Source organism: Lycium ferocissimum, chromosome 6, assembly GCF_029784015.1.
Source record: "Lycium ferocissimum isolate CSIRO_LF1 chromosome 6, AGI_CSIRO_Lferr_CH_V1, whole genome shotgun sequence".
NCBI classification, from domain to species: Eukaryota; Viridiplantae; Streptophyta; class Magnoliopsida; order Solanales; family Solanaceae; genus Lycium; species Lycium ferocissimum.
The window spans coordinates 67117737-67189825 of NC_081347.1; the positions used below are offsets into that span (position 1 = coordinate 67117737).

Below are 72089 nucleotides of genomic sequence, written 5' to 3' on the forward strand. Positions count from 1 at the left end.
TTGATTACTTATCTGCTTACTTGTTAGTTGTTTCTTGTTTATATGCGTGAACTAACCATTGTCGGCCTATGATACCTACGAGCCTTGTGTTGTGCTCATACTACTCTTGCTACACTCCTTCTGGAGTGTAGAGTTATTTTCAGGTGATGTTCGTAGTCTCACGACCGTTTCGAGGCATTCGTCAAAGACGTTTGGGTGAGCTATTGCAACCCGCAGTCTCTCCTTAGATTTCGTTGTTCTCTATCCTTAAAATGTGTCGTATCGGGTTTGAGTCAATTATTCATTCAAATTGTAAACTTCTTAGAAGCTTTCTTGTGAGTCTAGACCGATTTTGGAAATTTCTTATAATAAAAGTATTTATTCCGCATGTTATATCAAATTAAGGTAGTTATCTGAAGGGTTCGCCCACCAGGGAGGGTTAGTGTGGGTGCCCGCATGATCCATGATTTGGGTCGTGACAACTCTTAATGCAACTTACATATTATATTGTTTCGTATACACTAATACATATTTTAATTAAGTTAAATTCACATTTTTGACGCTAGGCAAATATTAAGTCGTCCATTTACATATCTTTTATTCTTTAGAGGCATTACACATTTTCACTCATTTTTTATCCATAATTCCTTATACTTATTTTTTACCAATACTTTTTACAATTATTTTGTTCCTTATTCTTTTGATAGGATATTCATTAAACAAGCACTCTTTTTAACTAAACGGTAGAAACAAGTCAAATAAACTTCACTTTTCTGAATAATTTCGTTATATAAAATCTTTACACCAATGAATATTCGTAAATTATTTTTTACATACTTTATGCATTAATATACGTAGTTATACAATTCTTTATACATTTTAGGTTTGACGTACACTCTTTTACACTTGAAATATGTTTTTTACATGTTTAACATACATACATTCTTTTAATATACATAGACGCACATTACATAGACGCACATTCTTTATATCCTTGATATATTTATTTTTACATAGTCTCACATTTTTTTTATATTCTTAATATAGTTACACATTCTTTACACGAACATATATATATACACTCTTTGTACTAACAGATATACTTTTATACTTACGAGGTACATTCTCTTTATACTCTTTTATATATTCCTTTTTACTATACATTCCTTATGAATATTTGATACTTGATATAAATACATGTTTATACACTGTGTATACTTAGTATATTATCACCTAGTGTAGCTTTTCATGAAGTCATAACATTTTGAAAACAGGTAATAATAATAATAAACAGATAGATAATCCCCCTCTAGTGTTGAGTTAAACTAAGTCTAAGGACTGTCTTCGGACAGGCTCTGGGGGATGCTTAATACCTTCCTCTCGGGGTAAATAAAACCCTTATCTAGAATCTCATAGGTTTCGTGGACTAAAAATAGAGTAGACACACAAATACATATAGGTTTCCTATTTTTCCTTAAAAATTAGGTGGCGACTCTAACCCTTTTAAAACCAATTAGAAGAACCGTGAAGTTGCAAACTATATTGGACCCGTTCAAAATAGGGTGTAACAATGTTAAGTATTTTCATCTACTCAAGAATGTTGTGATTTTAGTTTTAAGTTTAATATATCATTATGCTCTTATTAATGAATTAGTATGTTAAGTATTTTCATCTACTCAAGGTTATGAATGATGCAATTTAATTAAGTTTTTTTTTTTTTTTTTTGTATGAATCGCCATTTTGACTATCTTTTGATTAATTATTAATGAACAAGTTTAAGTATTCGTAAAGAACTTCAAGCTAATGTCAGAGCCTTGAACGAAAATGGCGTTCGAGCACTTTTCAACCTCTAAAACGGTCATCCGAACTTTTATGTATCCTTGATGTGTTGATCCTACCTAATTAATCGCACAAAAATAACTAGGGTTCTATATAAAATATTGAAGTTTCGGGGTCCCGAAGCATGATTAATCTATGGTCAAAGTACGTTAAAAAGTGTAACGAAAGAAGGGTTAACCAAAAGAGTAGGAAAAAAAAACAACAACACTATAGCGCAGTAATTTACTGCGCTATAGCAGTTAACGAAACCATCTCCGTTAACTACTTTAGCGCAGTAATGCGCTAAATTACTGCGCTAAAGGTATTTTCGTAACATTTTTTTTTGTTGGGGTATTTTGGTTGAAACTGTTTTTTTTTGGGGCATTTTGGTTCCGGGAGCAGAAAAAAAAAAACAACAACACTATAGCGCAGTAATTTACTGCGCTATAGCAATTAACGAATCTCTTAACTTACTTTACCGATGAAGAAATTCTTGCGCTAAAGGTATTTTCGTAACATTTTTTTTTGTTGGGGTATTTTAGTTAAAACTGTTTTTTTGGGGGCATTTTGGTTCCGGGCTCGACTAAGAGGGGAGTGAAAAAACAAATAAAGAAAATTAAAACTTTTTTTTTAAAAAAAAACTTTTTTTGGGGGGGAGGGCTCGAGGTAGGGGTGGGAGGAGGAGGAGGAGGGAAATTTTGGTAAAAAAGCAAATAAAAATTTTGTCCTATTTTAACTTAATTACATTAGGATCTTTTTGTATTTTGTAAAAGATTAAAAAAATTTAAAAATTATAATTCTATCCTATTTTAACTTAATTACATTTTTAAGACAAGTTAACCATTTCTAATTAGTGAACTTATTTGTTACCTTAGTTTATTTTTCCAGGTAAGTCTTGTACTATTTATTTTCAAACTAATATACTAAGCCGGAACCCTATCTAGCGGGTTTGATAAAAGAGTTCGAAAACATTGCTACTGTTCCGTCCATCTCTGTCTCCGGCAAAATCCAGTTGTAAGTCTACTCAGTTAAAAACCCATTTTACAATTACTTTTTTTTGCTTCTCTGATATTTTCTAATAATTGATTTGTGTTCTTATTTGTATTCTATGTTATAATTCCTCGTACAATTATGGTGTTCTATTAGTCCCCCCTTCTGAAAATTACGCTCTATGTCCACTGGGAGAAAATATTTACACGCTTTAGCCCATTGTGTTTGTTAGCCCATATTTGTGTATACACCTTTTATACAAGGTTGATGCATTATGTATAATGCGTTTCCCCCCAGGTATAATATTGTATATTGGGCTACCTGGCGTAATATTTTTGAAAATTTCCCCGCCTTGGGAAAATTGCTAAGTTTCTGTAAATTTATGTTGGAATGAGAAAAAGATATCGATATGTCAAAGACGAAATATTTACTATTGCTTGTGAGTTTTTGGCTTTTGAAAAAAAATAAAATAATTGAGGTGATAAAAATATCATGCAATTGTCATCAATTTTATCGATACGGGCACTTGAGTTTGAAGTTAGTACGTTAGGAGATGCGGTAATTATGTCTTTGTAACAAATAATACTCTTTCCGTCTTATAAAATTCTGTTGGAAAAAGAAATTAAAGTTATGGTTAAGAAGTTAGTTTACAACAACAATAACATACCCGGTTTAATCCCATGAGTGGGGTCTGGGGAGGGTAGAGTGTACTCAGAGCTTACTCCTACCTTGGGAGGTAGGGAGAGGCATTTCCGATAGACGCTCGTCTCAAGGAAAAGCGTAATAAAGCAGTACGGAAAAAGAAATACGAAAGTGAAGAGGCCATGACAAAAAAGAAAGAAGCATGACAAAGTATGCTGGAAAAAAAAATGAAAAGTAACTACAACAAAATAGTCAGCTAATCGAAGTACAAGAAACAACAAACAGTAATAGAAATCGAAGGACGAGAAACTACAAGAGTAATAATACTACTACTTCTACCGGTTTGAAAGGATAAGAAGTTAGTTTACTAGAGAAAAAATCACTTCAAAGTTAAACATTTTAGTATAAGAAGTTTGCATTCTTGAAAGTGTGAAACTTATATAAAAAATGAGAAACATAATATAACATTTTGGGACGTTCTAAAATGAAAAGACTCACAAAAATTAGGATTGAGGGAGTAATGTTTTGTATTATTTGTGAACTTTAATGGCAAGATGTTTATCTGAGTTAATTTTCATATTAGTTTCCCTACTGTTTTCATCTCTATCTAAGGCCGTGACCAAAAACTCTGCTCAAAATGCAAACAAAGAAAATCCTGTTCTCGTTAACTACCTAATAAACACAATAGTTTGCATTGGGTCAGAACTGTTGAAAAACCTGAATTAGTTGTCCATTTCTTCAAGTCTATCGGATTCACAGATGCACAAATTCAATCTACTGTTCATTCTGTCCCACGAATCCTTATTGCCGATGTCGAAAAGACACTCAAGCCAAAGATTCAGCTATTTCAAGAATTGGGTATCACTGGTTCTGATCTGTGTAAGCTTATGTCCTCACACGCGAATTTGTTAACACGTAGTGTGGACAAAGCAATAAAGCCTTCCATTGAAGTTCTCAACAAAGTCCTTATAAATGGTACTGATAATGGTGGTTTGTTCCGGGCTCTGCAAAGGTCTTTGGTTATTCTGAGATCACCTCACTTGAGACTGATTCCTAATATTTCATATCTAGAGAGCATTGGAGTTGTTGGGTCTCGACTATCATATCTTTTGAAGAATCAAGCTCGTCTTTTTGCTGTGCCTGAATCTGAGCTTAAAAAGCGTGTTTCTAAACTTCTGGATATTGGGTTTTCTACTAATTCAAGAATATTTTTGCATGGCCTTTGTACTCTAGGTAGTATTACTCATGAAACTTTTTTGTGAAAATTGCAATTGTTTCAAAAGCTTTGGTTTCTCCAAAATTAAGTGCATGAAAATGTTTAGGATGGCACCAAGTTTATTCCGAACTACAGAGGAGAAAATAAGACTCGGACTAGAGTTCTTCTTGGAAACAATGAAGTTAAATAAGTCAACTTTAGTACAGTATCCTGCACTTTTGATGTATAGCATGGAGAAGAGAGTGATTCACAGATATCAAATTCTTCAGCTGATAAAGTCAAAAAACTTGTGACGAAAGAGCCAAGTTTTTATCTGTTACCTTCTCCAAAAAAAAAAAAAAAAAAAAAAAAATATAGCCAAGGCTTTTTTTTTTTGAAAACTGGTAATGTTGTATTTCTCAACATTAAGGACATGCTAGAGACCTCCAAAATGTTTCAGGGCCAAAGAAAAGAAAAAACAGAGAGTGTTTACAGAGAACCTAACAGATCAACTAATTGTTCTACATCCTCTAGACTATTTTCTTTACACCAAAAATAAAAAGACACAATGCAATTCCATTTCACTTTCTGGATGTAATTAGACCTATCCTCAAAACATCTACCATTTCTTTCTTTCCACACTGTCCACCAAATACAGACTGGGACTATTCTCCACCACTTATTCTGACTTTTGCTTCCCCCTCTTCTAATCCAGCAACTCAAAAGGTCAGCAGTATGTTCTGGCATTGTCCATCTGATTCCTATTAGGCTTATGAACAAAGACCAAATCTGTGAAGTTGCTTTACAATGTAAAAAAAAAGGTGACTGTTGGTCTCTTCTGCCTCATTGCTAGAAAACATCTGGACACAATTTGGAATCCCTCTTTTTCGAAGCTTCCTGAGTGGAACAAGCCTTCCTAGCCACCAACCAAGAAAAACATTTAACCTTAGAAGGTGCTATGCTTTTCCAGATATGCTTCCAAGGCCCTATTTCACATCCTGGTTGCTCCCTCACTTCTTTTTTATATATTCTGTTCACTGTGAAGATCCCATCAGTTGCATATTTCCATCTGATTGTGTCAGGAGTTAGAGCGGTGCCTTTGAAACTGCTGATTTCTTGCAAGAGTTGTGCCAACCTGTTCACTTCCCAATCATTCAGGTGCCTTCTGAAGGTGATCTCCCATCCTTGAGCGGACCAATTATCTGCAACTGTAGCCTCAGGTTGACTGCAAAAAGAAAATAAATCTGGATAGGAAGTCATCAGTGTGTTTGCCAGAGCATTTTTTTATTCTGTAATGTGTTTGCTGGATCATCTTTTCTTGGAAAAGTATGTATCAAGGTCTGCAGAAACTGTAGAGGAACTATTGGTGGCCATGGCCTACTAGGGCCATTCTGTAGATGTAGAAGAAGAATAAACATGTCCGTTGAGAACTTACCTGCGTTCTTTTTCTGTTTTTCAAAATAAAACATGTTGGCTATATTACTAGGCTTCAAGCTGTCCTACTATTTCCTCGAAGTTTAAAGATGCCCTACTATTTGCAAAAATGACGTGCTAGTGTGATGACTGTCAAATCATACTGAATTATCTTGTTTCGGCACTGCTACTTGGCGTTATCTATCCCCGTCAAAATCTATTAGTAAGTTCACTCATGGTCTCGTTGGCTTTCTCATCTGGGATTCCTATTCTCTGTTTCTAGTGAGACAAAAACTCTAACTCCCTTTACAATAATTTTTAGTGATGCAGGACGGTGAATTCTTTTAACAATTTATTTGCATACTCATTTGTATTTTATGCGATACTGGCTTGTAAATTGATCTATTTATCTGCTTTTGATTATTGCAAAGTTTCTGTAAACTTATATGGGAATGAAAACAAAGATATAGATTTCGTCCCTTATCACAAAAAAAGCCGTACATTTTACCATTGCTTGTGAGTTTTCGACCTTTTTCAATTTGGAGTTGCGTACAATTTCATGCTTTTGTCATCAACTTTGAGCCGAGGGTCTTTAGGAAACAACCTCTCTACCTTCACGAGGTAGGGTAAAGTCTGCGTACACTATACCCTCCTCACACTCCACTTGTGGGATTACATTGGGTATGTTGTTGTTGTTGTCATCAACTCTAACCACATGGGCGCTTGAGTTTGAAGTTAGTATGTTAACCAATGCGATGATTATTATTTTAATAATAAATACTGCATCCGTGATAGAAAATTTTGATGAAGAAAATTTAAATTCATGGATAAAAGTTAGTTTAATAGGGAAAACATATTACTGAAATAAACTTAAATTTGAGTAGTTTAAGGAGTATGAATTCTTGAAAATACGAAAATTGTATCAAATGAGATGATGTTAAACATTTTGGGACGTTCCAAAATGAAAAGAGGGTCACAAATTTAGATAAAAGGGAGTAACTTTGTATTATCTGTAAACTTTAGTGGCAATATGTTACTCCATTCGAATTAATTTTCAAATCAGTTCCCCTTACTGGTTATATCTATTCAAGTGTCTCGAACATTTCCACTCGTAGAGATAGACTGGCTTCACACAACATGATAGGTTACTCCTTTCTTTAAATTAATTGAGGGGTTAATATTCAGTCACGTTTTCTTTCCAGGGAAATGAAGTTTGGAGAAAAGCATGGGCTGCTTCTGTGTTCCACCTCTGCCTATCTGTGACTTTTAATAGCTTTGTTCAAAGCTTTCTCTTAAATCCTTAAAACTCATATGTTCTTTCTCTTCAAGTCTTTCTGGCTATTGCCTGTGAACAGATTGAGAAGGACTAATGATCACCATCCAACTACGGGGCCATTGTTTATCTACTCTCTTACATCATCTTCATTCCCTAAATTCTGGTCCTTTTTCTTCTTTTCGCGTCTCTCTTTCCTCTCTACCAAAGGTGGTAACCATAAAGTCTGCTCAAAATGCAAACCAAGAAAATCCTGTTCTCCTCAACTATCTAATAAACACGTTGAACTTTCCAAAACCTAAAGCCCTGGCAGTATCCAATCGTTTGCCTTGGGTCAGAAGTGTTGAAAAACCTCAATTGGCTGTACATTTCTTCAAGTCCATTGGATTCACAGATGCACAAATCCATTCCGCTGTTAGTAATGCCCCGCAAATCCTCCTTGCTGATGTTGAAAAGACACTGAAGCCAAAGATCCAGGTATTACAAGAATTGGGTATCACTGGTTCTGATCTGGGTAGGCTTATGTCCACAAAGACCAATATATTAACACGTAGCCTGGATAAAATACTAAAGCCTTCCATTGATGTTCTCAATAAAGTCCTTATAAACGGTATTCATAAAGGCGATTGGTTACGGGTACTACAAAGGTGTGATTGGGTTCTTCATAAATCCCCTCACTTGAGACTGATTCCTAATATTTCATATCTGGAGAGCGTTGGGATTGTCGGGACTCAACTATCATCACTCTTGAAGAGACAACCTTATCTTTTTGTTGTGCCTGAATCTGAGCTTAAAAAGCTTGTCTCTAGACTTATGGATATTGGGTTTTCTACTGATTCAAGAATGTTAATGCATGGCCTTCATACTCTTGGTTGTATTTGTCAGGAGTCTTTTTCGAAGAAATTACTATTGTTTCAGAGTACTGGTATCTTCAAAAATGAGTGCATGGAAATGTTTAGGAGAGCACCAGCTTTATTCTGAACTTCGGAGGAGAAATTAAGACTCAGACTGGAGTTCTTCTTGGAAGCAGTGAAGTTAAAGAAGTCAACTATAGTACAGCATCCTACACTTTTGATGTTTAGCATGGAGGATAGAGTGATTCCCAGATATCATGTTTCTCAGCTGATAAAGTCGAAAAAGCTTTTGGAGAAAGACCCAAGTTTTTATTACATGATGCGTTTGTCAGAGCATCTGTTCTTGGAAAAGTACATATCGAGGTTTACAGAAAATGCAGAGGAATTATTGATGGCCTACAAGGGCCATTCTCTAGATGTAGGAGAAGAATAAGCATGTTCCTTGAGAATTTACCAGCATTCATTTTCTTTCAAAGTAAAACATGTTGGCTATCTTACTAGGCTTCAAGCTGCCCTACTATTTCCTCGAAGTTTAAAGATGCCTACTGCAAAAATGTCATGTTAGTGTGATGACTGTCAAAGTACACTGGGTTCTCTTCTTTTGGCGCTGTTACTATTCAAACCGTCTATTTTTCCGGCGAACTCCTCGGCGATATCTATCCCCGTCGAAAGCTAGTAGTAAATTCACTCAGGGTCTCGTTCTCTTTCTTCTCTGGGATTCGTATTCTCTATTTCTAGTGAGACAAACCCCCTAACCCCTGTTTTACGATCATTTTAAGTGAGGTAGTACGGATTATGAACTTCAGCGTATGCCTCTCTGGGTTTTTTTTCTTTTAAAGCAATTTATTTGCATTCTCATTTGTATTCTATGTGATGCTGGCTTGTAAATTGTCAGTTTTTGGCCTTTTTCAATTTGGAGTTGCTTACAATTTCATGCTTTTGTCTTCAACTCTATCCACATGGGTGCTTGAGTTTGAAGTTGGTGTGCTAACCAATGTGATGATTATTATCTTAATAATAAATAATACTCCCTCCGTGATAGAAATTTTGGATGGAAGAATATTACATTCATGGATAAAAGTTAAGTTTAATAGCTTCTCAAAGAAAAGTTAGTTTAATAGGGAAAACATATTATTAAACTTAAATTTGAGTAGTTTAAGCCTGTAAGGGGTATGAATTCTTGAAAGTACGAACATTATTAAATAAAGACGATGTTAAACATTTTGGGACTTTCCAAAATGAATAGAGGGACGCAAATTAAGATAGAGGGAGTAACTTTGTATTATCTGTGAACTTTAATGGCAATATGTTACTCCATTTGAATTAATTTACAAATCAGTTCCCTTTACTGTTTATATCTATTCAAATTTGTAGGTCTAAAAAATTTCCACTCATTGAGATAAGGATGACTTCACACAACACAATAGGTTACTCCTTTTGGGGTTGATATTTATTCACCTTTTCTTTCTAGGGAGCTGAAGTTTGGAGAAAAGCATGGGTTGCTTCTGTGTTCCACCTCCGCCTATCTGTGACTTTTAATAGCTTTGTTCAAAGCTTTCTCTTAAATCGTTAAAACTCGTATCTTCTTTTGTCTCTTTAAGTCTTTCTGGGCGTTGCCTGTGAACAGATTGAGAAGGACCCATGATCACCATCCAACTACGCGGCCATTGTTTATCTACTCACTTACATCATTTTCATTCCCCATCTTCTGGTCCTTTTTCTTCTCTCCGCGTCTCTCTTTCCTCTCTATCTCATGTGGTAACCAAAAAGTCCGCTCAAAATGCAAACCGAGAAAATCCGGTTCTCCTCAACTACCTAATAAACACGTTGGACCTTCCAAAACCTAAAGCCCTGGCAGTATCCAATCGTTTTCCTTGGGTCATTAGTGTTGAAAAACCTCAATTGGCTGTACATTTCTTCAAGTCCATTGGATTCACAGATGCACAAATCCAATCCGCTGTTAGTAACGTCCCGCAAATCCTCCTTGCTGATGTTGAAAAGACACTGAAGCCGAAGATCCAGTTATTACAAGAATTGGGTATCACTGGTTCTGATCTGGGTAGGCTTATATCCACAAAGGCGATTATATTAACACGTAGCCTGGAGAAAATACTAAAGCCTTCCATTGATGTTCTCAATAAAGTCCTTATAAACGGTATTGAGAATGGCGATTGGTTACGGGTCCTACGAAGGTGCGATTGGGTTATTCATAAATCCCCTCACTTGAGACTGATTCCTAATATTTCATATCTGGAGAGCGTTGGGATTGTCGGGACTCAACTATCATCACTCTTGAAGAGGCAACCTCATCTTTTTGTTGTGCCTGAATCTGAGCTTAAAAAGCTTGTGTCTAGACTTATGGATATTGGGTTTTCTACTGATTCAAGAATGTTAATGCATGGCCTTCATACTCTTGGTTGTATTAGTCAGGAGTCTTTTTCGAAGAAAATGCTATTGTTTCAGAGTACTGGTTTCTCCAAAAATGAGTGCATGGAAATGTTTAGGAGGGCACCGGGTTTATTCCGGACTTCAGAGGAGAAAATAAGGCTCGGACTAGAGTTCTTCTTGGAAACAGCGAAGTTAAAGAAGTCAACTATAGTACAGCATCCTACACTTTTGATGTTTAGCATGGAGGATAGAGTGATTCCCAGATATCAAGTTTTCCAGCTGATAAAGTCAAAAAAGCTTTTGGAGAAAGACCCAAGTTTTTATTACGTGATGTGTTTGACAGAGCGTCTGTTCTTGGAAAAGTATGTATCGAAGTTTACAGAAAATGCAGAGGAATTATTGATAGCCTACAAGGGCTATCTTCTAGATTTAGAAGAAGAGTAAGAACGTTTGCTTGAAAATTTGCTGCCTGGTTTTTTCATTTTTGATCTTATAGGCTTCAAAAGTGCGTGGCAAAGATAGGGGCGTTGTTGTTGTTTTTTTTTTTTTTAAAAAAAAAAAATCTATTTGTATTTCATAATTTTAATTGTATTGTTGCTTTGATGAAAATGATGCCTGTGTTATGTCAGAAGAGGCCAGGAACCAGAAAATAAAGCTATAGTTTTAGCACACTGATCTAAGTTTCTCCCTTCTAGTAGTTACATTTCCTTTTTCATATTTGGCAAGTGAATTGCTTGTTGATGGAGCAAAAATTCACTTCATAAGCCTTCTCACAATGGTGTAGCCATCTTGCAATTTAGCAGGAGGTGGCTTGCTTCTTCACTTTGAATATTTGCACCTAAAACACCAACTAACGTATGCAAATCTCCTCTTATATATGTATTCATTCTAAGGGTAACTTGTTAATCTAAGTTTCGTCATGTACCATTTATGTTTGCAACTTTAAAGGTCTTTTAATGATTTAGTTCCCCATAAGTCTTAGGTGTTGTATAATGTTCTTAGAGATTTTTATGCTAATAGAAAATATAAAGAACTTATAAAGTTAAAAAAACAATTTTGTTTATTAACATTGGACAGAAACAAACTCATAAACTGTGAAAATGTTTTTTTTTTTAGGTAACTTACATTGTATTATTTACCAAGCAAGTACATACAGCTCAAAGAAAAGAAAAACAAGTCAATCACCACTGGAACTGGACATTCCCCAGCTTCCAGTGCACACTGTCCTCATCTACCAAGCCTCTTTACCACTCGCCTATGCATATACCTCCCTCATACCAGGTTTGGATAGCAATCTAATCTAGCCAACTGGCTAGTTCACTTTGGAAATAAGCTAGCTCTATAGTAAACTTCCTGGATTATCAATCGCACTATTGCCTCCCGGGATCTTTGCTTCTGCTTAAAAACTCTCCCATTACGTTCAAGCCACACATGATAGACAGTAGCAGCAAGTGTGATCTTGTGTATACTTGCACCCAAGCTTCTTCCTTTGCAGTACCTCTCAGCCCATTTCACTACTTCTGTCCATGATAAATTGGCTCTTGGGATGCCTTGCCACCTTAGTAAGCACCTCCAAATGGCCCCTGTAACATTGCACTCAAATACGAAATGTTGGATGGTCTCATCAGCAAGTCCACATAGCGGACAGATTGGATCAATATCTATGCCCCATGAGCCAATCCTATCTTTTGTGGTTAACCTACCTTGTATAGCCAACCATAGTATGAATATCCACTTTTGCGCCCCCTGGTTATTACAAATGATTTTCCTCCATGATACCTTCAGGAAGTTGCCCTGTAACCTTTGATACACTGCTTTGATAGAGTATGTTGTCATATGAATCGGTTCATCTTGTGTTATCCCAGCAGCTGCTAAGTATGTTTTGGCTTTGAACACCTTTCGAACCATCCATGAGGGACTAACATCCCACAGAGAATCTCCTTTTATATAGTAGGCATGCACCCAACAAACCCACAACTTATCTTTTTTCTGGCACACATTCCACAATAGTTTTGCAATTGCTGCCTTATTCCACACCTCTACATTAACTATGTTTAGCCCACCTGCATAGTCGACATTATATTGTTTAGAAATGAACCATAGTAGTTGTTATTGTATGTAAAAGACATTAACTAATAATAGAGGTGGATGTAGTATGGATATACTTTGGGCTCAGACCTTGTATATATTATAACGACAACATACCTCGTGTAATCCACAAGTGAGGTTTGGGGAGGGTGGTGTGCGCGCAATGTTACCCCTACCTTGTGAAGGTAAGAGGTTGTTTCCAATAGACTCTCAGCTCAAGTAAAGCATATTAAAATCAAGCATGAAAAGGAAATATAGCAGAATTACAAATAATACGCTAACTGAAGTAAAAGAAACAACAAGTGACAAATACTGATAAGGAAAATTATACAACACTCGACTACCTACTAATATTCTGCCCTAATCCTCGACCTCCATATCCTCCTATTTAGGGTCGGTAAGCTACAGGTGTGTCTTAAACCTATACATATATTTAAAAGATTCACTGGACTAGTATATATAAATAATAAATTGCAGACCCAATACATTAAATTATCTATGGTAGAATCTCAATTTCAAACTCGTAAAATTTAAATTTTGAATCCATTGAACTATAAAAGGAAGGAGTACATGCTAAAAACATCATGATCAAGTAAGGCTTTTTGGATAACTCTTCCACTTTACATTATATACGAGGTAAACGTTCTAGTTCTTGCTCAACTATTTTTGTGTGACTTCTTTCCTTTTCTCAATATGATTCTTCGAAGATGCTAAAATTTACTATCTCAACATTGGGACTACCTTTAAAGTTACCCAGTCTGGTTCCAAATTAGTCATTCATTCAACACTGCTACAACCAGAGCATGCATTCGTCAACCGAGCCGTCTTGCGCAACTTTAGAAAGGAGAATTTCATAAAGTCATTCTCTTTGACCTTTTCTATCTATCTTTAGAAGTAGCGTGGGAGAAAGTCAATATGACATTTGCATGCGTTGGTTTTCACAATGAAACTAAGCACTTATCACAAGAACAGTGTTTTGTCTGCTTTACTTTTTTGGACGAACATCTATTGCAACTGATACGCCAGAAATGCAGAACAAAATGAAAACTCTTGGAAGGTTATGGAAAAGAAAAAAAGCAAACAAACAAAGGAAAGGTTCAACTTACATTAGCAAATATTTGGCCTTTTGTAGTTGATGAATGTGGACAAGGTGGTTACTCTGGAGTGTTGAAAGCTTTTCTTTAATCAGACCAGCAAAAGTTACTGATTTTAAGTGCAATATATCATAAAAAGAAGTCACGTGAATGCATAAACCATTGCTTCATTTGTATCTCGTCCAGAGGCGAATTTAGTATTTAAATATTATATGTTCAAGTTTAGAATTTTACCATAACTTATTCAATTTAATGGGGTCAATAATTATTATTTATAATAAAATTTTCAGTTTTAACTCGGCCTCACATACACTCTAATCAACCTCGTCCCACACCCGCACTGCCTCGTTGCCATCACTTGTTGCAAAAATTATTTTAGTTATATGATCTTTTTTGAGAAAATAACAAAAAATTGTCCCTTATCTTTGGTAGAAGGTTCAAAATAGTCCGTTAAGTATCAATTGAATAGTTTTTTTTTTTTCAAAAGTGAGAACTTTTGATCTTCATCAGATATTTACCAAACTCTGATTGTTAAATTTAACTGGAAATGTGAAGAAGAAAATTGAACCAGAAACACTAAGTTTTTTTGTCAAAATCCCAGAAACCGCAACATAAAAAGCAATGTCAAACACAAAAATAACATAAATCACACCTCAAAAAGTTGCTCTATACTCTTGAAATATATCAAAAGTAACATTAATTATAAAATAATACTTCCAAATGTGAGTCCCATTAAATGTTTTTATTTTCGCAGTTCCGGTTAAATATAATAATCAGAGTTTGGTAAATATCTAAGGGAGTCCAAACATGCTCACCTTTGCCAATTAAATGACCAAAGCTGCTCAAGTAATATTTATGGGACCATTTTGAACTTACTACCAAAGATAAGGGACCATTTTTATTACGTTCTCGATCTTTTTCCACTGAAGATCAGTAAAATATAACAAGAGATAAGTAAAATGACCCACAAGATCTTTTTATAAGGGGCATTTTCTTCTCTTCAAATTGTTAGTGTTATAGGAAATCATTTCTTCAGTCTCTCCCTAGTGTTTGCACTTGGTTCTCCCCCTTCTTCATTGCCAAATAATTTACCTAGTGAAGTTCACTAGTTGACTAACAATGGCTACACTCACTTTCTTCATAATCTTCACATCTGTATTTTTACCAATTGCATCTGAGCCTCTGTTGTCAACTTATGTTGTCCATGTTGATACCAAAACAAGACCATCTCATTACTTAACTCATGATGAATGTTACAATTCAATGATTGAATCAGTTCTTGATAACAAAATTGAATCAGATTCTACTTCTTCAAGGATGTTCTACTCATATGATGTAGTCTTACAAGGCTTTGCAGCAAGATTGACTGATCAAGAATCCAAAAAATTAAGTGACTTTCCAGAAATCATTGGCATTTTCAAAGACCATTTTAGGGTTAAGCTTGATACTACGCATTCGCCCGAATTTCTTGGACTAAACACAAATTATGGGCTGTGGCCAGAGTCTAATTTTGGAGATGATGTTATAATTGGCCTTGTTGATACTGGAATTTGGCCTGAAAGTGAGAGCTTCAAGGATAATGGTCTTGGTCCTATTCCTTCGAGGTGGAAAGGCAAATGTGTCGATGGAATCGCGTTCAATGCCACGAGGAGTTGTAACAGAAAACTTATTGGTTCTAGGAATTTCGTTAAAGGGAATAATATCCAATCGCCACGAGATCAAGACGGGCATGGAACCCACACTGCTTCAACTGCAGCAGGGGCAGAGGTTGGTGTTGGATGTTGTATCTGTAGAATAATTACTATTTAGTTGAATATTCAGCTTCTTAGTTTTAATTAAGAGTCTAATACTTTAGCTGTAGGAAGAGTCTACTACTTTGTTTATGTGCCTATATAAAGCACCTGTGACTAATGAAATTTATATGAGAGTTTTTCGTTCCTATTTTCTGCAAAGGTTGCTGGTGCCAATGTATTCGGTTTTGCAAAGGGGAAAGCACGAGGGATTGTGAGTAAGGCTCGGATTGCAATGTATAAAGCCTGTGGGAAGATGTTTTGCGCAGAGTCTGATGTTTTAGCAGCTATTGAATGTGCTATAAAGGATGGTGTAGACATACTTTCACTTTCATTGGGATATGGGCGCGATCCGTTTTATGAAGATCCAGTGGCAATTGGAACATTTGCTGCTGTTAAAAGGAACATCTTTGTTGCATGTTCAGCTGGAAATATTGGACCATATAACTTTTCAGTTCACAATACAGCACCTTGGATGACAACAGTTGGAGCTGGATCACTCGATCGCGATTTCCCCGTTGAAATCAAGTTATCAAACAAGAAGACTTTTGTTGGTTCTTCTCTTTATCCAGGGAAAATAAGTGGTAAAAATTACCCTCTTGTTTATATTGGGAATTGTTCAAGAATGACTATCGCTCGTTATAAAGTTAGAGGAAGGATTGTAGTTTGCAACACTAGTAAATTTGAAGCTCCAATAAATGGGATTTTAATTCAGAAAGCTGATGGTGTTGGATTGATTCAATTAAATCTTGCCACTGAAGGACAGGGCCTGAGAGCAATGGCTTACACATTGCCTTCTGCAACATTGGGTTATAAAGAAGGGATAGAACTTGTTTCTTTCATTAAATCCAATGCTTATTCAACAGCAAGAGTACTGTTGTTGGGAAAACAGAGAGAGCTCCAAGTGTTGTTAGGTTTTCTTCAAGAGGGCCAAATGGTGTTGTTCCTGAAGTCCTCAAACCGGACTTAATTGCTCCGGGTTTGAACATTCTTGCAGCGTGGCCAGGTCAGCAGAAGCGGATCTAGGATTTATACTTCATGCGTTCAATCTTTAATTTTTTTTACTATTGAACTCGTGTCATTTCAAAATTATGTGTTTAGAGTTTGCTATTTTTTAAACCTTCGTAACTTTTCGCGTTTTATTTTTCAAACCTGTTTTGTAAACGGTTTGGGAGCCGAGTCCATTCATCCATCGGATCACACTCTCTCTACCCCACAAAGGAAAGAGACATGGAGCTAGGTCAATCAGACACCCCATCCCCCGCACTCAGACCACTTATGGGATCACTCTAGTATATCATTGTTCTAGTGATTTTTCATTGTTCCATCCATCTTTGCAGGTGACATTTCCCCGACACGTCTCAAGATGGATCCAAGGAGAGTGAAGTTCAACATACTCTCGGGTACATCAATGGCATGCCCTCACCTAGCCGGGGTGGCTGCACTAGTCCGCTCCATTCATCCAGAATGGTCCCCGGCTGCTATGAAATCAGCACTGATGACAACATCCACATCATTTGACAATGCACAACTTCCTATAGTGAAACATGAAGACATGGAGCTAGCAACTCCAATCAGCATTGGAGCTGATCACGTGAACCCTGAATCAGCTATTGATCCAGGGCTAATATACGATGCTGATACATCAGACTACGTCAAATTTCTATGCAGCTTGAACTACACTGAAAAACAGATGAAAGTTTTCTCAAATGAGGCAAATCCGTGCTCGGGTTCTTGTGGAATTACTCCACTAGATCTTAACTATCCATCTTTCTCCGTTATGTTCAGGCCTGATTCCTCTGTTCATGTACTCAAGAGGATGTTTGTTAACATATATGTCTTGTGGTTTGGGTTAATGTTTTTCTAAACTCTTCCTGGATATTCGATGCTAATTTCTTAATGGTAACTCTTTCAAACACTTATTGGTGTTACTTTTCGCGACTAAGCCAGAGGAGTATAGAGTCAAGATAGTTAATCTGAATTCCGAAAAGATTAGTTTAAGTATACAGCCAATGAAGCTGATGTTCCATGAAACTTTGAAGAAACAAAGCTATATGGTGAAGTTTGAGAGCCATTATGTTTTCAACACCAGCAGGAGGATAGCTGAGCAAATGGCATTTGGCTCCATATCATGGGAAAGTGAAAAGCACATTGTTAAGAGCTCCTTTTCTATAATGTGGGTTCAATAAAACTTCAATAACAGTGGATTCTTTATATAACTCAATGTTATGTACTATGTTTTATCCATCTATATATATGCATCATTCAAACTCGATGGTTGATTATCCTCTAGCCTCCTTGTGGTTTGGTCAGTTCATTATCTATTAACATACTTATTTAAGAGCATCATCAACATCTTTAAGTTTCATCAGTGTAGACCTGTTGTAGACCCGACCATTGTTATGTCGATTTGGTAGTTACCACCAAGACGATATATTTATGTCTATTAAAGGGTGTTGAGATTCTTAATCAACGAAAAATGAACTTTAATTTTTGAATATTTTAAAGTTTTCTTTTCATGTGACAATTTTTAAATACTTATTTTGGTGATGTTTTAATATTCATGTTAATTTATTTACAAACATATATCTATTGTTTTCTACATCTTTATATTTATTATTTATGCCTAACTTTAACAAATTCAAACTTAATGGTTGATTATCCATTGTTTTTTAAGCTATATCGGTTAATGTTCGTGAAATTTTTCTCAATCCTTGATTTGTTTAAAAAATGATTAATTTGTTTTTAAAATTTTTCTTTAATATTTTATTTCGTTAACTACAAAATCTTCTTGTAAATACTTATGATTACATTAAAGTTTTAATCATTTTCTATACCAACAAAACAATATAAGTGACTTAGCTTATGCTAAGCATGTTAATTAACCACGATTAAGTGTATCAATTTAACAAATAGCATTGTTATGCTTAGAAAATCATTTTTTTTTTATAAAAAAAATAACATAGTTATAATTAATTTTAAGATAACCAAATAGTTTTTTATGCTTCATATATTTAATGTTTTACATTTCTTCTTAGAAAATAATTATAATCATTTTCTAAGACAACAAAAAAAATATAAGACTTAGCCGTAGCTTATGAAAAATAATATCCCCTTTTTATCAATTGAAGTGTCTTACTTTGGTTTAAAAAATAATTTAATCGTTTTTTACGGTAACCGAACATATAAGATTTCAAAAATTATAATCATTTTCTATGACAACAAAAAATATAACACTTAGCTTATGCTTATGAAAATAAATGTTCAATTGTTCAATTTAAGGAAAATAATTTATCGTTTTTTTCTTTATTTTATAGATTTCAAAAATTATAATTATTTTTTAAGACAAAAAATATAAAATTAGCTTATTTAGATTCCGTATCAATAATGAATGAAAGAAATTATGAGTGGTCTTTATTTTATATTTTTTAAGACAATTAAAATATAAGATTTAGCTTATGCCTAATAAAAATAATATCCCCTCCGTATCAATTTAAGTGAATTTCTGAAACTAATTAACATGAATATTAAAACGCTAAAGGTTGAACGGCAAAAATATCCTCAAAATGTTGATCAACTTTTATGCCCTTTGAAAACCAAAAATTTATTTGAAAAAAGTATTTCAATGTTGGATAAAACTATAATAATTAAAACTTTAACTAATACCCAAAATATTAAAGTTCACTAAAATTCTATAAGATATTAAAAGTCAACTAAAAAAGTGACACGGAGTAGTTTGAATAGGAATACACAAGTTTGCCTAATTATTATTATTATCATAACACAAGAATATTTTGACAACAAAAAGGCAACACAAGCTCAACCTAACCATTGTCTAAGGTAAGAAAAATTTGAGTGCTCAGCATAGCGCATTATTTTGCTGCGTTATTTTTTTTTTTTTTTTAAAGTTCTGATAACGGATGTTAATGAGGGACGTTACCTCATTTTTATATAACGCATAAAAAAAGTGCATTAAAGGTATTTTGGTATCACATTTTTTTCTTGGGGTATGATTCAATGGGTCTTTTATTGGGTCATTTAGGTTCTAGACTCCAACAAATGGTCCCGTAGCTCAGTTGGTTAGAGCGTTGGTCTTATGAGCCGAAGGTCGCGGGTTCGAGCCCCGCCGGGACCAGGGCTCAGAAGTAAATAATTTTTTGTTTTGTCGAATTTATCTTTGGTTTGTGTTTTATTGTTGGATGAGGAACTTATAGATTCCCATCATATGAATGAAAGAAATATGAGTGGTCATAATTTTTCCAGACAAATTTTATTGACAAATGCAAATTTAGTCAGGGTTGACTTTGTCTTCTTTTTTAGATTCTCCATTCTGGATGAGGAACTTATAGATTCCCATCATATGAATGAAAGAAATGTGAGTGGTCATAATTTTTCCAGACAAATTTTATTGACAAATGCAAATTTAGTAAGGGTTGACTTTGTCTTCTTTTTTAGATTCTCCATTCTATTCCATCCATGAAATTCTCTTGGGATGTCACTGAAGTGTCCATTGAAGCTACTGCATATCCTGTTAACAAATTAAAAAGAAACAGAAGAAAAAAAAAAGGTGTGTTAATTACAAAGTTGTGGGCTAGCTATGTATATGGATATTATTGGACAAAATGTTGGCGTGTTTTGTATATCTGAAGTCATTTTTCAAAGTAAAAAACAATTCATAATGAAGTCATTTTGTGGTATTTAATTGATCATTATAAAATTTCATCAGGAGGGCAAAGGGGGAAGTGACTCCCTCTTTTAAAAAGAAAAAACAAAAAGTTGACCATTTTTTGGAAAAAAATCGGACTCCCTTATTTTATTATCCTTAATATCAACAAAATATTTCTCTGTGTCTCTTCATGCTCATCAATAATTTTCTTTAAAAATTCATTAAACACCTTGCTAACAGCCTTCAGTCTCCTTCTATCATTTTTTGTCCAAAACCATTCTACAACTCATATCGATCGACACGTGTTACACTATCACTCAAATCAACTACTACAAATTTTTAATGAGATTTTTCTTGAGTGTTTCAATCAAAAGATTCAAATCTTCCCTTCTCATGGACTGAAATGAATTGATTTTTAGAGTGCTAAGTAGGTCCAATGTGCATAATTTTCGCATATTTCGACAGTAAGGACCATATATATGTACCGCAATACAATTTCTTTTGGTCATAAATAATGTATTTTGGAGCTTCATGAGGTGGTCTACTAGCAAAAGTTTGATCATATGTTTTGAGAAATTGCACAGCTGCATGAGAAGAAGAAGCAATCATGCTGTCGTCAATAAATCCTAATTTTAAGCACATGATTGGACCATATTTTTTTGGCTAAGTTGTTCAAATCTTGATGAGGGTTTTTGCCTAACAAGTGAAGATGTCCCAAAATTGGGATCTCTTTTGGACTTGGTGGAAGTGACTTTCTTTTGTTGTTCCTCCATAGCTCATGAAGGAAGTGGAAAAGACTAAAACTACTAATTAAGTAGAACAGTAAACCCCTGAAGAGTAAAGAGTAAGATAAGGCCGAAAGCCTATGAATGACCTAATAGCAAACTTAGCTTCGAATGAAGACTTTACCTTTCCAATGTGGTCCAAAACAAAGCCATGGCTAAGAGTTAGGCTCAATGGATAAAGGGAATTGGAAGACAAATTACGATGGAATGATTAATGCAGAAATTATAATGTAAGATTAATAGTGCTGACAAAATTGCTAATGTTGTCCAAAATAAAGCATGGGTGGCTAGGTGTTAGGTTCAAGGACCAAAGGAATTGGATTTGTACATAGTGTTGAATGGTTAAAAGAGCTTATTGAGGAGTTATATCCGCGACAGACCAATAATTCTATGATTCGGCAAAATTTAGTAATTTTTATGAATTAAAAATTGACCCAATATGTATACTGTATATACTTTTTTTTAGAATTCAATAAATCGTCCTTTTAAAAATCCAGAACTCATAAACTCAAAATTTTGAGTACACCTCTAGTGGAGATCAATGTGCACGTATGACTTAGAATTTGGCGGTGTCTTACGAGTTATAAGACATCAAGTGATGAAACCAATGCATCGAAAGATCTTCAGTCTATTTTTTTCTTTGTTCTTTTGGAACCTCAAAAATCTTTCTTCTTCAGGACAGCGGCTTGTCGATATTGATATACTTGTTGGAAGTGAACTTATATATATCATTATAATTTTTATACTATTAGAATAACTTAATATTCCCCAGACCACACATTGTGAGATTTAACTGGGTATGTTGTTGTTGTAGTATAACTTAATATGTTATAATATGTTGTTTAGCTTATTAACTAAGTTGATAATTTCACTCATTATGGACAATTACATATAATTTTTTTTTTAAAATAATATAATAATTTTTTACACATTTGATGTGTAAATATTATTAAAATTCCGAACAAGTCAGAGAGAACCTCTCAAATTGTTGCGGGTTTTTTTTTTTTTTAAAAAAACATCATTACGTCCAAATAGTACTGGATGCAAGCGCGTGTCGTGCGTCTCAAACTTAGTATTTTTGATATATAGTTTAAATATAAAGGTGAAAATTACTATTTCTGTAATAAGTATAAAATCTGAATCCACAATTTCAAAAGTCGATGAATTTAGTAAAAAATAATTAAAATTTGAACCCTTCCAATTTAAATCTAAATCCAACTCTACGTCCGATCACTAATCTTATCTTAGAGAATGAATATCACCCTTGGAGGTACTTCAAACTCTTTATGGAGACGACTGAAATATTTAAATTAATCAAGCAATTTAATTTTACCATTTAAATATTAAAGTAAGGATATATATCACTTCACTATAGTTACATGATAAATATATTATATATAAAATAAATATTTTTTATTTATTGATTTAATATAAACATCGAGCGCAAGTTATAAATTTTATATAGATATACAAGAGATGTCCCCTAGTAGGTGAACGACTGCCATAAATTTTGTAGCAATCTCACCATTGTAACAAAAGGACCCCTGAAGACATAACCACATAGATATGAACTTCACAAAAATGGTAGCCTTACATGAGAGAGCTAGAAGCTGATGTACGGGTTCGACCGATTCATTAATTTTAGTTCAAATTTTATATTTAAGAAATTTATATATAAAATTAAATTCAAAATTAAATTACTAACAGTTGATGTCGTTATCCTTATAGCGCATAACGTCCAAATGTTGCTTTGCCTCTACTCCCCGGGTCCAATTTATGATGGATAAAAGTAGCGAAGCGAGGGTTGTTGTTTGGGAGAAGTACTATTTCATTAAATACTTATTCGTATTCAAAATTTATATGAATTAGACTTTTTCTATTTTAATAGTTAATTAAAAATATATATCACTTAACCAAAATTAAACAATAAATACTTATGAAACTATGGTGGCTTAGATACTACCGATAATAAATTATATCGATAAGACACATAATTTCGAGTTATGGTTAAGGAAGTGTACCGTTCACCTCTGTTGAGAGTAAAGTCTCTAAAAGGTCACCCATGTATTGAAAATTTTCCTCTACTACCACTTTTGTTTCTTTTAGGACTAGAATATCGCCCAACTTTCACTATTTTCCTCAGAATATACTAAACACACAAAACTTTTCTTCTCTCCTAGTTGGTATGCCATGTCACATAAAGTTTTATTTTTTTAATGATAAATTTATTTAACTCATCCAATCCATTTAACTCAACCAAAAAAAAAAAAAAAAAAAAAAACCCAACCCAAACTCCTTTTAACGAACCAACCCATATCTTATACCCATTTAACCCATCAACCAAGTGTAACTTATAGAAAACAAAAATACAGTTCTGCTGAATTCATACAAGCTTGTGCTTATATTGACTGCTACTGTCTGTTCCTTGAAACGAGAGTACTTGGACCTTTAGGAAAGGCAATGCACACACTGCCTGTTAAAGACAGAAATGTTTCATACCTCCCCTTCCTTCTCTTTCTGTTTTTCTTTCCTATATTGCTGCTTTTCTTTCAAACAGTTTCTATTTAATTTCTAATGCTACTTGGACCTGCCAGTGGCTTGGCCCCTGAGTCTTTTAGAAGATCTGAGTAACAGCGATAACAGTAAAGGGATTAGCTTATAACCAAGGGTAGATTCAGTATATGATCCAAAGAACCAACATTCGAAAGAGGGTCATTAAATAACATAGCCCCAACTCCCCAGGGGTGACTAAACTATCAAAGAATTGGAATGGCAATCTTGAAAATTATGGTTCAAATTCCAACCAAAACACGGTAGGTGAATTCTCCATTTTGCCCAAATTTTGTGTGAAGAATTACTACCTTATATTTAGGCCAAATCCTTCGGAAGCTTTCTGAGGTGGTCAAGATCTTTCATTTAGACACCCCAACTAAAGGTTGTTTCTATTAAAAACTTACACTATCTGAAATTTATTCCAATTGAACACTTTTTGTATAATCAACCAAATATGTAAAGTGAGTATAACACACTCGCCGATAACGTGATAAAGTGACGAATTAAATGAAAACATGTGGCCTATATATTCAAAATAATTAAAAATATGAGTAGAAACAATATTTAAACTATTTAGTTAATTAAAAAACAAAAAAGAAAGAAAAGAAAAATCCTATTTTCTAAACGTCCCACCCCACCCCCATTTTTTTCAATCTCCTTACCCCACCCCCCCCACCCCCCACCTCAAGCATTTCAGTCTGTTCTTCCGCCGACGTTACCAATAACTCCGACGAGGTAATTCTTAAGCAAAATTCCTTACCATCGGCCTGCACCTGTGCCCATACGATATAAACCCCACCATAGCATTATCAGGTAACATCCCAATAGCCCTTTTCTTCTCCAATGTCGCAAACCCCAATTCCTCTTCAAGCATACAGGTATCCAAAACAAACAAATAAACCGAAATCGAATCCGGATTTTGCGGGTTTAACGTGTATTGGATTGTAGTGAATTGAGGTTTAAGTTCACCAGGCACATTATTTTCAGATATACCAGAATAGTGTTGACGGAAATTGGGTCTCTATTAAAAGGATGGAGATTTGATGGTTCTTGTGTAAGAAATTGGATTGAAATTGCAAGAATCCTTATGGTTTTTATGGTTGTGACTGGGAATCCATTTGGTGGCTTTGAAAGATGTGGTGGATATGGTGAAGAAAGGGGTAAGAGGGAGGAAGAGGATGAAGGAGAAAGAAAAAATAAAAACAAAAACAAAAACAAAAACAAAATTATTCTCTTTCGTGCTCCAAAAAATGTGAAGTGCACGCACATTGTCACATCAACAAAAAGTGTTTAATAACACATTCTAATTCAAGTTCAGCTGTCTAAATGGAACATAAGGTATTTAAGGTGTTTAAGAGAAAGATCTTGACCACCTCAAGTAGCTCCTAATGGGTTTGGCCTTATATTTATGTTAGTGGAAGGTAGCAGACATTAGTCATGCATGTGTAAACTCTCAGACACTAACGTAATACCGTTATGAATAAAAGCTTTAGATCCACTAATGTCTATTTACTACCAAAGGCCCCACAGTTTAAAATCACACTAAATTAAGTAATTTCAGTCAGCTTTAAGCTTCAAATTGATACAACGTTATCTATTAATAATAAGTTCAGTCCGTCCCTAGGCTTTGGTTCAATTGTAAGAGCGCGTCTAATTTAGGTGTTTGATTTTGTTTTCTATAAGTTATGCTTGTTTGATGGGTTAAATGGGTATAAGATATGGGTTGGTTGGTTAAAATGGGTTTGGATTGAGTTAAATGATTGAATGAGTTAAATAAATTTATCATTAAAAAATAGAATTTGATGTGACGTGGCATGCCAACTAAGAGAGAAGCGAGATTTTGTGTGTTTAGTATATTCTGAGGAAAATAGTGAAAATTGGGTGATATTCTAGTCTTAAAAGAAACAAAAGTGATATTAGAGAGAAATTCTCAATACATGAATGACTTTTTAGGTAATTTACCCATTGATACAATAGCATAACTTAGGTTTTTTTTTTCTAATAGCCGGAAAAGGCAGGTTACCCTTTTTTCTTTATAAAGAGTGTCTATTCATCACTCTCTTAGGCATTGTTTACCCACATACACAACTAGAACATGATTAGACCTTCTGTTTTATCCACTACTTGCTCCATGTTACTATGCTTTTCCAGGCTACAGTCAATTACATGAGTCTAAATGCCAACGAAAAGTTCGAATAGGATGGAGAGAGAGAGAGAGAGAGAGAGATTGCCAAAAAGGAAGAAGAAAAAAGGAACTCCTTCATCGAGTGTCCTATATAGAACACTAGACCAACGAAAAACAAATAGATAATTCCTTTCATGTTTTCATTAATTAAGCTTATAATAAGACTCGTATCAATTAGACGTGACGATATTAGCCTTATGGTTCACCTAATTCGTTTATATTGGAGTGGGTTATTGATCCGTGCATTTATTAGCTCAATTCATTTTGACGCATTCAAATTCGGTCTATCTAAAAGTAAGGTTGGATTTGGGGCTAAGTATGAAATCCAAATTGACCCATAAAAAGTCTCAAAAAATTAAAATAAATTTTTTAATTTTGTTTGATATGTCATATATAGCTATAATAAAGCAAACTGTATTATTAATTTCTTATAGTAATCAAACAAGTTATAAGAAAATAAACAAAGAATTGTTAATCACAGCTCATTTTATCCCATCTAAATTCAACTTAACATGCCATATGACATCCTAATATCAACTATAGATGCAATCGATAAGTAGGAAAAACTATTAAATGTTGAGCTCTAGCAATAACTAAACCAAACTTCTCAGTCATGTCTAAATCATTTCACATCATATGATTTGGTAGCTCTCTCTCAAAACAATAAACCAATTGTGCTAGCATCAAGCGAACGATTGTGAGCCCTAATAATATCTTACGAGTAGTGCAAGAACTGGTAAGAATAGTGAATCCATGAAATGAGATTGCTGTGATTTTCGCTTCCCAACTTGCAAATAATACTCCCTCCATCATTATTTGTTGTGGTTATTAAAAATGGTTGTCTTAAATTATTTGTTGGTTTAGAAGTTCAAGGCACAATTAATTAATTTTTTTCCATTTTATCCTTAATAGGAATTTTTCATTAATGGATATGAAACATAAATAAGGTAAACTTAATGGAGCAAGATTATAAATTAGACATAAATAAGGGTAACGTTAGTAAAATACACCTCCTAATTAATATTTCTTAAGGGGCGTGTAAAAGAAAAAAATGACAAATAATTTAAAACGAAGGGAGTATAAAGAAGTTAAGAGCGGTGGTTCTGAAATAAATGAATTTTATGGGTTCTTGTTATGAAATATCAACCATATTAATGGTTGGGGCATTTTCATTTGTGTAAATGAGAAACAAACCAAGAAAGAAAAGACGAAAAAAAAAAAGAAGGGCAACCCATAAACAACAATGAATGGTGAAAGGAACAAGAAAGAAAAGACAAAAGAAGAGAAGATGCATGTGGGATAAAGTAATATATTCTATCGGTTTAAATATTTTTTTATCAAGTGAATAATTTGATGGTGTTAAAATTAGACAGTGTATAAAGCTTAGCTTAAACTAAAAAAAAGTTAACGGTAAAAGGGAGATAAGAAAAAAAAAATAAGGAAAAAATTTAACTCCTCCCTCGTGTAACCTATAAAATTTAATATCTTTGGCTCTGATCCTACAGATAAATAAGTATAAATATTTTATATTATCATATATTGTGGATGTCTATCTTTAGGAGAAATATTAAGGCTAATAACTTTGAGATCAAGTTAATTTTCTCCTATAAATAGAGATGTTTCCTTCATTGTATTTCATCCCTCAAAAGAAATAAGAACTCTCTTCTCTCTTTCTCTACAATTATTCTTGCTTTAATTTATTATTTTATAACACGTTATCAGCACGAGACTCTGCCGTCTCAAGAAATTCTCGAAAGCTAAGGTACTATTTTTATTCTCTTTATTTTATGGCTAACCTTATAGAACTTGAGTTCGTTGCCCTTGATATTTCGGACAAGAACTGCCTATCATGGGTGCTAGATGCTGAAATTCATCTGGATGCTATGGGTCTTGGAGATACCATTAAAGAAAAAAATAAAGCATCCAACCAAGAAAATGCCAAGGCTATAATATTCATGCGTCATCACCTTGATGAGGCCCTGAAGATTGAATATCTTACTATTAAGGATCCGCTCGTTTTATGGAAAAACTTGAAAGAAAGGTATGACCTCCTGAAGATGGTCTTCCTACCAAAAGCACGACACGAATGGATCAATCTAATACTACAAGATTTCAAATCAGTTATGAAGTACAATTCTGCGATGTTCAACATTACTTCTATATTGACACTATGTGGAGAAACGATTAGTGATTCTGATAAGTTGGAAAAGACGTTCTCCACCTTTCATGCCTCGAATGTGCTCCTGCAGTAGCAATATCGAGAGAAAGGTTTCACAAAGTATTGTGATTTGATTGCGCATCTTCTTGTGGCTGAACAAAATAATGATTTGCTGACGAAAAATCACGAGAATCGACCTACTGGTGCTGCACCACTCCCCGAAGTGAATGAAGTGTACGCCCACTACTCTAGGCGTGGAAAAGGTTGTGGCCCTGGCCGTTGTCATGGTCATGGTCGTGATAGTGGTCATGGTCATGGTCGTGATAATGGTCTAGGAAGAACTTCTTTTCTTGGTGTTAATCATTCATCAAAGAAAAATCACTACCAAAAGGGGAAAAAGAAGGATGAGAGGCATGAAGTGCCAGAAGCACGTGGCTCGGAAAATAAATGCTATCGATGTGGTGGAAGTGGACACTGGGCACGTACCTGTCGCATGACGAAGCACTTGGTTGAGCTTTATCAAGCATCAATGAAAAGGAAAGAGAAAAATTCTGAAGCTAATTTTATCTCTGAAAATCAAGTTGACATCACACACTTGGATGTAGGAGATTTCTTTGAGCACCCTGAAGGAAAGATAGATCACTTAATCGGTGATGGATCTGTTGTGAGAGGTGATTGAATAGTTTGTTTTAATTTTTGCTAGTCATAGTTTTTAGTGAACAAAAGATCATGTAACCGTAGTTGTTTACATGATTACTAGTATTTCAATTAGTATTAATTAGTCTAGATCTAGTCCCATTGTTATAGTTAGTTATTAATAAAATTTTAATCTAGTTTATCTTGATTAAATAATGGTTTAATATTGAAGTTAGTCTGCTTGTTTACAAGGCAGAGGACGTTTATTTTTGTTACCAAAAGACCATTTGAATTATTACGTGTAAACCTCTTTTATGTATTTTGTACTGACCATGTCTGAGGTTAATATTCTAATACTTAGCAAATGCCGTTGGCAATTAATAAAGAAATCACATAAATATTGTACTGTTAGTTTTAATTGACAAGAAAAGGGGAACGTTTAGTGAAAGGTAATTAAAGTTGTATACACCAATATTATAGAGATCATTTTTGAATGGCTTCAGGAGATTACAAAGTGGTTGAGTTGGATAAAAAACCAACTATGCTTTTCCAAATATTTTAATAGTTAGTGTCCCTTCATGCATGGTCTAATTTAATTTGATCCCTACTTGAATAGTTCACTGTTGCACGTATTTCATTAAGAGTAAACAACAAAGGAAAATAATCTTATGTGTATGAAAAGGGAAAAGAATCTCATGTGATTTAGGAATGCTGCATATATAAAATTCATTTTATTTTATATATCCTACTTGCTTTACAATAGTAAGTCTTTATTTTTCCTAATAAAAATAAAGGAGATATGGGTAAGTACTATATATGGCGTGTGTTACATTGACTCTTATTTACGATTAATTTTTAGTGTAAGTACAGTGACACAATGGAACAGTGATACAACGGACTGTTATATGATATGATATATGTATATTTGCATTGTTAATTATGGTTACCGTTGTTATTTGCTCCTTGTACATTATTTGGACTTGTCACGTTCGCATTATAGATGGTTAAGCTTTACAAACCGGTACTTGGGGACAAGGTACTTTACTAATATTTAGAGTCTATTTACTCTATTTGTGTATGTGATTTGAAGATATGGATATCTCTCAAAACAAGTTTGGACTAAAATCTAATTATGAAGACATTTGTTTGATTGATTCTGCTACTACACACACAATATTCAAAAACAAGAAATATTTATCTCATTTACTTATGGATAAGACAAATATTAATACCATTTCTGATAGTGCCAATTTGATTGAAGGCTCCGGAAGAGCCACCATAATTTTGCCTAAGGGAACAAAACTCATTATAAACGATGCCATATTCTCTCTTAAGTCCCGAAGGAACTTATTAAGTTTTAAAGATATCCGTCAAAATGGATACCATATTAAAACAATGGATGAGATGAATCTTGAATATATTGGTATCACCAAGGATGTCTCTGGCTAGAAAGTTGTTATAGAAAAGTTTCCTGCCTTGTCTTCTGGCTTATATTGGAGAAAAATTGGTGTAATTGAGGCATATTTCGTCGTAAACCAAAAGTGTACTGACTCCAATACGTCTGTACTTAGGCATGATCGACTGGGACGCCCTGTATCTATAATGATGAGATGAATTATAGAAAATTCAAATGGGCATCCATTAAAGAACCTGAAGATTCTTTTAAATAATGAATTTTCTTGTCCTTCATGTTATCAAGGCAAGTTAATTATTAGGCCATCACCTACAAAGGTTGGGTTTGAATCCCCTGAATTTTTGGAACACATAAATGGGGATATTTGTGGACCTATTCACCCACCTACTGGATCAATTAGATATTTTATGGTCCTAATAGATGCTTCTTCTAGATGGTCTCATGTGTGCCTACTGTCATCTCGCAACTTGGCGTTTGCGAAAGTATTGGCAAAAATAATTTGATTACGGGCACAGTTTCCTGGCCATCACCTACAAAGGTTGGGTTTGAATCCCCTGAATTTTTGGAACACATAAATGGGGATATTTGTGGACCTATTCACCCACCTACTGGATCAATTAGATATTTTATGGTCCTAATAGATGCTTCTTCTAGATGGTCTCATGTGTGCCTACTGTCATCTCGCAACTTGGCATTTGCGAAAGTATTGGCAAAAATAATTTGATTACGGGCACAGTTTCCTGATAATCCGATAAAGTCTATTTGCCTTGATAATGCTGCAGAGTTTTCATCCCAAGCATTTAATGATTATTCTTTATCAATTGGGATAAGAGTTGAACATCCATAGCTCATGTTCACACTCAAAATGGCCTTGCAGAATCTTTAATTAAACATCTGCAGTTGATTGCAAGACCATTGCTTATGAAAACGAGGTTGCCCACGTCTGTTTGGGGTCACGCTATTTTGCATGCAGCAATACTTGTTCGTCTCAGACCGACAAATTATCATAAATTTTCTCCATTGCAATTGGTTTTGGGTCAAAAACATAATATATCCCACTTAAGAATTTTTGGATATGCCGTATATGTGCCTGTAGCATCACCACATTGCACCAAGATGGGTCCCCAAAGAAGATTAGGAATATATGTTGGGTTTGAATCGCCCTCCATTATTCGCTACCTTGAACCATTAACAGTAGATTTGTTCACTGCTCGATTTGTAGATTGTCAATTTGATTAGACAATTTTCCCAAAATTAGGGGGAGAGAATAATGAAATAAAAAGGGAAATTTTGTGGAATAATCCATCATTGTCTCATCTTGATCCACGTGATTCTATTTGTGAGCAAGAGGTCCAAAAGATTATTCACTGGCAGAAAATAGCAAATCAAATGCCAGACGCATTTACAGATTTGAAAAGGATTACCAAATAACATATCCCTGCAGAGAATGTCCCAATTCGGATTGATGTCCCTATAAGACCATCTACTAGTGTCATAGCAAATGAGTCCAAAGCACGCCTGAAGCGTGGTAGACTATTGGGTTCTAAGGACCGAAATCCTGGAAAAAGAAAAATAAATGATCAAGATGACACTACGAAAGAATCTCATAAAGAAATGCAAGATTTGAAAAATTCTGATGTTTTTGAAGAAATCAATGAGCCCGAGACTCAAGAAAATGAGGAAATATCAATAAATCCAATTGATGTTGGGACTAATTTGAATCGGTTGCAAAATAAATGTGGATTATGTCTTTGCTTATAATGTTGCAACTAGAATTATGCAAGATGTGAGGGTCTTGAACCCTAATCTGTTAAAGAATGCCGAGAAAGATGTGATTGGCCAAAGTGGCAAGAGGCAATTCAATCAGAGTTAAACTCACTTACCAAACGGAAAATTTTTGGACCTGTAGTTCAAACACATAATGGTATTAAACCTGTTGGTTATAAACGGGTTTTTGTGCATAAAAGAAATGAGAAAATGAGATACAAAGATATAAGGCACACCTTGTTGCACAAGGATTTTCACAGAGGCCCGGTGTCAATTATGAAGAGACGTACTCACCCGTTATGGATGCAATAACGTTACGTTATCTCATTAGTTTCGCTGTACATGAGACACTTAAGATGCATTTAATGGATGTGGTTACTACTTATCTCTATGGATCACTTGAAAATGAAATATACATGAAAATTCCTGAAGGATTTAAGATGCTTGAAGCATGTAGTTCAAACTCTCGTGAAATGTGTTCAATCAGATTGCAAAGATCATTGTATGGATTGAAGCAATCCAGATGCATGTGGTATAACCGCCTTAGTGAGTATTTGTTGAAGGAAGGCTATACAAATGATTCCATTTGCCCATGTGTTTTTATAAAGAAAACAATATCGGAGTTTGTTGTACTTGCTATAAATGTTGACGACATAAACCTCGTTGGAACTCCTGCCGAGCTCAAAAAGGCAATTGATTATTTAAAGAAGGAATTTGAGATGGAAGATCTTGGAAAGACAAAATTATGCCTTGGTTTGCAAATTGAACATTTGACAAATGGTATCTTTGTCCATCAATCTGCCTATACAGCAAAAGTGTTTAAACGATTTTATATGGATGAAGCACATCCATTAAGTACTCTGATGGTTGTTGCACTAGATGTAAATAAGGATCCATTCCGACCCCAAGAAAAAGATGATGAAATTCTTGGTCCTGAAGTACCATACCTTAGTGCAATTGGTGCGCTAATGTATCTTGTCAATACCACAAGGCCTGACATGGCATTTTCAGTTAATGCGTTAGCAAGATATAGTTGTGCTTCTACAAGGAGACACTGGAACAGAATTAAACACATATTGCGGTATCTAAAAGGGACTATAGATTTGGGCTTATTTTATTCTAATAATTGTAGGCCCGATCTTGTTGGTGATGTCAATGCAGGGTACTTATCTGACCCACACAAAGCTAGATCTCAAACAGGCTATGTGTTTATATATGGGGTGCTGCCATATCCTGGCGATTTACAAAACAGTCTATCGTAGCTACCTCAACAAATCATGCTGAGATAATAGCAATTCATGAAGCAAGCCGAGAAGTTGTGTGGCTGAGGTCGATGATACATCTCATTCGAGAAAAATGTGCGGTTTGAAATGTGACAAAATACCCACAATCTTATATGAAGATAATGCAGCATGCATTGCTCAATTGAAGGGAGGATTCATAAAAGGTGATAGGACAAAGCACATTTCACCCCACCTGTTCTTCACACACTAGCTACAAAAGAATGGTAATATCAACGTGCAACAGATTCGTTCAAGTGATAATATGATTGTTTTGTTCACTAAGTCTCTACCAACTACAACTTTCGAGAAGATGGTGCACAAGATTGGAATGCGAAGACTCAAGCACTTGGACTGAAGTTCTCATCAGGGGGAGTTAATACATGTTGTACTCTTTTTTTCCATATAAGGATTTGTCCCACTGGGTTTTTCTTGTGAGATTTTTAATGAAGCAGCCAAAATGTGTATTATTAGAAATGTGTACTCTTTTTCCTTCACTAGAATTTTTTCCACTGGGTTTTTTCTAGTAAGGTTTTAATGAGGCATATTATCTATCAAAATAGACATCCAAGGGGAAGTGTTATAGATATTATTATAAATTGTGGAGGTTTATCTTTAAGAGAAATATTAGGGCTAATAACTTTGGGATCAAGTCAATTTTCTCCTATAAATAGAGATGTTCCCTCATTGTATTTCATTCTTCAAAAGAAATAAGAACTCTCTTCTCTCTTTCTCTACAATTATTCTTGCTTTAGTTTATTGTTTTAATAACTTAGCTTCCAGTTCGGCCCCCTTTGCAAGAATAAATAGCTGACCTAACAATGGATAAATTTATGCAAATTTGCAATACAATGGATAAAATCCACCCTGAGGCTTCTTCTAGCTCTGCTTTCATACAAACGTGTACCTCTTTCCGTTTAATTTTTCTTAACCCACATAAAAATACAATTGGAAAAATAATTGTCGTTGCCAATGATAAAATTACAACAAGAATAATTTTGTAAGTCCAAATTTAAGATTAAGTATTGATCTTATTCTCATATTATGGTGACTTTGATACGAACCGTAAGAAATTATACCGATTACTATGCATAGCAGAGATTAAAACACAATGTATAAACACAAACACATAATCTTGAATCATTTATTAACTCAATCCATTTTAACTCACTCAAATTATAAGAAAATAATTAAAGAGAATAAATTTGGTAAGAGTAAGGTGGTCGGGCTATGACTCATTGTTTAGACCGACATTGACCTACCTCATTTACTTAACTTAATCCATTATAATCTGCCTAAATTCAGCCCAAACTCATGTAATTAAACTTAATATCAACTCAGCATAACCTACTCATTAGATATCCTAATATTAACTATACATGCAATCGATAAGTAGGAATAGCCATTAGATTCCGAGCTCTAGCTATAACTAAACTGAATTTCTCAGTCATGTCTAAATCGTTTGGCATCATACCATTTGGTAACTCCCAGTCAAAACAATGAACCAATTGCGCTAGCACCAAACGAACGATTGTGAGCCCTAATTGTAATCCGGGGCACCCTCTTCTCCCAGAGCCAAATGGTAAAAGTTGAAAATCACGTCCACGAAGATCGATGTTACTACCAATAAATCTTTCTGGCATGAACTTCTCGGGTTCGGACCAAACTTCTGGATCTCTTCCAATTGCCCAAGTATTTACTAGAAGTGTTGAACCTTTAGGTATATCAAAGCCATGAATTATGCAATCTTCGATGGATTCATGAGGAATCAATAGTGGTCTTTGCGGGGTGAAGCCTAAAGCCTTCTTTTATGACCATGTCTAAGTACTCTAATTTTTCCAAGTCTGACTCTTCCACCATTCTATTTTTGCCAACTACTTGTTCCAATTCGTTTTGTAATTTCTTCATTACTTTTGGGTGCCTTAAAAGTTCAAAAAAAATCCAGTCAATTGCAGTTGATGAGGTGTCCATTGAAGCTATTAGCAGGTCCTGCATAGAGAGCTCTTTTTCAGTTGCTAAATTAATAACATTCACATCTATGTTACTCTAAGTTAAGTATATTATCAGTTACTTTTACCTAGTAACTCTACGAAGGATATTTTAACATATATACTATTTAAAAATTGATAAGTTATGTGCATCATTAAAATAAGGATCTTTTTACACTATTAAGTCACTCCAAAGGATATCTACAGGCAAGCTTCCTTAAAATGTGAGATTCGTAATCTTGAAAATAAGACAAGTTATTTGCTATAATAGGTAAAGGTGGTTGGACGTTGTAAAAATTCCTTATATTAACGGTGTATATAACTTAAAATTGAGTTTAATTTAAATTATATAAACCATCCGCATAAAAAAATTAAAGAGGGAATAAGATCATTTTATGGACCAAATTCAAATGCCTAATTCTAGAATTAAGAGACAGAAAAAGGACAAACTTTGGTTTAGTGTTTTTGCACATAGTTAAGGTGTCCACCAAGAATTTTTTTTTTTTGGGGGGGGGGGGGGGGAAGCTGAGTTATGTATGTCAAGTTGTTCTCACAGTAGGATCAAATATTAGTATGGATATTACATAGATAAGGATGTATACACTGCTTGTAATTTTTGGATTGAAGCAAATTTCCTACAAAGTTAGGGATGTCTAACTTACTTGACACGATAGAGAGGTATGTTCTCCTTTTCTCTCTTTATTATTATTATTATTATTATTATTATTATTATTATTATTATTATTATTATTATTATTATTATTATTATTATTATTATTATTATTATTATTATTATTATTATTATTTTTAAAAAATTATGTTCTCCTTCTCCATGTCTTTGTCTATTGGCTTCTAATATACATGTAGGGATCATGGCCTAATCGCCTTCAATGATGGTGATATTAATTACTATTAAAAAAAAATATATGGATGGTGCATGTAAAATCATCCAAGGATATCTACAAGTAACACACATAAAAAGTAGGATTTGTAATCTTAAAAATAAGACAAGTTACTTGCTACTGTAAATCAAGATGAACTGCGAGTGAAACTTCTTTTACCCTTCAGTTAATATAAGTTAAACTTAACTAAAAATATATGGCACGATGGAGTAAAAGAATTGTCAAGTCATCCAAAAATATCTACAAGTAGCCCTACATAAAAGTGGAATTTGTGATTTTGAAAATACGATAAGTTACCTACTATAACAAATAAAGATGATTTTGCTAGGAAAATCTTTTTACACATCGACAAATATTCGTTAAACTCAACTTAAATTGACTTGCAACTCTATTCATGTCATGATGAAGAAAACATTACCAGCAAAATAGCTTTGACATGGCGACGATCAAACTCAAATCCAGCTTCGCCGGATTGCATGATATTCATCATAGTATCAACGAAATCCTTGGTTTTCTTCTCCTCCTTAGAATCTTGAACATGTTCATCAATAACTCTCTCCAAAAATTCGTCAAAAATCTTTGTCAATTCCTTCATACGAGGAACTACTCTCTGCAAATCAAACACATCAAGAAAAGGGAAAAGTTCACCAATATTTGGTGTTGCTGCTATAACCAAACCCTCTTGAATCACATCTTTAAACCCCCTTTCATCAAACTCATCATCCGTGTATTTTTTCACCAGCCCCCGCTCCTCCTCCCACCCCCTCACAAATGCTAAAAATGAGTTGATCCCCACTCGCAAGGTCACCGGATGGCGAGTCTGCATGGATTATCGGAAGTTGAATAAGTGGACCAAAAAGGACCACTTCCTAATGTCATTCATAGATCAAATGCTTGATAGGCTTGCGGGAAGGGATTATTATTGTTTCCTTGATGGGTATTCCGGGTACAACCAAATCACCATTGCCCCCGAGGATCAAGAGAAAACCACTTTCACTTGTCCTTATGGGACCTTTGCTTTCAAGAGAATGCCCTTTGGGTTATGGAATGTACCCGCAACATTTCAAAGTTGCATGATGTTTATTTTCTCCGACATGGTTGAGGAGTCCATTGAAATCTTCACGGATGACTTTTTCGTGGTTGGGGATTCCTTTGATGAATGCTTGGAGAATTTTGCCCAAGTATTGAAACGATGTGAAGAGACAAATTTGATTCTAAATTGGGAGAAGTGTCTCTTCATGGTTAGAGAAGGCATTGTCTTAGGACACAAGATTTCGGAAAAGGGGCTTGAGGTTGATCAAGCTAAAATTGAGGTTATTGTTAAGCTTCCTCCCCCAATCTCCGTTAAAGGTGTTCGTAGCTTCCTTGGGCATGCCAGTTTTATAGAAGATTCATCAAGGATTTATCAAAAATATTCAACCCTTTATGCAAATTATTGGAGAAGGAGTCAAAGTTTGTATTTTATGATGCTTGTTTGAAGGCATTTGAGGGTTTGAAAGAGAGACTCACATCGGCTCCTATCATCATTGCCCCGGATTGGTCTCAACCCTTTGAGTTGATGTGTGATGCAAGTGGATTTGCCATGGGGGCTGTTCTTGGCCAAAAGCGTGATAAGATCTTCCACCCAATTTACTATGCAAGCAAGACTCTAAACGGTGCCCAAATGAATTACACTCCTTAGAACAAGAGTTGCTCGCTATTGTGTTTACTTTCGAGAAGTTAGGGCTTATTTGTTGGGAACCCATGTGATTGTTCACACCGATCACGCGGCTACTACATTACCTCATGATAAAGAAAGATGCAAAACCGAGGTTGATACGTTGGGTCCTTCTCTTGCAAGAGTTTGATTTTGAAGTCAAAGATAGAAAGGGTTGTAAAAATCAAGTGGCGGACCACTTGTCTCGTCTTGAAGAGGGTGGGCGTCCACTGGATGGCCTAGAAATCAATGAGTCATTTCCGGATGAGCAAGTAATGGCGGGGTCGCATGACATGATCCCTTGGTATGCCGATTTTGCTAACTTCCACGCAAGTGACATTATGCTAGATGATTTGAACTTCCACCAAAAGAAAAAGTTTGTGAGTGATGCCCGGAAATTCTATTGGGATGAGCCATATCTATTCCGGGTTTGCGCCGACAACATCATAAGGAGGTGTATACCCGAAGTAGAAATGATGCCCATCATCGAAGCTTGTCACTCATCACCGGTTGGTGGACACCATAGTAGTGCAAGAACGACGGCTAAGGTTCTTCAAAGTGGGTTTTATTGGACAACAATCTATCAAGATGCACATGACTTTGTGAAAGCTTGTGATCAATGTCAAAGGTATGGAGGCATCTCGAGGAGGCATGAGCTACCGATGACACCGATTCTTGAGGTTGAATTGTTTGATGTATGGGGTATTGACTTTATGGGTCCATTTGTGAGTTCCTACAACAATAAGTACATTCTTGTGGCGGTAGACTACGTGTCTAAATGGGTGGAAGCCGTTGCGCTCCCTAATAATGAAGAAAGAAGTGTCACCGCATTCTTGAAGAGGCATATTTTCTCAAGATTTGGGACCCCAAGGTCAATCATTAGTGATGGGGGCTCTCATTTTTGCAATCGGGTGTTCAAGACTCTTCTTGAGAAGTATAGAGTAAAGCATAAAGTTTCCACCCCATATCATCCCCAAATGAGCGGACAAGTTGAAGTCTCAAACAGGGAGATCAAGAGCATACTTTCTAAAACAATGAATGCTAATCGGACCGACGGTCAAAGAAATTGGATGATGCGTTATGGGCCTACCGAACGGCTTATAAGACACCAATTGGTATGTCTCCTTATCAGCTGGTGTTTGGCAAAGCTAGTCATCTTCCCGTGGAACTTGAACATAAGGCATTGTGAGCCTTGAAAAAGTTGAATTTGAATTGGAGTGATGCCTCAAACTTGAGGACGGAATAATTCAATGAGCTTGATGAATTTCGACTTAGCTCTTCACTCTACAAGGCCCGCATGAAGCACTTCCATGATAAGAAGATTTTGCAAAGAGAATTTAGCCTCGGGGATCGCGTATTGTTGTTCAACTCAAGGCTCCGGTTGTTTCCCGAAAAGTTGAAATCCAAATGGTCCGGCCCGTTTGAAATCACACAAGTGTTCCCACATGGAGCAATTGAACTTGTTTGCCCAAGTGGAAATAAAATCAAAGTGAACGGGCAAAGGGTGAAGCATTACTTGGGATCTTAGAATGAAGCAAAGATTATCGAGGTCTTTTTCCTCAATGAGCCATGAATAGGTACCGACGTCGTGCTGCGTCGTAAAATCAAGCGCTTCTTGGGAGGCAACCCAAGTTTCCATTTTCATATGTTTGTTGTTTTTTACTTTCGTTATGTTTTTGATGTGTGTTTAAGTGTGTAGGAGTAAGTTAGGTGCACAAAAGAAGAAGAGTTGGGAAACCGTCGACAGCACGACATGCCGCAAAGACATGCCACTCGCACGTCATACTGCGCCAAAGACCGCGCGTTTCGGCAGTGATGTAAAAGTGCGGGTGAAGCTCCCATTCATCGTCAATAAGTGCGACAACAGGCATAACATGCGACTCGCATGTACAACATGCCGCACCACCTGTGAGTCGCATATTGTGCAGGTAAGTGTGATTCACGGGTCAGATCGACCCGACTCGAGTTTTTTTCTTTTCAAATAAAAGAAACGTAACTGATGTTTTCATCAGTTACGCCCTTCATTTTCCCTCTCCCCCTCCTCCTTCTTTCCTCCTATATCATCCCATAATCCCACTTCACTCCAATCATTCTTAATCACATCACAAATCTTAAATAGTGTTTCCTTCTCTTTTACCTTGACAAAGATTTCAAGGGTTCCAACTGTCATCAACTCTCAAGGTATGTCAACTCTTCTCTTCTTTACATTAGGTGGTATCTACGAAATGCTCAATCCCATGCCCTACCACTTGGTGTAATTAGTTAGTTGGGTAGATTTATCTTATGCATTGTGTGGGTTGTTGGAAATTGATGAACAATGGGGAATCCTTGAGTACCCATGCTTGTGTAGTCCTTCTAGGAAGTGGTTGTTGATGCATAATTAGATAGCGACTGGGGAATTCTTGAGTACCCATTGTTGTAAGAATTGATAGTTGATGCATGCTCGGAACTTGTTTGATGAAATGCCTAAATGAACCTGTGAGTGTTTGGATGTTGTGGAAATGTGATCATTCGCCAACCATGGGAAATTCTTGAGTACCCACGGCACATTACCTGTAGAATAGGACCCATGATGCCCCTCGATTTGTAAAATTGACATTGTCTTTTATGAGGGATGACCATCGAACATAGGCGCGAGTGATTAAATAGCTTTTCCCAATGATAGACGGGTGACAGCCCTCTTAAAGGAAATAGTTACATGAGTATGTTCTTGTGTGTGTGCATATGTGTTATGTATTTATATCCATAAAATAAAAATAAAAAAACAAAAAAAATTCCTTCAGTGCCTCACCTACGAGTAGCATCTGCGATTCGCATGTTTAACATGCGAATCGCACCTGCTGCAGCAGGTGTTGACAGTGAAGAACAAGAATTAGGTCCTCAATGTGTAGCACCTGCGACACTACCTGCGAGTCGCATGTCACACATGCGACTCGCATGTGGTGTTTCGCAGGTGATGCTACCCTGCAATGCTATGTTTTTTTTTTTCCCTGCCTCTTTCTTGCTACTTAAAGAGCACCATAAATAGTGGGTATATTTTTGTGTGATGTGCAGGATGGCTCGAACAAATAAAGCACAAAGTGGAGGAAAAAGAGCAACACGACAAGCCTCCACCTCTAGAAGAAAAGAAAAGGCACCTGCGGATCCGGTCCCTCAGTCTGAAGAGGGGACACATGAGACTTCCTCCCTTGAGCCCGAGGATGCCATCACAAGGGGTGAAAGCAGGGAAACAATGGAGCAACGGTTCACCGTACCTTGATCCAGGGACCTGCACAAGGCTTGGAGCGTCATTAAGACCGATGGAAATCCAGTCCGGGGCTTCATTGTAGAAAAGAGGGTCACTTTGAATGGTCTACAAGACCAATGCCCGGGCATCATCCGTAAGCTCGAGGCCTTGAGATGGAGCTATTTCATACAACCGACTGAATACTGCCCAGCCCTTGTGGTGGAATTCTATGCGGCTTATGCGGCCAAGTTGAATGCAAAGATCTCGCGCCGCCAACCAAAGAAAAATGTGGAACACTTCTGTTGGGTTCCGGTTCGGGGGAAGGATGTTGATTGTGCTACTGATACCATAACTTCTATCTTATATGAGCAGCGAAGAGAAACAGACCCTATTGAAGGTTGGTCTCTGGTGAGTTCGGAATATGATTTAAGGATGGAGAACCCGGAAGAGCGAGAGAGTGGGTTGCTTCGGTGATTGCCTCGTGGACTCCGCCATGGCCGGGATCCACCGTGTCCATTGAGAAGAATACTTTCAACCGCGAAGCTAAGTTTTGGCTATCACTAGTATCATCGCGGGCAATTCCCTCCAAGAACAACACCGACATACCGATTGCAAAGTATATTCTCATTGCCTCACTCATGTTCGCGTACCTGTCAATGTAGGGGTGATTATCCGAGATGAGATCAAGAATAGGTCCACTCAAAAGGGCACATCATTCCCTTTTCCTTGCTTGATCACTGAATTATGCCGAAGAAAGAAGGTTCGTGATATTCCTCAGGTAGACAGGGTGTTAAAGGCTGACCAAACAATAGATTACACCAAATTGGAAACGGGGACTAGAAAGAGAAAGCGGGTGAGCCTAGAGCCGAAAGCCTTGGCGACAGTACTCGAAGCTCACATTCTTGAGCCCGAGGACTTAGCCACAGACGATGATACGATAACTCCTAGTTTCGTGCCTCGAGCTCTGGGCCTGACCCTCCGAGTGCTCCATCTTCCACTACAGTTCCCTCTGCCCCCATTCCACTATCCGCCACAGCAGCTCGTGGGGTGTCTAGCGAAGGTATGCGAGTGCTTCGGGCAGCGGATGCTAAGGTCAATTGGCTGGTTGAGAAGCTTCCTAATTTTGTGAAAGAGGCTATTGAGGCAGCAATGGCACCATATACTCAGGCGGTCACAGATATTAGGAAAGAGCAGGACATAATTAAGGAGCATGTACGCCAGATCGATCGTCGGTTGGAGCGTATGCGGGGGTGGTGAAGGAGGACTTCCAGCTATTCGGGAAGACTCGGCAAAGGTCAATGAGGATATTCGGGTATTGAAAGTCCCAGACATTGAGCTCAGTGCACCCATTCTACCATTCGGTGCCTCCTTATTCTCCATGGGCCCACAACACCTGCCATGCCTTCGGGGAAAGGGGTTGAGGAGCTAGCTGGGGAGGAAGAAGAAAATGAGGAAGAAGAGGAGCAAGAAAGTGAGGAAGAGTTCGACGAAGAGTTTGAGGGTGACCCAGCTGTTGAGAAGGTACAGCCGTCTCGAGTTGTTGAGACAGAGCAGGAGGCCCGAGAGAGAGAGAGCGTCTTGAGGAGGCACGTACTTTCGCTCGGGTTGTTGGTATTCCTAAGGACGATATTGACACATATGTGGCCATGCAGCAGTCCTATGAGGCGAGCAAGAAGTCAAGGGGGGCCTCCCAACCCCCGAGGGCGGGTGAGGCCAGTTCATCCGCCGTCCCTCCACCGACACACCATTGCCCCCGTCTGTGGGTCCTGAGATAGTGACACCCAGGCCAGAGGCAACAATCAAGGGTGATACTGAGCCGACTCCATTGATAGTGCCTCCGTTGGAGGTCCTTCCTGCTGATCAGACACCATCGGATGCCTGACGCGTCCATCGTGAGCTACTCATCTCTTGTACTACATTTGATGCATTGGGGACACTGCATATTCCTTTTGTTGGGGGTGGGACAGCTCATGTTTCATATGTTTGTTTTTGTTGTTGTAGGATAGCTCATGTTTAAGTCTTGTGTATTTATAGCTTTTCATTGCCAAGTGTAATAGTGATGGTTGATCAGTTTATAGCATAAATGTTTTTGGCCTTGTTTCGTTTTCTATCGTGGTCTTGTTTCGTTTTCCATCGTGTTTTAATAACATTCCTCCTAAAAATTTTGCATATGTACTTAGAGGGAAGGAGCAACACTAATATGACTTGTTTGGTGACACACAGATGTTTTGCAAAGCCTAGAATGACGGGTTGAGAAGTAATTAGAAAATAGCAAAGTAATCCATGTGCCATGTGTGTGAGATGCTATTGTTCTAGTTTTGTGCATAATTGTGATCTAGAACTTGCCCGGAAAGTGTCTCAAGGCGAAATCCTAAACTACACTTGTTTGAAAGAGGATATTAGGCTCTCTTTGGACCGCCACTAAACCTAAAAATTCCGACCCATTGCATTTATATCCTAGTTAACCCATTTTTTAGCCTTGACTTTGTTTTTCTTTTCTTTCATTACAACCTTGTGACAAACCCTGTCCCTTTTGCCCTTGTTTACCCACCTTTTGGTACCCTATCTCCCTAAGCTAGTCGAATACGCTAAAATAGGCTAAAGCGCCTAAGTTTGGGGGTGATAGCTGGCAAGAAAAGGTACGGTTTGTGATGGAGAGTTAAAGGACACAAAAAAAGATATTGTGTATATGTAGACATATGTGTATAGAAAGGTGTGAATCTGTACATATAAGTTATATGTTTAGTTGTGAACACGAGTGTGTGAATAATGGTTGTGACGTAAGAAATAAATGGGAAAACTAGGGAGGCAATAATGATATTGGCTAAAGGAGGTACGAATAGGCGGTAAATATTTAAATGTTGAAGAAGGGACGGATTAGGTGAAGGAAGCGTGTTCGAAAATGCTTAGGGAGAAGTCAAGTCACTCTTACCCAAATTACACCCCACCTTAACCCCGAACCTTAGCTATGACCCACAAGTCCTAATTGATTTTGAACAAAGTGTGTTTACATTAGTGGAGAAATACTTAAAGGGCAAGCTTATGGCACCGCATTTGTGTACTTGTACATTATCTTTTCTGAGTGTGAGTTGTTCTCTCCTTAATTCGTCTTTCGTCCCAGTTGCTATTTGTGAAAATATGTGTGTGAGACTTTCTTTGGTCTTTTGTGAGGGCATGTGGATTACTAAGCTCAACGAAAGAATTACTTCTTGATGCTTCATTTGAAGCCGTGTCTTAAAAGCTAGAGTAACATTGTGTCACCCAGTGCAGCGATTGGTTAATGCTCGACTTTTGAGGAAAGGCACCATGTTTGGCAACAAGAGGGAGGGGAACTCATATTTTAAATGAATATGTTTTGACTGATCACGATCATCACTGTAGTACCTTAGCGATTGACATACATTGTAGTTTTGTTTTAACTGCTTGAGGACAAGCAAAATTATAAGTTTGGGGGTGTTGATGTGCCATGAAATTACGGCGCATTCGACGCCAACTGCTTAGTCTTTTGTAAGTTCCCAAGTACTTTTGATGTCGTTTCTCGTGTTTTTGTGTTAATTTGTAGAATAACATGTGCTGGAACCGACTTGAGGCAAAATGAAGCAAAAAAACAAGCTAAAATGAACCAGAACATCACACGCGAATCGCATGCACCGTATGCGAGCGAGTCGCCGCTGCAAAGCGCATCTAGTGACAGAGATGGCCATAACGGAAGACAGTGGTGCAACACATGCGAGCACTCGCATGTGATACATGCGAGTCGCACCTGATGCAGACATCTTGTATACCGCACCACGTTGAAGATGCGACTCCGCGAAGATTTGGTGCAACCTGCGACTCGCAGGTTGTACATGGACACCAAGTGCGATTCACACCCGATGCGCTATTTTTATCTGGAAATTGTTCCCGTTTTGGATATTCTATAAATAGATTTTCTAGGGTTTTGGACTCATTATTCTACATATTTTAAGTTGTCTTTTTGTGGAGCTCATTTATTATTGGTTGGTGAAGCTTTTAGGAGATTCTTTGCTTTTGTCATCTTCTCCATTCAATACTTTTGTAAGCTTTATGAATACACTTTACACTATTGCTTTACCTTTAATATATATTAGTAGCTAATCTCTTTAGCTAATGCTGTGGGGCCAAATGTGTTAGTTATGTGATTGGGCTTCATATTCATGCCTCATTTATATGCTAATGGTGTTTTCTATTAACTCTTCAAGCATTAATGTCTTGTGATGGTGTACAATATTACTTGTGCCTTAATACCATTACTTTGCCTGGAAAAGAAAGTAGAGGTTAGGAAAAGAGTTAATAGCAACAATTTGGGTCATTAAATCCATCTAATAGCTTGAGCTAGGAATAGGAAAGTTAGTTGAGGCTAAATGAGTGTTCTCATATAAAACATTCTGGGGCTTGGAAAAGCCTAGGATGAAATTTGCTAATTTGGTTGGAAAACTTTTAGCAAGATTCGCGTGACCCTTGATTTAATACATCTAGGCATATGAATAAGTTGAATTGATACCCAAGCGCATTACTTTCCATTGGAACCACAACCTTGGTCCCATTTACCAATAGTTTACATCTCATAATCATTCTTAGTCTTTAATGAACAAACAACAACCAACCTACTATTATCTCCCCCTCTCCCTTGAAATATAGACTAATAGTCGGGAGTTACATTTGACAAGTATATTTCTTCATTGTATTCTCTGTGGGATTCGACCCCAACCTCGTTGGGTTCTATATTTGATAACGATCGCTTACTTCTGATATTAAAGGTGTAATTTGGGCGTATCAACGCGGAGCCTAAATTTATGTGTAAAAAATTACTAAAATTGCATTAAATAGTAGATATGAACCCCTAACTTTAAAAAGATAATGGGTTCAGTGCTGAAAATCTATGGATTGAACCCATAAAATTTAAATTTTGGATCCGCCTCTGCCGACAATCAGATACATTGCAAGCATTGATGTGTGCCCAGGAGGGAATGCGTGCTGAATTTGAAGATTCGAAGTCTCTGTGCTATGATGTAAACTAAGATCAATGGTATTCTCTGTTATTCCCGGTTGCCATTCTTTTGCGATATCTTCTAATCGATCCCCTCTCTCTCCTTATGTTAAGAATTTGTAGAAATTAGTTCATTTGTAGATTTTGCTTTCCGGAGCTCCCATAAATTAGTTCAAGATGGGTTCTTTTGTTCAAGAATTTAACAGCTTTTCGCCATCTTAGCCACCATCAATTGACTGACTTAAAAAAAAATCTTTCCTCTTTCCTTTTATTCCTAGCAGACAAAACATTCATCTACGGTCATAAGTTCCACCTGGTTCCCAATTATTTGCTCAAAATCTTGTTCATTTCTTTTTTCTCTATGTTTTCTCCATTGATTTTTCGATATCTCTTCAGATTTCCTGATTTCATACTGTTTAACGGGTTTTGACTGGGACTTATCTAGCGAGCTCTGGGTCTGCTACCAGTAGTTACTAAGTTAACAAAATAAATATCTTTTCCACAATGTTCTTGATTTGCAAACTTTAGAGGAAGACAACAACTGCCAAAGAATTATTTGTGTTGTTTTGTGACTTGGAAGCAAGGGAAAAGTGGTTAATTTTACAGGATTCTGGAATAATGAAAGTCAATTATTTTGAACATGATATTTTTTCATGGCTGAAGTACATGATTGTTGTCGCCCTGTCTTTCTATATGATCGTCGCTTCTGTCTATTTCTGTAAAAGAAATTGGAAATTTGAGTTGAAAAATACCGAGGAGAAATAAAATAGAAGCTTTGTTATGTATAAAAATATAGAAGTGTGAGTAGATAAGGATGAAGAAACAGATCATGGTAGTAATTTCGTTCAGTTCAGATATCTTCTTAAATTTTAAAAAAAATGTCCCTTCAAAGAGAATGGATTCATGATACTTTATATCAAAGATAGAAGAGCTCTGTTTTCTTGCAAAAGGAAATTAGTGAACATACTTAGAGCCTGTTTGGATGGGCTTAAAATAAGCAGCTTATAAGTTGGACGAACATATGCCCAAAAAAAAAATAAGTTAGGCTAACTTATTTTTTTTTTTTTGAAAACTATTTTCGAACTTTATAAATTTTTTAGATGAAATGCCCTCACTGCATCTAATTATTTTTTTGCTTATTTTATGACAAAATGAACTTTAAGATTAGTGTACCAAACACTCAAAATAAAAAAATTTTTATAAGCAACTTATAAGCCAATCCAAACGGGCTCTTACTGATTTTTTTAATTGGTGTTTTTTTTAATTGGTATTTTTTTCATCTTTCTCCAACTTTTTTTGGGTTGCAGTTGTCTATTAATAATACTTTGTTGTTTTGTTTTATTTCATCTTCTTTACAGTTTTGCATCTCCGTAGTCATAGTTGTGTGTTCATGAGCTGGTGTAGCATTTCAGAGTAAGGCCCCGTCAGACATTTTGAAACTACGGATTTGAAATACTATTAAATCACGTTCGATACGCATTTGAATATTTTAAGAAATATTTTCTCTTATAGACATAAAAACCCCACAAGTTGTGAAAATTATCAAAACATTCTCAATTCTTATACAATCTTACCAAATGAGCAAGTCATAGTTCATAACAAATTAATGAATCGGCTTAAAATTAATACTAGAAGACCTTTCTAAAAATACAATATTAATTGATCAAAATTTTGTTCAATAAATAAAATTAAACTATGGGTCTTTTTTTACAAAATTAAAAGGTTGGTAGACATAAATAAAATTTGGTGGAAGTTAATGAGATTGGTAAATGATTGATGGGGTAATTGTTAAAAATATCGACCAACTTATGGGTCTGTTTTTTATAAAATATAAACATATGGGTTAAATTTTACATTTAAAAAAAAAAAAACCATGCGTAAAAACGCATGTTCAAACGCTGGTTTGGAACCATGGTTTCAAAATTCATGGCCAAACGCCTACTAAGTGTGGTAAGTACTGCTTTTCTACTACGCCCACTATTGATGTTTTCCTTACTTTTTTCCAATTTTTTTTTGGTCTGAATTGATCGATTTTTCTTACTGTATATGCTTTTATAGTGTTTGTAAAGCCCTCTAAATCCACAATATAGTGGAGGAATTGCTATAACTCCAGAATTCAATGATGGATTAAATGGATGGACAACATATGGAAGTGCAAAAATTGAGACAAGAATATCAAAATATGGCAATGCCTTCATTGTTGCTTCTCATAGAACACAACCATCTGATAGTTTTTTTCAAAGATTTTATTCCGAGGACAAAGTGTACACTATTTCAAGTACATAATTCTTTCCCTTGTTAATTTTGATGAAGCTTTACAAAAAAAATAAAAAAAAATTACCCAGTTCCATTCCTTTCGGATAGAATCATCTGACCATGTTAAAATGAAATTCCAAATAGTCCTCAAGCAATTTTCAAGGATCCATTCAGGAGGGGCAACAATATTTTGGTAAGTTGGTTTATTGTTTTACCTATTACTCTATGTTGCGCAGTCTCTCCGAAAATGTTGCCGCACCTGTGCCGATCCTCTAATGCACTATTTTGGAGCTTTGACACACACCCTTCGGATTTTTTTGCTAGCCCGAGCAACATAAACGATTAGATACTGTTATTTTTTTTTTATTTCTAAGTTGAATTTTGTAAACTTGTGTGTTCTTAATTGTTTTATGTTTTCTTAAGGTCATGTGTGATGCTTACACTCCAGCTGGTGAGCCCATTCCAACAAGCAAGAAGCATATTCAGCAACCCTGATGTCATTGCTGAAGAACCATGGTATCGAAAAACTCTATTTAGATTTTAAACGTATGAAAAGTTTCTCGGTTCTTCATTTTTATTGTATTCGTTTATAAATTTCCTGAATGTTAGAATAACTTTTCTAATTAGGTATGATATTGAGCAAGAATACACTTTGCTGCTAAAGAAAGTTAATTGGCCTCTTGGATGGCCTATTGGAGGTTTTCCTGGACCTCAGGTGCTATTGTTAATACCTTCAACTTCTTACTTTGGGAAGATATATTTTTTTTTGTTTTGAATTTTTGAGTTTTTTTTATCTTCTGTTTGAAAGATTTGAAAACCTAGAGTTTAGAAAGTTTTTCAAACACCGTTCTTGCAAACTCAAAAGCTCAAAGTTTTTAAGTTTTGGATCTTAGAACAAGGACGTCAATTGATAATAGCTCCGTCCTCACCTTCCCCTCTTTCCGAAGAATATTATGTAAACACTTACTCGAGATCTCACTTATTACAGTTTATTGTGGAAAACACAATTTTTTCTAAAGAATTCGTCATGATATACCTGATCCATGCATAATACCATGAAAAATGGATACAATTTCTTACTGCTACTTAGTATTGGAAATAAGGTCTGAAAAAGTATCTAAAAATATCAACTTTAGATATCTGTACCCTACCGAAATAAGGAACCATGACATATATGTTTGGAATAAATTCCATTTTGAGAGCGTTGAAAACTTTTGCATTGTGTGTATCTGTGCTCATATGTTTTTTTTTCCTTATGCTGTGAAGCTATACAATTACACATAATATATACAAAAAATTATAGAAGCCAGTTGGTACACTATTATTATGGTAAACACAGCACAGACTCCTCCCATTTAATGCTCATATTTATTTGTAGTCTGGTGGTCACTTTTGAAGGATCGTAGTTTTTCCGAGCTTAGGAGTTTCAGTTATACATTTTGGAATGTATTCTGAGAAAAATTGTTTTCCTCTTTTCAGGAAATCCTCTGAAGAGTCCGTGAAGGAAACTTACACGCCCACTATGACAAAACATATGCTCGAAGATTAAATCATTTTTGAAATGACAATTGACAAGCTTATATGTGGGTATAAAAGGGACGAAGACCCTAAATCTTAGTATGGATATATGTCACAAATGTATCTCCAGAGAAATAATTTTGGATCTATACATTTGAAGTAGTAGTGTTTTTTTTAATATTACTTGAATAGTTGCTCAAAAGAAAAAAACTCCACTTGAATATAATCTGAAAGAGGGAGTCCAATTCTCACTGCTTGGAATTTCAATTGTGGAATCATAATTAATTTCCTATATAACTTATCTGTTGTTTGAGGGTTTTTGTGTGCGCCTCTTTAAGATGGAGGAAAGTGATTTGCAAGCAAAACTATATCACAATTTAAAAACTCATCTAGTTTTCAAATATGGCAGTTAATTAAATGAGGATCATACAGAAACCACTACATTTTGATACTTTAAAAAAAAAAAAAATTATAGTACTTAAATAATACCAATATTGTTCACCAACTATTAACATCTAGGTCGTCATAGGAGGGAAATCAGATTATGCTGGTGTTCGGAATTTTAAGACATGACGACGACCTCAAGCTAATGTTAGCAACCCCCAAACTAACGTACAAGTACCGGTATTTAATATATTTAAAATAGCGACAAACTGAAAGAGCTCCTGTACGCATCAGTCACCGACCGAAAATTTGGACTCCAGCGGAGGATGGGTGGCCTGTGGGCAAAAACTTTTGTAGTTTTGAAGCAAAAGACCAAATAGGTTTTGAGTCTTTGTAGAAATCTGATTTTTGGTTTGATGTTTGTGAAAGAAACGGAGAGCGGAACATTATTTTTGCATTTTTAGTTGTCTATCTTATGTTTTTAAAAATAAAGCTTTTTTAAAGATAAAAAAATGCTTACATAGCATAAAGGGCAAAATCATGTAGCAAAGGGAAGAAGTATATGTACATATTATGTGCTTAGCAAAATAAGCAGAAGGCTTATCCTTCTTTCTTGCCATTGGACCATCAGCTTGCTTTGGTAAGTAGGTTTCATATCTATATATATATATATATATGTGTGTGTGCTTAGCAAATAAGGGAAAAGGAAGGTGGGGCTCGAACACACACTAGACGCAGAAGGCTTATCCTTCTTTCTTGCCATTGGACCATCAGCTTGCTTTGGTAAGTGGGTTCGCATATATATATATATATATATATATATATATATATATATATATATATATATATATATATATATATATTGGACCATCAGCTTGCTTTGCAAGTGGGTTCGCATATATATATATATACACACACACATATATATATATACATATATATATATATATATACACACATATATATATACATATATATATATAATTATTGAATTTTCTAATATAAATAAGTAGTCTACGTAAAAGTTACTGGGTTCGACCGAACCCCCATGTTATACTGTAGTTCCGCCCCTAGTAGCTTGGTAAAATTTAATTAATAAGTTAATGTTACATTCATGATAAATAATTCTAATTTCTAACATTTCGAACATGGTGATATACATAAAGGGGTAACAGAATGGTATTCTTTCTTTTGAAGTGACTCCAATTCTCAATGCAAATTTATGTGCTTATAGTTTGCCTATCATTATCATTACTAGTTGTTGCTTACTCCCTCCATCCCAATTTACGTGGCACAATTAAAATTTTGAGAGTCAATAAAGTTTTTCTTTGATCGGAATTTCTTTATATATCTTTTAAATATTTTAAGTTATTAACTATTGCTATGATATATAGTACTTTACATAGTTTTCAAATATATAAATTTTATTTCAAAAAACTTAAAGCTTCTATGTCCGAAATCACGATTAAAATTTAGAAGTTTGAATTTCGAAATTCCAACTGCACCACATAAATTGAGAGAGAAGGAGTATTTGTTATTGTTTGCCTATATTTATTGTCCCTTGTGAATATAAGACGTATATTATTCGTTGTCTCTCGGCCTAAACATACATCTATCGGCATAATATTGCCTGCCCGTCCAACTTATTTGCCTAATGGTTTGATTAATGTTGAATTTTTTTTTATTAGAGATAATTACTTGGAGATACCGTTCGGCCATCTAATTAACTTATTCTAACCTAATTATTAATTTATTGCCCATCTAGCCCTATTTTCCCACTTCGCAACTACTGTGCATAGTCCAATATGAAATCTCTTCCCGTCATCTTCTTTATTCTCGCTGTTCCATAAATCGATGCCAGTAAATTTTGTTGGCTCATTAAATTTACAATAGAATAAGTGGCCATTTTGTTCCTTTATTGGGTTTTTTTTCTTTCTTGACTTTGTTGTTTATGTTCAATGAAAATTTCATTAGAAAGGCATCAAGCAAATGCAAAAGTTAAAAAGAAGTTGAGCAACTTATATATAGCTATACAAAATAGATACATTATCTATACCCTGATGACACGGCGGTCTGCATCGGCGGCAAACTAGATGCTTGAGCCGTATATATGGGATATTTTCCCCTTATTATCCCTGGGCCTGTCCGAATTCAATCTCAGCCCAAAGCCGCTAATGCCCAAATTATTCCATATTATACTCAAATATACCAAGGTATACATTTGAATATATCAACATCCATGCCGAGTTAATCCCGCACCTAATATTTATTACATTAATAATTTGGCTAATAACAAATCTGATAAACGCTAATATAGTTGGATTTAGGGGTGTCAAATGGGTGGGTTATGCTGAATTTGGAATGCTCGAAATGGGTTGATTAATAAATGTGCGGGTCATTAAGCGTCCCAAAAGTTACTTAGGCTAAAATGATTTGGGTTGACGTAGATTAAAAGGCAGATCGTAACCCGACCCACTCAATTTTTACTAAATTTTCATTTCTTTGTTTCTTCTTTTATTTTTTAAGTACCTAATAAAATATTGTTTTCTTAATTATGCCTATATATAACATATTAAACAACAAAAAACTTTTTTGAAAATATTTTGACATGGTTTCTCAGGGGTCGATTTGGACTACATATCAGTCCAATTTGGCTTTGGTCGAGTCAAAATTGGCTAAATTTAAATGAGGTAGGTGGGTCATGTTTTCACGAACTAATTCCGTTAACCAGTAGTTGATGGGTCAAACTTAAATAAGTTGGACGGATCATGTTTTCATGAGCTTATATTACCACCCATAGTTGGATTAGTCTTACACCTCGACTCAACCCAAAGTAAGAAAATGTAAAATTTTCACAAACAGCTACCTTTTAGCTCCTTCTAACAACCTATAACTACATGTTCTATATTTACAATTCGTAGCTAGATGACTCTATATTTAGCTAGTAGACGGGTATACTAAAATATAGTATAAATATAACGAAAATACACACGCTAACTGAAAGTGCTATATTTATGGAAACAAAAATTGTTCCAATTTAAATTATAATCGCTTTATTGTTCCCCGATTCACGCAAATATCCTCCCATTCCATATCCGATCCCATATCGCATTCAAACTAACAAATTAACAAAAAAAAAATTGAATTCAAAAAAGTACATTCATATTTTTAACAAAAAAAAAGGTTCAAAAACTAGTTCATCAAAAATCTTTGAAAAATAACAATATCAAACCGAAGGAACGAGCTCGATTAGAACGACGAGTATATATTTGATTTCATCTGTTGAAATATCGAATTCAAGTTGAGTTCATAATTGAGGTAACAATGTTTTCACTGCAACCTTTTTATTTTTTCGCCTTTTTCGAAATTTTGAATATACGAAAACTCGCATTCATAGATTCAAAATATTATTGTTTCACTAAATTGAATATAACACATTGTCGTATTCGAAAACAACAGGATAATGACAAGCGTAACTGCGTTGATCCGTCATTCTGGTTTTTGGAACGATCAGAACTGTTTTGTGAATTACAAAATTGATGCTGTTGTATTCACTGATAATTGCAATTACGATGAGTTAGTTTCTACGATTACAAATCAATTAGGCGTGGATACTGTCAGAAAAACTATTTCAATAAAATATACTGTTGAAGGCGATTTTCAACCAATTGAAATACACAACGATATGGGAGTTCGTGTGTACGTTGAGCTTAAGAGAGAAAACAGAGTTTTGGGGATGTATCCAATGTGCGTTAGTATTCATGATTTTGATGTTGAGGATGATGCAACTGGTAATCGTATTATTAGAGATGATGTGCTGCAAATTGGATATAGCGAGAATCGGGATGGTATGGAAGTTTGTGATTCTACAGGAAAGGCTGTTCTTTTGTTTGAGAATGATAACAATTTGGTAATTTCGAAACCGGAAGCGAAAGGAGTTTTTGTCGATCAAATTTACTAGGATAAGGAAACTTTGAAAATTGTGATGACGAAATATGCAATTCGTGAAAGATTTAATTTCAAAACAAAGACATCGAATGCTATAAGGTATGACTTTCTAAATGTATTCTGGTAACTGAAAGTGCAGATGTATTTTTGTTATATTTGTACTATATTGAGATGATTTGTTAACTTGTTTATCACACTGTTTATTAAAAAATGTTTGATGCAATATATTTCTGATATATTTTTTGTATATTTCTACTGTATTTAATTGATTTAGTATGTACTATTTGCATTGTATTATGTAGCTATACTCTGGCATGTTGGTCGCCGGAATGTAAATGGAAGTTCGTGAGCGTCGAGAATCGGGGATTCGAAATGTTCGTGGTTAGATTTTTCGATGACGAACATACATGTCCGTGAAGGACAAGGTGTATTCACAAAGACAAGCAACAAGTTGGTTTATTGGAGAAGCGGTTGTCAAGGCGAAAATAACTAACCATAAAAGGAAGGTCACACCTGGGGATATAATAGACGATGTCAAAAATGAATTCGACGTAGATGTTTCTTATATGATGGCACGGAGATCTAGAGAGAAAGCTATAAGAGATTTCAGAGGTGACCCAGCCAATTCATACAAGAAATTGCCGGCATATATATACATCCTTGATAAAACGTATCCTGGATCGCTTGTTAAAATGCATAAATCACCAGAAAATGAGTTTATGTATTTGTTTGTAGCACTCAAAGCATTCATAAAGGGATTCGAGTGTTGTAGACCAATAGTTGTAGTGGATGGTGCACACCTTAAATCAACGTATAATGGTACATTTGTGTCGGCAAGTACTTTGGATGGAGCGTGTATGTGTAATTCTATTCTATGAATGTTTTTTTTTATAAATACAACAATATGCTATTGATTTGCAAATAAAGTCGCTAAAAACATACTCGGATATATTCCGGTGTTAATTTGTGAATAATATATCCGAAATACACCGTAAATATGTGGTGAATATATTTTAAATATATCCGTTGTTTTATAAATAATGTTGCTAAAAACACAAAATGTGTGTGAGATCAAAATTCTTGGACAATTAAAATATGTGTTGAATATATTATAAATATATACCGATTTTTGTAGGTAATATCCTACCACTAGCGTATGGTGTGATAGATTCGAGAATAATAAGTCCCGGACGTGGTTCTTTGAACCGTTCAAGCAAGCTTATGGTGTTAGGAAAAATATGTGTGTCGTGTCCGACGTACATGAAAGCATAATACACGCAATTTCTAAGGTGTATCCTACTATTCCTCATTTGGCTTGTATATGGCATTTGGGAAAAATGTGACAAAGCAATACACAACAAACAAACAGGTGTCGAGTCCTATATTTTATTCACCGGCGAAGGCATACAAACTGTGATGAGTTCGATAAATTGATGGAGAAGATTGGGAATGTTGATATTCGGGTAAAACGATACCTAGAAGATTGGAAGGGATAAATGGTCTAGGCTTTATTCACCTGTTAACAGAGGATGGACAATGACTTCGAATATAGCCGAATGTATTAATAGAAAACTGGTTGTTGCAAGAGAGTTACATATTTTTGATTTCCTTGAAGAAGTGAGGAAGATGTTTGTAGATGGAATTGCAAAAATAGAAAAAATGGTACCTACACATTCACAACACTGATGAGGCGGTATCAAGAGATGTTGTCGATCAACGAGTACAAATCAATACGAATGAGGGTATCTTTGTTTGCAACACAAAATTTTAATCTATATTTTACTATATCTAATCTATATTTATCTATATTCCCAATATGGTAAAACGCCAAAGTTAATGCTTGTTTATTGGTTAAATGGTTCAAAGTTGAAGCTTCAATCGAATATGTTTACACGGTGAATGATGGACCGAGGCGTTTCATAATCGATTTAAAGAAGAAAACTTGCCGTAGTCGTAGGATGTTCCAACCGGACGAGATACCGTGTTCTCATGCATGGGGTATTGAAGAATAAAAATTTGACTGCTGATGCATATTGTTCAGAATTATTCAAGCCAGAAACAGTTGTGAACACATATGATGTGCCGGTTGATCCTCTTCCCGATGAGACCGAGTGGAATGTTCCTAAAAGTATATCAGATGAAGTTGTTATGCCACCGATCTATAAGAGACCCCCTGGGAGGCCAAAAAAGAAGAGGGACAACCCATTACAGGAGTTGATTATTGGTAAATGTAGGAATGCTTGCGGTAAATGTGGACGTCTTGGTCATAACAGGTGTTCGTGTGATAATCCGCCGCTCAATAAGAAGAATAAATAAGTCCATTTTGATTTTATTTGTTAAGACAATTCTACTTTAAATTTCTGTTAAAAATAAAAAATGAATTCATCTTGAATTCATATTATTCTAGTATGATTGTATTTCACATGGTTGAACATCCGATGTTTTTCGATGTTATGCTATATTGGTGGTTTAATGGGATTTGGAAAGTCTACTCTATGTAAACTGATTTGACCTTTTGTTTTGGATTTATGCTTTAATAGTTGTATTTCGTATATATTTTGGCTATATTTTAGTTGCATTTTGTCTGATCTGGTAGATAACACTTATTCTGGTTTACTGTTAACTATATTTCATATATATTTTACATATATTTGAAGTGTATTTAGATGAAATTTTAACTTTTGCATCACACTGTACATTAAAAATGGACATGTGGAATATATCTAAGTTATATTTTCTGTATATTTCGACTGTATTTAAATGGTTAGATATACTACTTTGTTAAATGAATACATTTCACAGAAAGAAATTTATACATTGAAAAAATAACATACTTGAAAGAAACAACAATATAAAAACCATAAGGTGGTGTTCAACATTAATCATCCTAAAAAACATTACTGCACATGAAACGATATGTCCAAAATGAAAAAACAAAGAACAAAAGTCGCAACCAACTATGCTATTGTTCAACATGAAAATCAAAAACACAAAAGACTTGGTGGCCTAATCAAGATCCTCTTTATCAATTGCATCGTAATCAATCACGGTCTAATTGGTCTTGGAGTTTGCTCGTTATCACTTGATGCATTGTTGTTTGACTTATCCCATGCATAGTCGCATAAAAGGGCACCTTATCTCATACGGAGTAACTTTGCATCGAATTTGGTTGGGATGACTTCACTTGAGATCAAGTATTCGGAAAAGGCTACCACATACACACCACAATCCTCGAAAAAAAATGATCAAAAAATTTACTGATCAAAACCCAAGAAAAAATAGATGTATTCATTGTGTTTTTTGTTGGAAGAGATTCTTACATGCTAGCGGGAGCTTGTTGCGGGATATTGTCTACATTCACAATGTCAAAGTTGTCGGTCTGTTCTCTGTTTCTGTAAGAAGGATGTGTGGCAAAATCTATATCCGCCTTCTTCTCATAGAAATCAGTCATTTGTAGACTGTGTGTCACAAGAGTAGCCAACATTTTCATTCCGGCTCTAACGACAACATCATGCCCTGCAGCTCGGTATGAGTTGTATACGTAGATGCACCTGTTTGTAAAAAGAAAAAATACGAAAAAAACAAACATATAAATTTTGTAAAAAAATGAATGATTTTTTCAAAGGATGAGAGCACACATCGTTGAATGATATCACAACCAAAATCCGTTGATTTTCCTCTTTTACGTTGACAGAATTAGTACGTTGTCAATAGTATACCATGGTACATAGCCAAACTCGTGCCCGTTAATGTACTCACACAGTTCATCTTCCTTATTGGCAACACATGTGGATGAATTGGGATTTTCCCAAGATGTGTAAATTTCAGTAACTAAAGTGTGAAAAATACAGCTGACAGTGGTGAATCTATAATTGTTGTTATTGTGATACTTCCGCTTCTTGCGTAGGTAGTAGAAAATAACGTCAATAAGCTGTGAAAACATCAATTCAATAACTATAATCAATACTATGTTCAATAAAACTATTGCTGTATATATATATTAAATATAGTGAAATATACTCTTAAATATAGCAAAAATACAATTCTGTATACTTAATCAGTACTATGCTCAACTAATAAATTAATGTCTCTATATTAAATATAGTGCAAATATAATGATGAAAATATTTTTAAAATACAATACAGTCTTAATGTAAGTACAAAATTGTGATCTATATTTATATGTGTCAAATATAGTAAAAAATATACTCTAGATACATCACACTGTAATTCTATTATAAAACATAAAAAACTTAGATAACAAGCAGAAAGACATCAAACCTCATCAGTCCAAATTTGCCCATCCATAGATAACAAGTAGAACCAGCTTTTTTGTCGGATACTACGTAACGCCTAAATGTAACCGAAGTTCGGCATCCGCGGGATCCGGTCCTTCCTTGTTCTTTCGTAATGATTTTCCTTTGGTTTCCGTATATCAACAATGGAAAGAACATACGTTAAGTTTATTAAGAATTGATTTCTGGAAAACTAAAAAAATAAGTTGTGAAAATAATTACTTTTTGTCGTTTCAACAGATCCTTCTCAAGCCACTTTTGATATTCTTGAAGAAACGAAGTACCTAACGGGGCATTGATAGGGTGCTCAACAAATGGGTGTTTTTTCTGATAAATGCAAGGACTGATATTTTTGGCAGAAGAACCCGCTGAGCTGAAATTGGGACAGTAAGGGGACAGGTTGTATTTTCTTGGTTTCCTTTCTCGGGCAGCCCCTGGATGGACAATGATTTGTTTTTCAAGGTTTGAAAGCTGTGCAGTCTCACCACTTGAGCTTTGACCCGCATTTGGTTGTACAGGAACTTGTTGTCCAGTTTCATCACTTGAAGCGTGGCCAATCGATCGGTTGTACTCCAACTTAAACGTTCGATTTTCATTAGTTGAACTTTGTCCAGTTTTTGGTTGTACTCCAAGTTGGATTGGTATCTGAGAATCGGGAATCATCCACTGAGAGATCGTTACCGGTTATCGTCCGGATTCTGAGGGGTCCTTAAACTTGACAAATTGGCTTGATCATCGCGTGGTAATTGGAGGAGGACCGAGAGGAATAATAGATGCTAAAGGGTGATTGACTAGCAAGTCCGCTATCATTTCCTATGATGCGGTAAATTCAGCATTAGCATTCTCCATATCACCAGTTTGCTGAGATTCCTGAAATAAAAAAAACAAACAAAAAATGACTGGTGTTTGTCAATTATTGCTTATCAAAACGATATGTGATTGCCACTTAAAAGCTACATTTCAGTACTTACATCAAATTTTAAATGGATTGGTGTTATGGGCACTCCATCTGTTTGTGCATCACTTTTAACTCCGGTTTCTTTATCCACATCAACAACAGAAATCGGATCATTAATTGGCAACCCAACTGCCTCAACCTAAAACAATAAAAACATGGTTCAAATAAATTTAAAGGCATCAGTAAAACAAATACACATATACACATATATAGCACTGCTGTAAAAGTTAAAAGTTTTATATAAATATAGACAAAATATATGAAAAATATATCTGAAATATAGTCAACAGAAACCAGAATAAGTAACCTTGAACATAATAATCAAAATACAATTAAAATATAGCCAAAATATATATGAAAAACAACTATTAAAATATCAATCCAAAACAAATATAGCGCTACTATTATATATAAACATAATCATAACAAATATAGCACAAATAGATACAACAAATGGGACACACTAACAAATGACTATGTGAAAAATATATATGTAAATACACTATAGGTAATACTAAACACAAATAAAATTCCAATATTTTTACTTTGAAAAATATACTGCAAATATAGCAAAGTGAAAGAAAAAATGAGTACCCCACCGGAAGTTGCACCACCACCTTGATTCTCCTCCACTTTGATTGCCTTGAGAAATCCCAGTCGGTATGTAAGTTAGCTTGCAACATTGTGTCTCCGACCTTTAAAATTTTCCAAAAAAAAAAAAAATATAAAGTCTTCCAATAAATATATCAAAATAACTTAAAAAGTTAATAATTTCCATTTTTACCATGTTGTCTTCGACTACGTCGTTGACAGTTGGTGTGCCTTTATCAGAACGATGACGTTGGCTTTTCTCACGTGAGTGATGTATGCCAACATCATGTTGATGTGACGGGGCTTTACTATCAGCGAGCTTCAAAAAAAAATATTTTATTAATAAAAAAGGAAACCGGCTTGTTAATGCCTGTAATGTATTTAATGAACATAACTTTTAGTTTTGATTTTTACCTTATCTGGTGTTTGATTGCCCTTTATTGCATCTAACAACTTTTTGAAGTTGTTATCCATGTAGTCAAACACCTACAGTTTTGAAACACAAAAAATAGAATTAGAATTGTTAATTACTTGACACAAGCAATATGAAGTAACAAAAACATATTGAAAACAAAACGCCTACTTCTTTCTTGAAAATCTGAATCTCTTCCCTTATCAGTTTAAACTCATTTGTTCCGGGTCCTGTAGGTGCATCTGGTTTCCTTGTCCCTTTTATCTGAGATTCCTTCCGTGATGGTTGTTTCTTGGAAGGAGAAACAGAAACGGGAAACTGTGTCCGTTTCTTGCATCACGGGGAATCGGGAGTGGCACTTTTGTTGTTTTGCCTTTGGACGGATGCGGTGGTGTGGTACTAAAATCATCGTAATCATCGTCTACCAAATCGGCACCATGTACACCATCAATCCCATGTTTGACGTACGGTATATCATGTGCAACGAGGAGGCAAATTAATAGTTTCCAACTCATGGGGTGTTGGCACAACTTCCTCAAATCTACAAGGCCTGTGAACAACAAAATATAGAAACTACATTACCATATATATCTACATTGGTAACATACTAAAATATGAGGAAAATATAGTCAAAATATATTGATCACAAATGACTTACTTCATCAATATAGTCAAAATATAATCAAAATATACCATGAAAAACAAACATATTAAAACAGTTAAATGGTAAAGGACACAAACAAATATAACCATTCGTTTTGTTAAAAAGCTCAAGTTTCTGGAGGTTTTTGTCGTCTCCCGAACATGCCATCCATCAATCTCTTGAATTTTGGTTTTCCTTCCGTAGTCCGCCTTGAGTTCAAAATTCTAGGAAATAAATTCCCGTCTTAACCGCAATGGTGGACGGGACTTTTGAGCAACATTCATACAACCGGACTTGCATAAGTGGCAACCCATGAATCCTATAATATCTCTTAAAACCGGCATATTTCTGCCCAATGCTTACAACCAACTCTCTAAACGAATCTTTACCCCCAAGGATACTCATTATATCTCCCGTCCTCTATAACATCAAAATGGATCCTTGGTATTTTTGTTGAGTTTGGCTCACCACAATATACCCACGTATTTATGAAGTACAATATTGCCATCTTGACGTCATCCCCTTTATCATCCCAAAGCTGTCTTGTTGAAACGCTCAATAAGCTCGTGTCTTTTAGCGGCGGTTGGTTCTCCTCATTTCTACCAAAATATTCAACCATAAGCCTATTCGGTTTTGAGTTATCATAAACAAAATTGTTTTCATCGGAGACACAATCTAGCCCGATGATCGGTGCAAATTCTCTAAGGTCGAAACGCGAACTTTACCATTTATTTCAAATGTAAAGCACCTATATATATCTTGTCCACTAAGTTCTTTGACCATAAAGCACCAAAAAATGTAGATATTTACCAAAACTTGTACATCAGTCGTTAGTTTGCATTACGAGATATTTACCAAAACAAGAATTCCTAAACATATCCATCGTACCGGGTGCATTAGTTTGCCTCTAATATCTTGCATTACATTAACATTCGTGTATCTACACATAGATGGTGCCACAGCAGGGTGCTTGGTAACCAAAAATTTAGATACCTGAAACAACATGCCAAAAAACACGTATGATTGACAAAAAACAGTGAACACAATCAGGTAAAAAAGAGATCAACCAAAAATATATACAAATATAAAACAAAACAGTGATTGACAATGAAAAAATATAATGTAATTCAACAATAAATATATATGAATATACTGAAAATATAATGACATATATTGACTGAATATGTAAATTACAGATCTGTAATAACTGTCAACAAAATATACACAAATATACTTAAAAATCTTAAAAATTACAGTTATGGTGAAGAACAATAAACACGAATTAACTGAAGAAACATGTGAAAAAAAATAACAATAGAAAATATACTTAAAATGCACATAAAATATAGATCTGGTTAATTCACAGATCTATAATAACTGAACTAAAAAAAACAAACGAACTAAATATACTGAAAATACAACATAAATATACCTCTGCATCATCATCATCATCATCCACATTATGTTTGGCTTTAGCAATTTTTTTGCCCTTAACATTAGCAACATTGTCACCAGCCTTTCTCTTCTTTTGTTTCTCCATTTGAGAAACCTTTTTCACTTTTTCTTATTGTTTACTCTTCGAATCAACATAATCAGCAGAACGCCTATGATCGTTAATTCTTTTTGAACGATTCTTAGCATAAGAGCCTGCAATGGCAGTTTCATGTTGAGAAATACCCAAAGAAAAATTAGGAATTTCAAATTCAGATTCTATACCTCTATTTCTCATCGGAGTAGAAGCTTTCTTAGCCATTTCACTTGAATCTAAGAAAAAACAACCAAGAACAAACACTGATAATTAATTATTTAGAGTTGCATTCCTGATTCAAATGAAAAAAAAAACAAAAAAACAAAAAAATCCCGAAAATCTAGGTTAAATACACGGTGAAAATTAAAAATCAGTATAGAATGTTACCTTTTTTAGGAATTAGATTTGAATCATGAGTGAAATTAATGAGTAGTTAATTACAGACAAAAAAAGGAAGTTGAAGAATTGTAAAATTAATTTGAAGTTGGAGGAAATTAAGGGATATTGTGAATAATGGCGTGTATTTAGGGGGATAGGAGAGAGAGACGTTTTTTGTTGGCTTAAATTTAGGGGTGTGGGAAGTTATCAGATGAGTGGTAAAAAAATAGTAGCTATATCAAGTAAATATGTTATATTTTAGCTACTAAATATAATTATTGAAAAGTTTAGTTATGTTCCATAAATAGGTAATAATGGAACCTATGCCAAGTAAATTTTACTAAGAAAATCATATGTTCTTTTATGTCAATGCATCAAACTTGCATCTGGACCAATAGGAGGTGGCCCAAGTCTGAATTATTTTAAAGGAACGGACCAAGTTTTATTGGGCAATTTTCATGATTGGCCTTCGTTGGGGATGGTCTTTAATTTTTATGCCTCAAATTGTTGGTCTTTAGTTTTTGTCTTTCGCCTAAATACCCTGAGGTTTTGGGTTCGAATCCCGGCTTAGTTATAAAAATAAAACAAATTCTTAAGGCAAGGCTTTGCAAAAAATCTACCTTATGCGGCAGACTTTGCTTAATAAGGCAAATTTTTAGTTATGCCTTAAGGAAAAGTCTACATTATGCGGCAGACTTTGCCTTAAGGCATAACTAAAAGTTTGTCGGAGACGGCAGACTTTGCCTTATAAGGTAGACTTTTAGTTATGCTGCAGACTTTTTGCAAAGCCTTGCCTTGCGAATTTTTTTTTTTTTGACTGAGTGGGAGGTCGAACCCAGAACCTATTTTCGGCCACCTTTTTAAGCGAAGGGCAAAAATTAAAGACCAGCAATTTAAGGGGCAAAATTAAAGACCACCCCAAAATTAAAGGACAATCCGCACAAAAAAATGAATTTTCTTCAAGCCTAAAATTGGGCCCCCAGATCAGTACCAAATTTCACGATAAAAGATGAGAAAATGATATTAAACATGTGGAAAAAACTAAAAACATAGTTCCAGAGAAAAAGTTGTAATTCCTTTCCCTTATTCACTCAATTAAGCTTCTAGTAAGCTCATATCAGTTATACATGCAACCGATGAGTAGGAATAGCCATTAAATGTTGAGCTCTAGCGGTAACTAAACCGAATTTCTCAGTCATATCGATATCATTTGACATTATATCATTTGGTAGCTTCCAGTCAAAACAATGAACCAATTGTGCTAGCACCAATTGAACGATTGTGAGACCTAATTGTAATCCAGGGCAACTTCTTCTTCCAGAGCCAAACGGTAAAAGTTGAAAATCACGTCCACGAAGATCAATATTGCTACCAACAAACCTTTCTGGGACGAACTTCTCGGGTTGGGCCAAACACGGATCTCTTGGGTGCCCAAATATTTACTAAAATTCTTGAACCTTTAGGTATAGCAAAGTCATTAATTGTGCAATCTTCAATGGATTCATGAGGAATCAATAGTGGTGTAATGGGGTGAAGCCTAAAACCTTCTTTAATGACCATGTCTAAGTACTCTAATTTTTCCAAATCTGACTCTTCCACCATTCTATTTTTTCCAACTATTAGTTCCAACTCATTTTGTAGTTTTTTCATTACTTTAGGGTGCCTTAGAAGTTCAGAAAAAACCCAATCAATTGCGGTTGATGAGGTGTCCATTGAAGCTATTAGCATGTCCTGCATAGAGAGTTTTTTTTTCAATTGCTAAAGTGGTCAACAATATTCACATGTTTAAGTATACATAGAATTTGTAATCTTGAAAATAAAATAGAATACGTACTATAACATGTAAAAGTGACAAGATGATATAAAATTACTTATACTAATGGTATATATAATTGAAAGTCTGAATAGATAAGAAACAATAAAGAAATGAAGTCCCTAAACTAGGAATAAGCTCTTTTTTTTTTTTTTTTTTTTTTTGGCTAAAATTTTCAATTGAGAAATTTTCTGAGTCTATGAACCCAAGCCTCAAATATAGCTAGTGGTCTCAACATCTTTTTCAGATTTTGCCAACTCTCTTCTAAAAGTCAAACTAGAATGATAATAAATATACATGTAAAAGTCTTTTTTTTCACTATAAAGTCACGCCAAAATATTTATAACTAGCTCTACATAAAAAATGATATTTGTAATTTTGAAAATCAAACAAATTATCTGCTACTGTAGGAAAATGACCTACTACTAAAAAATATGTGCACTATCGGTGGATATTAGTTTAACTCAACTAAAATTAACTTGCAATTCTATTCATGTTATGATGAATAAAACGTTACCAGCAAAATAGCTTTGACGTGGCGACGATCAAACTCGAATTCAGCTTCGCCAGATTGCATAATATTCATCATAGTATCAACAATATCCTTAGTTTCCTTTTGTTCATTTGAATCTTGAACATGTTCATCAATAACTCTCTCAAAAAAATCATCAAAAACCTTTGCTAATTCCTTCAGACGACGATTGAATCCACCAAATCAAACTTATCAAGAAAGGAAAAACTACTTCAATATTTGGTGTTGCAGTTATAATCAAAGTCTCTTGAATCACATCTTTAAAACCTCTTTCATCAAATTCATCTTCCATATATTTTTTCCCAAATATCATTAAACAAGCCATGTTAGCACCTAATGAGCTAAGTTTAGCACTAATATCAACTTCCACACCACTAGAAGCTGCCCGATTGATAAAAGTCACAAAATTTGTAACTTCTTGTTTTCTCATGGCTTGAAAAGAATTGATCTTGAGAGTACTGAGCAACTCTAACGTGCACAATTTTCGCATGTTCCGCCAATAAGATCCATATTTTCCAAAACACAAATTTCTCTGATCGTACGCGATTAATTGAGCAGCCCTATTATTTGGCCGACTTGCAAAAACAAGATCATGATTTTTCAAGAATTGTTCAGCAGCATGAGGAGATGAAGCAACAATTACCGGAACTAAACCAAATCTCATGCTCATTATGGGACCATGTTTTTTGGCTATTTTATGAAGATCTTGGTGGACATTTTTGCCAATCATATGAAGATTTCCTATTATTGGAAGCCCTTTTGGGCCAGGAGGAAGTTTTTTCTTCTTTTTCATGAATTTTTTATGTAATTCTTGAAGAACATATAGCACTGCAATTACTGCAAGAACTTGTAAGAATATTGAAGCCATGGATAGCAATTGATGTATTTTAATTTGCTTTCTAACTTGCTAATAATATAAAGAAGTTAAGAGTAGGGGTTGAAAGAAATTAAATGAATTTATGGGGACTTATGTTGTAACCAATGTTTTAAAAGGCGAGGGCGTAAGGCGGGGCGTTTTACGTGCGCTCTCGGTGGGCGTAAGCCCGGGGCACGGGGCGTAAGCCCCATGGGGTTTTAATTTTTAGTATTTTATAAAATGATATAATTATAATAAATACTTTTAAATAGGTGAAATAGCGTAAAAATTGAAGAAAACTATAAATAAGTGATATATATATATATATATATATATATATATATATATATATAGTTCTAATTAGTTTTTTTTTTGGGGGTGGAGCATATATATATATATATATATATATATATATATATATATATATATATATATTGCTCCGTCCCTCACAAAAAAATTAATTAGAACGATACATTATCGCTACTTACGGTACAAGTATTGCTCGTTACTTTTTTGAGATAGTAGAAGGCAAAGATAAATAATTGAAAAAGAATATATATTAGGCATTCAGCAATAAAAAAAGGTCTTGACTTTTAAATTTAATGCTTCGGTTCCTTTTTTAAAACATTTGAGTAATTACATTTTGACTTTTGATAATTTGAGCATTATATTGAGGACTTATTTAACAAATTTCGTTTTAGTTTGAAAAAGTTTTACTACGCAGCAAAAAAAAAAAGCAACGGGTGTACGCCACGAATTCTGCGTACGCGCTAGGGACTTTATTTGCCCATCATCCGGGGCATTTTTATACGTCCAGCCTTGAAATTTAGCCATTATTTTGGCAAAAATCTTTTAAAACATTGGTTGTAACACTGACCATATTAATTTTGGGTCCATCTCGATTTCACCGAATGACAGAAGGACAATATAAGAAAAGACAAAAAGGAAAATACGAAATAAAAATAATATGTGAGAGGAGAAGATAACTTTTTTTAGAGGAGAAGATAACTTTTTTAAAAGAAGAAGATAATTACAAAAAGAAAAAAGAAAAAAAAAAGAGAATGGCTAAAGGACAAAAATCTTACACAGAAAGGAGAGAAGAGCGTCCAATATATTTTTAGAGTATTTGAAATTAAGCAAATACTAATAGCTTAGTTCACATATTGTGTTATCGTTCAATAGTTGATCAAATATATCCTTAATTTAACTTAAACCCTCAATTAATCTGGATTAATAAGCAAAAAGAAAATACAAAATTGAATAAATATGTACTGCGTTGTTACTATTGCCTTAGCACGTACAAATTTAACGTTTCGTATTTTATATTTATCAAAATCAGTAACACATGTCATGGCACATGTCACATCCCACTCCAATCGTCAACAAGCCTAAGCACAGTGCCAATTTTGTCAAAGATGCATAGTCAAACCTCTCTATCAGTATCATTAGTCCAAAAATTTTCAGCTGTAATAGAGAATTGATATTATACATCTATAAGAACGTTAACATTTAAATAATACTTCAATGTTATAGGTAAAAAAGATATATAAAATTTAATTTTTATTTTTAATTGTCAAATTTTAAAGCTAATCACACTTTGTATATACGAAGGAAAATCATTTAATGATGAAAATATATATATTCATGTGATATTTTTTTGTCATAAATAGTGTATTAAATGATCAAATATTTGATCAGAATCTCTACACTTATTATTGGTAATTATAGATATTCTATTTTTATAAAGATGATTAATTATTATATTACCAAAAAAAGAAGATATGTGTTATATGAGGGGGTAATTTTATAAAGAATGTACTGTATAAAGTTGAATGTTGTTGTTATAGGTGAAATGCTGTTATAGAGAAGTAAAATATAACATAAAAAATTGATTCCGAAAAAACTTAACTGTTATTGAGAAGTGTTATTATATGCGGGTCTTAAGTTATAGAAAGGTTTGACTGTACCATCATCTAATGCTTTTTAGCCATCATTTACTTTTTGTCAAAGATGGAAGTCTAGTTTGGCTTGATTTATTTATATCCTTAATCGGTTAGAAATTATTTTTTCTTATAGGAGTTAGATATTTGAGATTGTCATGTTAAATTTTAAATAAAACAATCGGAAACTTGGTTTTGACTAGTCAAATTTCTGATGCGTATATCAAAAGTTTGCTTGCACAATCAATATGTCAAACTTCAAGAAATTTCAGAAATCTTTTAGCAAAAGTAACATATTAAAATTTCAGATAAAATTTGCAACTTCAATTCCGTATATCTAAAGTTATTTTTTGGGTTGACTAGATTTATGAAAAAAATATTTATTGAGCTTCGTTCATGGTTTAAATTTGAATCTCTAAATCGGCTATTTGTACACTTGTCCCTATACTCTCTTCTTAAGTCTATTTAATAAGAATTTAAGTTTATCGAATCAATAGACTGTGGTTATTGATAATAAAAAATCAGGAAAAAGAAAGACGGAGAAAGAGAGAGAGAGTGAATTATGTGACCGAGTTAGGTAGGTCGGTCATGTATTCTTACTTCTCCATTTTGTCAAAAGAGTACTTAAATATCTTTTACTAAAAGTCAGTTTGGATGAACTTATAACTTATATCTTATTGTTATTATTTTGACTTGAAAGTAAGTATTTAAAAATATTTTTTAATTTTATCCAAACACTATAAAAATGTGTAAAAATTAGTTTGGCTTACAAGCATAAAAAATAAGCCAATCCAAACAGACTCTAAGTCACTAGTGGAAGAAAAATGAAAAGCTAACAAAATAGACATTTTCAAGATGCAGTATAAATCAAAACTGTATAACATCTAGGGGTGTCAAAAAAATATGAAAAACTGACCGAACCTAACCGTACCGAATCGATTTATCAGGTTTTTTTAATAAAACTGTGGATTTTATTTAAGCTTATAACCGTCCTGAAAATTAGAGTGGTCTTTTTATGTAATAATAAAACCCGAAAAAATCCCAAACCGAACCGAATAGCCTTACATGTATGAAGTATATTTTATATGTATTAATTAATATGTTAAATTTAGCATGTAAATATATTTTATAAATTATGTTCCAAATATAAAAAAAAAAAAAAATTAGGTCACTGGACTTTGGGCCTTTAATTGATTGAATTAACTTATATGATATATTTAAGAGTCGAAATTATATAGCAGTACCAGAAATAAGTAGTTCACTGAAAGTTGTTATAGTCCCAAAAGTCAGGCCTGTGCAAATTGTTTGTTTGTCGTTATTGTTGTGGTGCTAATTGATCGTTAACATTTCAGTAGAAGAAAAAGAACAACGAAAGGAGCTTTCCCCTCTATGCACTTGCTTGAGTTGATTCTTTGAATAATAAACAAATATTTTAATAGTGGTGTATTTTAAGGCGACACTTTAAAAGTAAAATTATCGAAAATTAACCGAACCGTACCGGTACCAAGAAGAAACCGATATGATTGGGATGGTTTTGAAAAATCTAATTTTGGTTACACATTGTAAAATATCCAAAAAATTGAGATGGTATATTTTTTTTAAAATAGCCGGCCGAACCATCCCATTGACACCCCCTAAATTCACATCCAAGAATAGATCAAATTTGACCAAACCCATCGACAGACACCTGTGGTCGTCTACTTCTTTCACTTGAGCACATCAAGTGACCCTTGTTCAATTTAAACACTTCAGGTGGGTCGTTCCTATTCCACTTAGACACTTTTTGCACCGTTATCGGAGCAAAACCAACACGAAAAGGCGCCGCCACCATTGCACATCCAACCCAAAAGCCCCAATTTTTAATGGTCAAAACTCTCGAATTTACAAATTAGTGAATTTACAATGAAAATGAGTTGACACAATTTAATTGAGTTGGCACAATTTAAATGGCACAATTTGATTAATTGGCCACTTAATCCACGTGGGAGACGGCTGGGTTGGTTTTGCTCGATAGCGGTGCAAAAAAAGTGTCTAAGTGAAATAGAAATGGCCCACACGGAAGTGTAAATGGAGCAAAGGGTCACTTTTAAGAATTAAAGTGAAAGAGATGGACGGCCATAGAGTGTTTGTCGATGGGTTTGGCCATCAAATTTTAAATGATTTCCGTGTGGTTAACCATGGCCCTGCCACCTTTTGATTGGGATACATAACTCTCCTTTGATCTTGAATCGACGGCCCAGATGATCACGTCGCCATAACCAAATCTGTCATTATCAACACGTCAACTAAATAGATACTTAAATTAATGGCCCAAATCATTCAATAAATTTTTACTTAATAATGTTGCATGTTTCGATTCCCATTGATCGATATGCTATCCGACGACCATCGTACCATTAAAAATATGTTAATTATATATTAAGACTTTATTTATTTGCACTTAATGAAAGTCTTAATATTAATCATTCAGATATAAGTTTTTAAGTGTGTTTGTTTTTTAGATCTGAATCATAATCATTCAAATTTTAATCATTAAATGTGTTTATTTTTAAAATTTTACAACCAATAGATCTTCTGTAAAGATGAATTCCTCCGCCACAAGTCCATCCACTTCCACCGCCAAACATTTGCCCCGTTGTTGCCCACCATTGTCAACTACTACAGCTCATAAACACCATGTTCCACCACAACCATCACCTTCGTTAATCACCACATATAATTTATCCTCACCATTAGCCATTTTTTACTATCATCAATGCTAACCATCTTTACTGCAACAATCACTAATCACTACCGACATTAATCACCACATTGTAAGTCACCAACTACCAATAGCAATCATGCGCACCACCATTAGATATCACTATATTATCGGTTACAACTATGAATTGCCACTATCAACAGCCTTTATTAACCAATATTGTCAACCACCATCATCACTAACTACTATGTACCCATAAGAACCACCCTTAGTTATTTGTAACCACCATCCAACCACTATATAATTTTTTAAAAGTATCTTATTGATATAGAATTATTAAATATTATTATAGAAATTTTATATTTATTATTATTTTTTAAATAAAGACAAGTTTTATATATTTAGATGTTGAGAAAATAAATAATCTTAATTATTTAGTATTCATATCTTAATGCAACACCTTAATATTTAGATCTTTATTCAAATTTTAATAGTTGATCTTGAATTCTAGATGGGTGGGATTGGATTTGGATTCATTAAATGAGAGAGAGACATTTTGGATTTATACTGCGTCATTTCTTTCATCTCTCAGAAGACCGGACTTGGACTATGTTTCGAATGAATTTAGTTGGTGATTTGGTTTAACTTTTCGGAAAAGGGTGAAAAAAAGGCCCCTACGGTATTAGATCTGGCTAAGAAATTTCCTTCTTCCGCCTAGTGGATCAAAGTTGTACCGCGTTCCGCCTCTTGGGGAAAAAAAAATGCCCTAAAGGAATTGCTTAAACCTGCCCTCCTTCCACCTATTGGATCAAATACGTCCCTAACGTTATTTTTAGGCTTGAAATTGTCCCTCCATTAACGGCACAGACATTAAATTAAATTTCGATTACGCACGTGACCTTTATTTATTGGTCCATATAAAATGCTGACTCAATCCAAAAAGACCTGACCCATCTTTCACCGAAACCAATACAAAACCCGTTCTAAATTAATGTAGCTAAGCAATAAAATCACTTTTCACCTCTCCTTTTTTCGCTATTCTTAATACGTTAGGGGCATTTTTGATCATTTCATGTAAATAATAACAAAGAAAAAAAGAAATTTTTGAGTACTTTATTCTAATTGTGAAATTAATAATGCGAAAAATTCAAGAACGCACTTTAAAAATTTGATCAAAACAGGAGTTTCTCGCCTCCGACGAGCATAAGGAAGTGGAGTTTCACCCCAATAAACTAAATCATTTAAGAAGAAACTTTGGGAGTAAATTGAGGGGCAACAATTAGGTATTTACAATCTAAAAGGTTCATAGCTTGCAACAGAAAAATAAAGATTTATTTACTAAACAAATGTCCCAAAATGTAAACCAGGGCAGCTTCTTCTACCAAAGCCAAACAGTACAAGTTTAAAGTCACGTACCTGAAGATGGATGTTGCTACGTACCAACAAACCTTTCTGACACGATCTTATCGGGTTTGGGCCAAACTTCTGACTCTCTTTCAATTGCCCAAGTATTTACTAGAATCCTTAAACCATTTATGTATATCAAAG

At 34.8% G+C, this 72089-nt stretch overlaps 4 protein-coding genes, 1 long non-coding RNA gene, 1 other non-coding gene and 3 pseudogenes across 6 annotated transcripts; 5 read left to right on the plus strand and 4 right to left on the minus strand.

Annotated features, from left to right (window-relative positions):
* The first annotated feature begins 3340 nt into the window (after positions 1–3340).
* On the plus strand, positions 3341–4691 carry LOC132061570 (uncharacterized). Its single transcript, XM_059454354.1, has 2 exons — positions 3341–3345; positions 4133–4691. Exons 1-2 carry the CDS (start codon positions 3341–3343, stop codon positions 4689–4691), a joined length of 564 nt encoding a protein of 187 aa, XP_059310337.1.
* Positions 4692–5149: 458 nt separating this feature from the next.
* LOC132060135 (uncharacterized) lies at positions 5150–8522 on the plus strand. The gene is made up of 2 exons (XM_059453033.1): positions 5150–5795; positions 7240–8522. Exon 2 carries the CDS (start codon positions 7407–7409, stop codon positions 8289–8291), a length of 885 nt encoding a protein of 294 aa, XP_059309016.1. The 5' UTR covers positions 5150–5795; positions 7240–7406; the 3' UTR covers positions 8292–8522.
* A 78-nt stretch (positions 8523–8600) lies between these two features.
* On the plus strand, positions 8601–11247 carry LOC132060134 (uncharacterized). The gene has a single exon (XM_059453031.1). The coding sequence runs from the start codon at positions 9806–9808 to the stop codon at positions 10994–10996; it is 1191 nt and encodes a 396-aa protein (XP_059309014.1). The 5' UTR covers positions 8601–9805; the 3' UTR covers positions 10997–11247.
* A 622-nt stretch (positions 11248–11869) lies between these two features.
* On the minus strand, positions 11870–12460 carry LOC132061571 (uncharacterized). Its single transcript, XM_059454355.1, has one exon. The coding sequence runs from the start codon at positions 12458–12460 to the stop codon at positions 11870–11872; it is 591 nt and encodes a 196-aa protein (XP_059310338.1).
* Positions 12461–14713: 2253 nt separating this feature from the next.
* On the plus strand, positions 14714–17391 carry LOC132061572 (subtilisin-like protease SBT1.7; annotated as a pseudogene).
* Positions 17392–19585: 2194 nt separating this feature from the next.
* TRNAI-UAU (transfer RNA isoleucine (anticodon UAU)) lies at positions 19586–19659 on the plus strand. Its single transcript has one exon. It is a non-coding gene; the product is annotated as a tRNA-Ile (tRNA).
* Positions 19660–34084: 14425 nt separating this feature from the next.
* On the minus strand, positions 34085–36684 carry LOC132061574 (cytochrome P450 71AU50-like; annotated as a pseudogene).
* A 23840-nt stretch (positions 36685–60524) lies between these two features.
* Positions 60525–62634, minus strand: LOC132060138 (uncharacterized). The gene is made up of 3 exons (XR_009415889.1): positions 62510–62634; positions 61724–62440; positions 60525–60700 (listed from the first exon to the last, which is right to left on the minus strand). It is a non-coding gene; the product is annotated as an uncharacterized LOC132060138 (long non-coding RNA).
* A 1037-nt stretch (positions 62635–63671) lies between these two features.
* Positions 63672–65997, minus strand: LOC132060136 (cytochrome P450 71AU50-like; annotated as a pseudogene).
* Between the last annotated feature and the right edge of the window lie 6092 nt (positions 65998–72089).

What these genes read in the sequence shown, in the direction of transcription:
- LOC132061571 (XM_059454355.1), bottom strand. Translation starts at nt 12,460, where the DNA reads ATGGTTCGAAAGGTGTTCAAAGCCAAAACATACTTAGCAGCTGCTGGG.
- LOC132060135 (XM_059453033.1), top strand. Translation starts at nt 7,407, where the DNA reads ATGATCACCATCCAACTACGGGGCCATTGTTTATCTACTCTCTTACAT.
- LOC132060134 (XM_059453031.1), top strand. Translation starts at nt 9,806, where the DNA reads ATGATCACCATCCAACTACGCGGCCATTGTTTATCTACTCACTTACAT.